The following is a 70,898-nucleotide window of genomic DNA, read 5'->3' on the forward strand; positions in this document are numbered from 1 at the left end:
GCAGTTAATAATGTTAGAAACTAAAAGCACAATCACACTTAAATAACATATATCTAATGCTAAGACTAAATTGATTGATGTTCGTGACTTCAAAAACTAATTTGATTTATTGTTTTTTTTTTTCCTTCTATTCACTAATGGAAAAAAATATTTAACTCTTGAACATTTGTTTTGCTTTTGAGATACCTTTAGCATATTGTGTAGCATACTCAAATTTTTATTCCATTGGTGATGTGTACAGAAAGACTGGAGAGAAGAAAAGATAGTCAGCTTAGTTAAAGATCAAGGCAGCTGCGGATCATGCTGGACATTCAGGTTAATTTGGGACCCTGAAACACTCTTTACAATGAACAATGACTAAGGTACAACGTCATGATTCTAACCGTGATATCTGCATAATGCAGCACAACTGGGGCTTTAGAAGCAGCCTATGCACAGGCACATGGAAAGAGTATCTCTCTTTCTGAGCAGCAGCTAGTGGATTGTGCTGGTGATTTCAACAACTTTGGCTGTAATGGTGGGTTGCCATCCCAAGCCTTTGAGTACATTAAATACAATGGGGGGCTTGAGACAGAGGAAGCATATCCCTACACGGGAAAAGATGGTGTCTGCAAATTTTCAGCTGAAAATGTTGGGATTCAAGTCCTTGATTCTGTCAATATCACCTTGGTACTCACTTCTCTGACTTTTCTTCAAAATGGGTTGGAGTTTTTTTATTTGTATGTTCGTAGTTTAACATTAGTGACAAATGCATTAATTTCTTGCAGTGCGGAATCAAGTCTATCTTGGTCTCACGCCTAGATGGTGTTTACATTAAATTTTTTAATTTGTTTATCCTATGTTTTGACTACAGGGTGCTGAGGATGAATTAAAACATGCAGTTGCATTTGTTCGACCAGTTAGTGTGGCCTTTCAGGTGGTTAGTGGGTTCCGATTCTATGAGAAAGGAGTTTACACCAGTGACAGCTGCGGTAGCACTCCCCTGGTGAGTCCTACAAATGATTACCAGGCTTTAGAAAGTCAAGTAAAAAATGTCTAATAAAATTTTCAAAACAAAAGGGTATGCTACAAGTTTATGGTTTGTGACAATTTCTATCCAATATATGCTATCTTGTTTTTTTTTAACGCATCATATACTTACAACTATTATCATCTCAATTGTTAGTTATTGTTTTGATGTGTTACCTTGTATCTTGCACGTTCCTTTTGATAGTTGAAATGATGTCAAAATCCGAATTTGTTTGGCAGGATGTGAACCATGCTGTTCTTGCTGTTGGGTATGGAGTTGAAAATGGTGTCCCATATTGGCTCATTAAAAATTCATGGGGAGCAAACTGGGGTGACAGTGGCTACTTCAAGATGGAATTGGGGAAGAACATGTGCGGTGAGTACTCCTACAGACCCGGCCCCAACAAAAGACCAAACTTAAAATGACCTCAATCAATTGCTTAGTAAAAAGGACTTACAATTTAAAACAAGTGAACAATTGAAATTCTGAGTTTGTAAATTTAAGACGAACTGATTTTGTTAACTGTTGATTTTCAGGTGTTGCAACTTGTGCTTCTTATCCAATTGTGGCCTAAATTGCGTAACAATATGGTCCCTGGTCTACCACATCGCTTCCATGCGTCAAAGTTTAGAGCAGCTGATGCCAGTATTATTTGTGAAGTATACGGGTCATGTATAATGAAAATTACTCCTAGTTGGGTTGGCATCGTATAAAATAAGCTAGAACTTGTTGTAAATCGTTAAGAATATCATGGACTGGATTGTGTGCACCACATACATTATAATAATCATAAATTGATAGTTACATGGTTATTAGAATAATAAGAATCGCACATTGTGAATTTTCGAAAAAAATTCTTTCAGGAAACATATAAGTAGGTAAATCGTTTTATAACTTGAATCGTGACAATCGAATTCAAGTTATATCATTCGTAATTCAGTTTCCATTACTCGCAATTACATATACTTCACAAAGTGTCTGTGTTATGCACAGAGGAAATGACAAATCACAAGAAACAAAAGAAATAGAAAAATATAAAAAAAATACAGTGAAAACCTATGAAGCACGGACACTCCTCTTAAATGGCGTATCGATGTCTAATACTCGTATTGGACACCGACTCGTATGACACATGTAAGACATGAATCCGTGAAGTGTCTAAGTCAAAAAAATATTTATTAGATTTATGACAATTCTAATACAGTTTTAACACAATTTTAAAAAAGAAAAATACATTAATTTTTTAAAAATTCAAATTTTATTGTATAAATTGTTATTATGATTATAAAAATAAGAAAGAAATCCTTGAGAACCAGTCATGAAAAACATCTTTTTGATCCAAAAAATAATCTAAAACATATTTGTGCACATAAATCTTTATTATCAATTTATATAATTCATAATTATATAATATATAGATTTGTGTCTCCGTGTTCTACATTTTAAAGATTTTGCGTATCTCCGTGTCCGTATCCATATCGTATCAGTCTGTATCAGTATTTGTGCTACATAGGTGAAAACACGAAAGGAAAAACATAAGAGAAAAAAGAATAAGCTTAAGCGAGAAGACGAAAATAAAATTAGTAGAAAAAAAAAAGAAACAAAAGAAACTTAGCAGAGAAGTAGCACAGCAAAACGAAACCATGGAGAAGAAATCCAGTGTAAGCTCACTCTTTCAATGTGATTTACATTTGCATCCATTGTACACTTTTAATATTATTTTAACAATCTGCTTTTAAAATAAACAACAGTTTTAATGTTTTTTTAATAATATTTGTATCTGAGCATAGTCTAAGGTTTATTAGATACATTGGTACTCTTATTTCAGCCGTTAAAAACTTCTAGGTTAGATGATTTTTTTTTTTTTGTTGAAACAAGTAGAGATGCATTAGATTTATGCATAAATATTATCATATTGATGGAAAGGTTGTTTTTAAAAATGTATGTATTGATGGAAAAAAATGAAAAAATATATTGAAAGTAAACAACTTAGATATACCAAACTTTTGCTCGTTTGCTAATATCAAAAGCCCATTTTCTTATTAGAAAAAAAAATGTCTACACGTTAATTTAAAAAAAAAAGGACATATCTTAACATTAAGGCGGATTCTCATTGCACCCGATCATTTTGAATTGGCACCCAATCGTATATAGGAAAAGACTAAATTACCTTTAATGAATTTGAAAATATCTTAAATGTGATCTGCACCCAATGTCATGCACCCAACCCTATTCTTCTTCTTCGTTTGTGCGTAAACCAGCAGTCGCAGGCACAACCATCACCGTTGTCTTCGTTCGTTTGCTTCACCGTCAGCGATCTTCATCATCGCAGGCAGAGCAACAACTGCCACGGTCAGCTTCGGAAGTCGAAGAAGGAACCATCATAGAAGAAGTCAAGGTACACTGACATGCCTTTTGGATATTTTTATTTGTAGTTCATTATTGCCTTCTGGATATTTTTATCCGTAGTTGATTGTGACTTCTGGATATTTTTATTCGTAATGGACTTTTGACTTGTGGATATTTTTATCCGGAATTTGTTGTTGTTCTGCGGATATTAATATCCTAGATATGTACATCCGTCAGCCAATTTTCAGTTACGGACATGGCCGTCCAGAAGCAACAAACCAAACTTCCAGATTTTGACATCCGTAATGCAAAAATCAGACTTCCGAATGCCGATTTCCAAGACCAGCTCAGTTCGAACAAAACACGAGAAATGAGTTCAAATGACTACTTACCTCATTAACTTGGCAATCATACCTTATACTCAACGTTTGTGCACTCTGCACCTCAAAGCAAAGCTTCACTACAACAATAAACTTCCTCTACCTTACCATACACTATTTTTCAAAATAAAGAAGAGAAAGACACAATGGAAATTTTAAAAATTCGTCGGATGCCGTCATAATTGATCGGATGCAAAAAGCAATTGCCTAACATTAATCAACAAGAGTAAAAACACTTAAGAAGTACTTATCCTGTAAATCGCCATTCACTGAAATTTTGATATTGATTAAAGTGAAAAACATTTTTCATAGACGAGAGCATTCCAAATCGACTAAAATTTAGGGTATGTCTATACAAAATGATTTTAGTGAAAGGAAGATACAAAATATGAAATGGGTTTTTGATAAAGATAAAAAAATAACTAACATTGTTCTAAAGTTTTTTTTTTTTTTTTTTAATATCACACCATTCTTTAAACTTATTTATATGACATGACAAGATGATGTGGTTGATCTGTATTCTAATAATGCAAAAAATTATCATGTTAGAAAATCTGTCATAGCAATAATAGCGTTAAAAATATCATAAATTAAATTATTATTTTTACTAACTAGATGTATAGGACAAAAAGAACATAATTATTCATTTAAGCAAGTAAGAAAATAAAGCAAATGAAAGAAATATAATTAACCATTTATTTTATTTTATTTTTAAAAAAACTAGTATTAGGTAAACACGAGAACGTTACAGTTAGTTTTGACGAGCAGGGGGATCAGAGAACCTCCGTCACTGAACCCTGGAATCGAACCCTCTCTTCTCCTCTGTCATGGCGACGGACAGATACGCTTCTCCACCAGTCGCATCGGCGGAGGACAACGCTCTGTGAGTCACTCGCGCACAATACTCCGATCACTATTCATTTTCTGTTACATACTTCCGCAATGCATAACAACATACTTCGATTTCGTTTTCGTAGCTTTCTCGATATTCTGCACGAAGCTCCTCTTTTCGCTCACCGCAAGCCTGCCAGGGTTGTCGGTAGCGTCTTCTATTGCATACTATTGGCAAGTTCAATTCCTATTGGCTCGTTTCGCAACATGTTGTGATGATTTTGATTGAATTCAACTTTCGCATTGATTGTGGTATGAATTGCTTTTTTATTGGTTGGTTCCATTTTAGGCAGGTTATGCTGCTTTCGCCATTGGAGCTCAGTGGATATTTCTTCCCGTGCAAGGACTCATCTCTCCCGTGCTTTGTAGTTGTGATGTTCTTCTCTTGCTGTTGACAGGTTTGGAACTGTCTCAATTAGGGTTTCTAGGTTGTCATCTCTGGATAAGCTAGCGCATTTTCTGAATGTGTTGTTGAATGAATGTCTTTTTCTATGGTCTTCAGTTCTCTCTTCTTGTTTATACAGTCTTTCTTTACTTGTTGCACTCACTTTTGCTGCTTTTGTCTCCACTGAGATCTTCAGATGAATGCCAGAATTTCCTTGTTATGTTGATATGGCTACTACTAGCTAGAGCGTAGCTGTAGTTCACTTTTTCGATCGATTGATTTTATATAAGGTGTACAATTGTATTATGAAGACAATCAAACATAAAACACTATGGATTTTTTGATAAAGAAGTTAGTGATAAGGAGAAAAAACTTATGACTTCACTAGTAATTTTCATTATAGCCATTTTGTCAAAGATTTGAACATGAGAATGAATAACCTTCCAAAATAAAGAGTGGTGGCTATGAATTTGATACTACTTTTTAACAACATTTCCTGGGAAAGAGGAAATAAATATGAGAATGTTCAATCTGAAGCAATCACCTCCTCCCCCTAATGATAGAAGAAGTTAAGCCTGAGATTCATCACTCTTTGTTGCATGATTCACTTTAAGTACCTTAATGTTTTCGGAGCCCTAATCAGATCCTGTAGAATACTGATTTTGTTATGTATTATACTAGTTAAAGCTGATTTTCAATATAGCCATCGCGAGGTTGTTTGACTTAATAATTTCAAGTGCAGACAAATGTTGATTAAATTAATGAACAAAATTAATAGTTTGTGTTTAGTTTTTTTCTTCTAGTGATTGATTTTATATGGTGTAAAATTGTATTTCTGGTTTTGGAAATATATTGGTGAAAATAAAACGTAGCACAGTATGGATTTTGAGAGAGAAATTCGTTATAAGGGCAATTGTTTGGCTTCACAATTAATTTTCACTATAGCCATCTTGTCCAAGATTTTGAATATGAGGGTGGATACAAGGTGCAGACAAAGGATTTGGACTTTATACTTTTATTATGTTCATAATGCTAATGTATAAAGTTAACAACATTGCTTCTAGGTGCTAAATAAATATTAGTTAATTTTACTAAGCATTATAACGTACAAGCTTCTTCAACCTCTACTCAATATTCCGTGTATATAGTTTTATTATACTTAATCCCCATATTTTGCTGTTTCAGGAATCTTTCAACAATACCTGGTTTATCAAGTGCAAAAGATACGGTTGCAGGTAATTCTGTTAAGGACATTTCGTTGCCAAAATAGTTTCTGAAAGTTTTGCGATGGCATTTAGACCTATAAGACCATATAATTACAACTACACATTTGCTGCAAATCTCTGAAAGTTTTGGTTGTGTTTGATGTTGTTTAATGCTTGATTGTATTTTCTTTTATCACCAACATGATTTTTCAGGGCTACTATAGTTTCAGCCAGAAGTTGAAATTTATTGTCCGCATACCCTTTTCCATTACAGCTTATGGTATGTATTTCAGTGCTTAAACTTTTCTTTCGGATTATACTTAACATATGGTGTCAATTGATGGATATGTCACGATGTCAAGAACCGACTCAAGCCCAAAACATAAATTGTTTGGTGAATGCACGTGAATGTCTTGATATTTTTAACATTGTGGATGGTTTATATTGTTCGAGTTGCTAATTATAATAGGAGTGTTGTCAACTATTCAATTTTATGTCAGGAACCGCTGCAATGCTACTTGTTATAGTCTGGAAACCTTACACTGGTTTCCTGTCAATCTCTGCAATATTGAGGTATATTCTCCATTTGGTTGTACTTGTTCATTTTAGACATTTTTCAGGGCAAGATTGAGTTGAGTTAAAAAAAGTAATACTAGCAGGAGTATGCAACTTCTAAATATGAAGGACGAAAGCCTTATTCTATATCTTGTCATCAATAATAGGTGCCAAGTACAGGGAATAGACATTGAGGCTTTTGTGGCATGTTTGGTCAAATGAGTATGCTAAACTTAAAACCGTATCATTTTAACAGTGATTTATCTAGTAGACTAGATAGTGAGGTTCAATATATTTCAATTTGTAGATTTTCTAGCTGCAGTATATATGCTTAGTATGGGACAGAGTTTGGTCGGCAGTTTGACTGTTGGAACATCACAGCATATAGCATGTATTTATCTCCCTGTTCCCCTCCTTTTGCCTAGATGAGTTCACAGTTGAACTTCTGGCATGGCTATGATTGAATGAATTTTTGTTGTTCTCAACTTACAATAAATACATTATTACGTTTATATTTTCGAAGGTTTGGTTTTACCTAATGATAAATTGTTCACCATCAAGCTCTTGTTCCATGTGGCATATTTCTTCACTCTGCCATTTTTTCTCTTGCGAATAACTGGAAAATAGTTGTTCACTTTCTTACTGTAGTCTCATATATGTTGATTTAAAATTCTGCAGGATTATTATGGTAGTTGAAGCAGTGTCTGCCGGATGTTTTATGAGTCTTTACATTGGTAAGTTTATGTAATTTTATGGGAAGGAGGGGGAGATGAAGCTACAAATTTCATTTATGATTTGTTTATATTGATGGGACTAAGAGTGTGTTTAGTAACGCCAATAAGCAAGATACTAAATTAGTTTGACTAACACAAAAATGTTTGGTACCTCTAAGTAGTTATTTTAGATGCTTCTAGACTATAGGCTACAAGCTACTCCAGCTAGTTTAATTTTCCTCTTAATTAGTATCACTTATAATTGAACACGCTTCCCTGTTATCTTTAATTTTTTTTACCTATTATTTTCTTTATTAATTTGGGTTAATATAGGAATGTAATTGAAAAGATATTGAATATTTATTTTAGTTATTGCACTATTTTTAGTATTTGTTAGGTTACTTTTAAATTTTTTAGGTTGTTCGAATTAAAAAAGATTTAACATTATAAAATGAAGTAATGTTTCATTACATGATGCTATGTGAAAATTACACATATTGATAACAGTAGTTTAAATTGACAAATCAAAAAAATTAAACTTTTAAAAGTAAATAAAAATTAAATTTGATTAGTACTCATTAAATCAACTACTTTAAATAAAATTACTTGTAAAAAAGCGTATAATTTTTTAAAAATATAAATAGAAGTACTAATAAGTCAAATAAGAGTTTAATTATTTTTTAAAAATCTAAAATTTTAATTACATAATAATACATTTTTGTCTAGAAAACACATTTTATTTATATAATATAACTTATGTACTTATGTCCTTTTATGTTATTTTACATTTAGCAACTATTCTACCAAACACTTCTAATGCATTAAGTTAGCTTATTAGCATATATGATAGGAACTTAATTTCTCCTGATTTAATGATATCATTCCTTTTTATTCATGATATCAATTTTAAACGAGTTATTTTACAGAAAGAAAGTCATTTTTAATTGAGATCAGTAAAATTAAATTTTATGAAATGACTTTGATTAGTTTGGAATTCATTATTTTTCCTTATATTTGAGTCCGAATGAATATTTATTTTTGTATTTTGGTAGATACTATTATATACAAAGTTTTAAACAATCTTAAGATTATTTTTTTTGGAAGGAACTGTAGGGATGTCTTTTGCCTTGGGCAGACTGTGTTTGCCTGTCCTCCATTGGATTAAAAAAATTGGAAAAATTTATTGCATTCCACCTGTCGACTATAATTATAAGATTTGTTCGTATATAGTAGAAACAGTACTAGTTTTATCTAGCTCTTTCTAACTACATTTTTGGTGCAAACAGGTTACATACACCAGTACAATTCATTAAACTCACACCCTGATGTTCTGAAGTCCTTGTATTCGCCACTACAGCCAGCAAGTTCTCTAGAGGGTCTAAGGCAAACATTTTGTAATCTAGTTTCTTTTATGATTTACTTCGTGGCATAATGTCCATGTTCGATTTTCAAACCCAAAAGTAAAAATAATAAATAAACTATTCAGCAAAATAGTATTTCTGAATGCATGATTTATGCTTTGCCATTTGTAAGATCACATGCCAGTAACACAAACAAATCATGTCTGTAAGCCCAAATTAAAGTGTGGGTTCTTGATTGTGAAGATAATATCTTGATGCAATAGGTACCATGATGGTCGTCTCTCTGACCAGCAAATGGCTTTGCTGCAATATCAGCGAGAAAATCTTCATTTTTTGAGCGAGGAGGTATACAAAAAATTGAAGCATTCATTTGCTATTTGATTATATCAGCTCGAAATGATACTTACAGTGTAGACATTCCACTGATGATATTTCATTTAATTAGTTCTTCATCGATATTTGGTCTTGCAGATTCTTCGATTGCAAGAGTGTCTAAGCAAATACGAACGAACTGATGATCGGAACACACCACAGGTAATAATTAACACAGATAAGTAAACCTTCCTTGTTTTTACCATTATGTTTAATTTATAAATTCTCATGTTTTGGCACATACAAGTTACAATGGACATGTGTCGTGGTTGTGTATGGGTGTATAATATTCAATATAGTATTTTTTATAATCAGAGAGATTAGCAAGTTATGCAATAGCAAATATCTTTACTGATTCAGTAGAGTTGAAATTCAATCTGAATTCATATCGAGATGTAAACCAGTAGTATCCTGTCAATACCTATTTAACTCTGTACTTTATTCAATTAGCATTCAAAATCGTCCCTGCTATAAAACATTTCTTTGTATTCCCCATCACCACAACAACTATATTTCTTTCACTTGAAAAAAAGAATTGTACTGGTGTTCCAACATGAATCGCGTCCTGAGGATGTCCTACCTCAATTTGCACTGTTAGAAATCAGAACGGAGTTGCTAAAATGATTTGTAGAGTATATAAGGAAGTTGCAGTTAAATAGCCCAGGCTTCTCATCAGAAATTCTATACCTTGCTACAGGTCTTTTCAATTATAGGTTTAATGGTACTTACTATTTAAATTCCTTTCTGGTACCTCAACAATTATCCTAGGTAGTTTTTTGTTTTAAATATTTATTCTGTGGGTTTCTAATTTAATTTTTAAGTTCGTAGAGTCAATGGTCTGAGGCTGATAGTAATACCTATTCTGTCGATATCGTGGATGTATTCAGTATATAATTGTACCTCGGTCGAATTTTGACCTTGCTCTTGTTTAGCAATAGCTTTGGTAGGATATTTATAGTTGAGTTGAGGGACGTAGTTAATCTTCTTTCAATTAACTTTGAGCCTAATGGCTCCTCCAAGCCTCCATTCTCTTGAGAATCTAGTTGAAATATTAGTTAAACGAGTGTGCAATGATTATAGTTGAGTTGAAGCCTACTAAGGCTCGTCTCATGAAACAAGCTTGAATTCTGTTCCACTTGATGTTTAGGCTAAATTACTATGATCTGACCAAATAACTTTTACATAATTGTAAAGCAATTTAGCTTAACCTTAAGAACTAGCATGACTAATAAAAAAATTAGGCTTGGATATTGGTGTCAATAAATATTACTTGCTACCTCTTCATTCTTTTTTGGTGATAAATTGTTTATCTTACAGGTGGACCTTGCGCATCTTCTAGCAGCTCGTGATCAAGAGTTACGCACACTTTCTGCTGAGGTAATTCCTGTAATTCAAATAGAAATGAATATTTCCATAGTGCCTCGTATAGTGATTTTTCATTTTATCCTTTCGGCAAATATTGATGGTTAGTGTTAAGTTTAGGCAGTCATCAGATACCATTCAACTCCGCACCTTCACAAACTAAAACGACTCTTAAATAATTTTCAGATGAACCAAGTGCAATCTGAGTTGAGGCTTGCCCGGTCCTTGATTGCTGAAAGGGAGTCAGAGATCCAACACTTTCGCACGACCAACAATCAGGTATCTAGCTGGTTTTACTGATATTAAAAGGGTGTTATGTGCTTTGACTACAAGGTGCTAACAATTCTTGATATAATCAGTATGTTGAAGAGAATGAAAGACTCAGAGCCATTCTAGGGGAATGGAGCACCCGAGCTGCCAAGGTATTATTCACAAATGCAATAAATACGAACACAGCTATCAATATATGCCCTTTTCTGCTGACTTAACCTTTTTTTATTATGATGATCAAAGCTTGAGCGGGCACTGGAGGCTGAGAGGATGTCAACTCTTGAATTACAAAGGAAACTTTCAACGCAGCAAAGAAGTCAATCATATACATCAGCAGACGCCACCGAACATGGAGCTTAATATGGTACATACCCACTTCACGATTGTTCTCACAGTTAACCTTGTTCTCACAGTTTAAATGAATGAGAGTACGCAGACGTCACTATTGTAGAGAGATTCGATGTACATAAAGTAGTTCCAAATCCAAATAGGGTTTTATTTCTTGTTTGTTGAGAAGAAATGCACAATGATGTAATTTGATTGAGTTATTGTGCGCCCTTGTGCTCCAAACTTGCATATGCCTTAAAAAAAACTGGGTTGCATTGAAGGTAAATAAAAAACCAAACGAAGCGACAGAAGCTATTCTAAGCGTGGATAAACCAAGCGAGGCCACAATTCATAAACCTTGTTCAAGCTTGGATATGGTCACAGAAATACTGAATTACAATTGACTAACTTGTGAAGTTTCATTCAAAAAGAGACACCTGAACACATTGTTGAAGAAATCAACACCTTTGGCAACACCTCCCTCTCCAACCACAATATCCATGTCATATTTGCAAGCTCTTGTACAATCCGGGCAGTAAGTTACCTGTATAAAAAAAAATGCATGTTACACATAATTCATGCAAGACATAACTCATTATGTCAAATATTAAATTTCTATGATTAAAAGGAACATAGGAACCGGACCTCTAGTAACTTGGGTTGGAAAGAGCTGTCCAACATGACATCTACACCATACATTGCCCTTGATGTTGGACTGTGCATCTCAGGATGAGCAACAGCAGCTGCCTCAAATACTGAACGAATCATTTTCCTTACTCTTGTGTGTATATCCAACCATTTAACTGAAAGAGATACAGAGATGAGAATTTGTAGTAAGTAGCCATTTGAAATGCAGACGATGCTCATCCTAACAGTGGCAGAGGATAATGCAGTATCCATTACCTTGATGTTCTTCCTCAAATTCCCTCACAAATTCGCTAGCATTCTTATGATTTATGGCTCCGCGATAATTCTGTAATCCATGGAATGACTACGTTAAAACTTGTTGAGAAAAGGAAAACCGAAAACACTGAAATATTAAATATTTCAAGTTTTCATCCGAATATCTTCTTGTTGCTGCATAAAATGGTGTACTCAAGACATACCATAACAGTGAAATGAGTTTCGTACTCAAACAAACTACTTCTGGCCAAAGAATATAGGTTGTTGGCTATCCTAACCTGAAAATGAAATATAAAACCAATTCCATTAGAATCTTTCAAGAGGATAGGAAATAAAATAAAGAGGCTTGAGAAATTTTCTTTGCACTCAAAAGAGTAAGTGTACCCAGAAACAATCTGACAGGAATATCTCCAGAGGATGCATGCTCCGAACCAGTACTATGTAACGGAGATCAAACTTTTTTCCCTGGAACAATGCAGGCTGTTCAATATACTTCTGGCAAATTTTGGGACCAGTTTCCATGAGCCGGATTATTGCAGGCAAATTATCAGTTACAGTAGTATCAATGGTTCGGGCCATATTCCAGGGTTTTAAGATCCAAAGATTGTCTAGTCCTTCCTTTCTGCGGACACAATAGTCACCAATAAGTTGAGATAGGTGTGTTTCCAGATTATAAGTAGGCTGCAACCATTGAGGAGATCCATGTGCCTGTTGCAACGTAAACCACCAAAATCACCACCCCAAGAAAAAAGCTAAGGTTCTAAAAAAAGCCTCACTCGGAAAACAAAATAAATGCTGCATGCCAGTGACACAGGTCAGTCATTTAGATGTTAGTTAACTATGATCACCTTTTGAATTGTCTCTGCTAAATGATGCTTCATAACAAGACATGCTTCAAAAGGAAATTGATTAATGTATTGCTGATCCGTAATTCCAGTAGCTTTCTTCATCTCCTCATCTACTTGCATACCTGTCCATATTATGTCTGCACCTTTTGGTTCATTTGCTGTAGGCATTCAAACATTCAAAAAGAAGGTCAACAATACAAAGTATACCATTTTATACGTGATGCCAACCATAAAATAAAATCCAACAGAATTTTCTGAGAGCCCTTCAATTTTCTGTAAGGTTAAAATCAATCAAGAAAAATTCAATATAGGCTCTTCAAATGAATTGTCAATATGTTCCAAGTCACATTTAACCATTAATTATGAACTGCAGGCTGCAGCAAAGAACAAAAGCAAAATTGAGATAAAGTTCAAGCATGCATGCATTAAACTTACTGATTGTGAACTCGGGATGTGTTAAGTATTCCTCTACGTGAGGTATATCTGTGTAAACACGTAATGGACGCCCACAATGTTGATGAATACTTCCAGTCTCAGAATACTGAAAGGTGGGAGATATTAAACTTGTGGACAACAATTTCTGATGGTGCTTCTCGTATGCCTGAAAGCAGGAAAGTAATTAGCTCCAAAACTTCCTGATACTTTGTATAATAGATCTTTAAACACAAAACAGAACGATGATCTTAGCAATAGGAGAAATACATTGATAAAGTAGTTTTCTGGAGTGTGGAACCAGGCAGTAAGCCTGGCAGAACGTTGTTTATCTTCCCCTATACCGAGAAGAAAATTGCGTGTGCACTCATCACCTTTTTGAACATTCTGTGTTGGCCATAGAATAGAAAAGCTGGAGAAAATGTGAGAGTTATTACTTTGATTAATTTTAACATACAAGTCCATGTTTTAATATGGAGAGGGGAAGAAGAAAATACCATTTATAGATCAAGGAGCAAGAAGGCAGGATACATCAAGGAGCAAGAAATAAGAATCAAAACTTATAAAAGGATCTTTTATCACACCAAAGGTGTTGAATAATATGTGAAGTACAATTATATAGTAAAGTAGCAGATACATTTGTAGAGCATGAAAATATGACTTCCACATCAAAGTACAAATATCAATGAAAATCGAGAAGATAACCTCACAGCTGATGCTAGATTGCCCTCTGGCATGAACAGAAATGGTGCCACTCTGAAATTTGGCTCATCACTATGCCGCAAAGCTGAACCTAGCTCATCCATCACATACCTGCAAAATATCCAAAAGAACGTGCAATTCAAGTGGTGTATCATTGGGAAAAAGCAATATGATTCATGTGACACTTCTATTTTGTTTATCCCATTGAAAAAACCAAACCAAAAAATTTTAGTAGTCGAACATGGATCCAAGGATTCAAATTGCATGAAAATATTAAAGCATAAACCAAACCACATTGATGAAATGTAACAAAAAATTAGAAAAAGCGGTTATTGATCAAAAGAAAGCTAGTGCTAAATTAAAATATAGAAAGTAAAACTATATGCAGGTCATACCATACTGATGTTTCATCTAACTTTTCTTCATCTGCAAGTCTATATGTCATTAGATATTGCCACATTGCATTTATAATACGATCAGCAAGAGGCTCATCAGGAGTCCATTCAGGAAGACGAGGAAGAAGCATTGAACCAATCACATGCTTTCCTGTTTCCAATATTTTGGATGCATTGATACCATTTAGCTCAGAAATGTTTGGAAGAGATTCCAGAATATCAATGGCCCTTCGTCCAAGTGGACCTGGAATATCAACCTGAAAATTGCTCAAATTATCAAAGGCCAAAACACCAATCACAAAGTATGTAAATAAAGACGGACTAAATAAATAACATGGGAAATTTTGAGGGATAAAAAAATGTGACAACGTAAATCAAATCTACCTCCAATGAACGCAAGCAAGTGAATCTACGCAGCAGATCTAACAAGTCACTAACTGAGTTTTGGTCCAATGGATTTCCTTGAATGTTCAAGTACGTAAGAGATGGCAAACAAATGGGTGTAAATGCCTGCAAAAATGGGAAAATCATCAAAACATTTAGAATGAAAAAAATAAGCAATGAATTGGTGTACAATATCAACTATTAACATCTTTAATTGATAAAAAAATCGTTTAGCATCTCCTGGGTAAGATATGAAATTCCCAGATTTTTTATCTCATACAATCAAATTTTATTCTAGTGAAATAATGCATTAAAGTCCCTTGTGTACACCCATGAAACACAGGCTACAAAGAAAAGGATGCAAAAAGCATATAGAAAATAAGCATAATAAATTGTTCAACCTTATTCTTTAAATTGTGAATGTTCCTATTTGAAAGGTCAAGAGAAGACACAGTGTGCAGTGAAGTGTGAGCCTGATCAGCATTTACAGGGTTATCCTTTCCATATATCCCTGCACAAAAGCCCAACGCCCACTCCCCAAAATTGCTTGTGAAACTTGAATTATAAATTTCCAGTTCTGGCAACTCCTTAAGAATCACCCCTTCAAGCTTGCCATCACTGGAAGAGAGGTAAAGTAATTTAGTTCTCTTCATAACAGGAACACATGGTTCAATTATTAACTTTTAGATATTAGAAAAGTTACCAATTTTTAAGAAGTGGGTTACTGTTGAGCCATATTCCTTTGAGATGCTTAAATTTGATTACTTCCTGAACAACCACTTCGGCGCTATTGAGCTTGTTTCCAAGCAGGCTAAGTGCCACTAAATCCTGACACAACGAAAGGAAAGTGTGTGAGTATTCAAATTACGGAGTGATTGACCAAATTTAAAAGAAAAACAAGAACTGAGATCATAATAATAAGAAGAAGAAGAAGAAAAAATAATATATACCAATACTAAAAAGAGGATACAAATTTTTGTAATTGTTTTTTGTGTGACCATTTTTTTTACAGTTTTACTGTTACAAAACTTAATAACTGTTTTTTATAAAAGCTGTTGTTGGTATTTTTAGTATACTTCAATACTACAAAAGGAAATAAGCACTTTAGGTGTCACAAATCAGTAGACAATTTTTTACCTTTGAATAATTTATTGATGATCATACAATTTGAATAATTGGAAGCATTGAAATAGAATGAAATTAGTCTCTGGCATAAAGGAAAAGAATGAAATGATATTAATCTTCAAAACAAGTGTAAGAGGGTTACTAACCGGAAACCTAGTTGGTAAGGCTAGAGACACAAGCATAGCATCATCGATGTTAAGCCCTTCAAGCTCCAACCACCGTAACGTCCCATCTCCTTTCTCCTTTGCCTCGCCAACTTCACTCTCCAAAGTTTCCTCAACACCAAGCTTACAGTTCCCTTCATCTTCATCATCATCAACATCAACATCCACACACATCAGAGAGCCCATCCTCTCAGCCAATCCTGGAACCTCACGCAGCTGCAACACCAAACACCAATGTCGTCAAGACAAACCCTAAAACAAGGAGTTTTAAGAAGGAGGAGGTGGAGGAGGAGGACCTGCTTGTATGCGTCGGAGAGTCTGAAAGTCCACGCATGATCCACGAGGAAGACGTCGGAGTCCGTTTCCATAGACGTCGACGTGAGAACAAGGCGCCGCTGACGGCCGCCCTCGCATGGCTGGATCTGAAAGTGGCTGCCGCCGTCGAAGGACTCGCCGGAGAGCTTATCGAATAGGCGCCGGTGCAGGCACTCCGGCAACCCCGACGCAGCAAGTAGCAGCGCGTGAACTTTCGCGAACTCTTCGTATGTTTCGATTCTTCTATTGGCGGTGCTCGCCATGGCCACCATTGCTGTGTGGCTTGGTGGTGCTACTCTTGCTGCTTGTGCTTGCTCATTCTGTTTCTCACAAACTCGGAAAAAACGGCGTTTACCAATTGGGCTGGGCTTCTAGTTGCTAAGCCCATTTCATTGGTCCGTGCTATTTGCACCCTGAACCCTAAGCACTCCTACTCTCTTTTTTTTCATATTCTCAAAATGTAAGAGGAACTGATTAATATAGTTATTTTTAGCATGTCATTTGTCCTGTTAAAACTAAATTTCGTTACATAACACTCTTAAAATAAGAGATTAATTAAACGTAGTAAATTAAATATTTTTATATAAATTAATCATAAACAAAATTGATAATATTTAAAAACGAGTTTTCATGATGTAATTTTTTATAATATGAAAACTAATTTTTTGTAAAAATTTATATTATGGAAACTAAATGTATTATTGACTTGAAGTAGAACTAACAATGTTCAATTTATTAATATATCATGTTAATAAACAATTCACTTTCACTTTCATGAACCTGAATCGTCAATAGTGTGTTTTGAAAACAATTTCTATCAAAATCATGTTATAATAATGAAAAATTAAAACAACTATTTCTTATTATTTTTAGCTTTTAACGTGTAATTTTAATTTGATTTTAGTAAAATTGAAGCTAATCTAAACAAAATACAGTTGAATTGTAACTATACAAACTTCCTAAATTTGTTGAAAAGAAAGAGATTTAAAGTCTGTATGAGTGAGCGTGCACTTACAACTTTGATGATAGAAAATCATGCCTGCTATAACCTTAAATTTCAACTTAATAATTAAATGAATATTTTATTAAATATTTTAAGTGAACATGTTGTGAAAGAATTTACATATACTTTTATGATAAAACACAAGTGTTAATTTTTATGTCAAAATTAGGATATTTGTGTTTTAATAATAACAAATACTAATATATTTGGATGTGTTTAAGAGTTAAGAATTAAAAGATGCAATCACTCTAAATCTTAGATGCATTTTTCCTGTATTCAACACAAGATGTATTGCAAATGCAATATGCCTAAAAATTATGCTAAGCTTAACTGGAATACATCTTAAGCATGATTTTAACATAATGAACCAATTACGAAAACATATTCTCAAAACGGTGTTGTTAGAATAATAGAAATGTTTCAAAATAGAAATTTTGTCCTCATTACAACAATGTGAGTGTAGCAATAAAATATGTCAATAATATCAAGCATATTTTAAAAATATCCTAATATAAGGATAAAGTCATAATAGACAAGCTTCAACGATCCTCTTTAGGACATTTGTAAAATGAAATTTATGCATGCAGAATAACATAATGAATACACACAAAAACACACTATGCAAATTCTTGAGCGTAAAAAAAGTAAAAACTTGAAGTTCTCAATAGAATCAGTGCGTTTAAAATATCAAAACTCTTAAAAATAACTCATATTTGTAAATTCTTCATACATTGAACTTAAGATTCTAGAAGTAAAAGTGATAATTTCTAATATCTCTCGGTAAGAATTTCTTTATAAGCATCAAACAATTTATTTTTAAATAGCCTAGAAAATTGTGTATACTTAGTCTACAAAGACGTTATATATTTGATATTTAATCTCGATAATAAATTAATAAATAGTTTTAAGAAAAACTGTATACTTAATCCATATAGGCATTGTTTGTGTATTAATTTTTTTTTAGATTTTTCCTGCAAATATTTTGTGCAATTTGAAATTTACGATAAGTTTTCTTTCAATTTTTTTTATTAAAAATTAATAAAAAAAAGTATCATAAAATATATATAAAAAATTACTAATAAATAAAATTTACCATAAATTGAGAATATGAAAAGAAATTAATAGTAATTAATTAATTTAAAAGTAATATTTTGTTTTTACAATTAAAATTAAAAAAAATACACTTGTTTGAAATGAAGGAATGGTAATAGTATTATTTTTAAAGACAGTAAAAGAACATATTAGAAGATCACACCAAATTATTTTTCTATTGCAAAACTAAAACATGACTTTAAAATTTGGAAATTAGAAAATCACTTATAAATCTAGAAAAAATATTGAAAGAACAAAAAATATATAAGCTAAAAGTTAAATATTACTACACGACACTAGTGAACATAGTCATGCAAAAATAACGTATATATATAATACATTCATACAAATTAAAATAAATTAATTTTAAAGTAAAAAAACAATTTAAATGAACAAAAACAAACTTATTCTGAATTTAAGAAAACATATTTAAATTTTTATGTTATATTTATATATTAAAGTATAAATAAATATAATATATAGCTATTTCTAAATATTAATACGAATACTTATAGCTGACTTGTATATATCCATAAATCCACATACAGATATCTATACATATACACGTAAACATTAACAAAAATGAGATTGTGACCCCATCTTATCCTTTATTTCTCACATTTTTTTAGGGATATAATACAAAGTTTAGATAATCATTTTAAGTGATATTTATTAGAATTTCGTATTAATATTAATTTTATTTGAATGTTTAAAATAAATATTGAGATAAAGATGGTAATTTTTTTAATGGATGAAATAAAAAAAATTAAGTTGATTATCATCAAGAAGTACGTATTTTACATGTCGTGCTAACTAATTTGAAAATAATTTTCTTAAATTTTCTTCTCTATAATCGTTTACTATTGTAAATAATCAGTATTTAAATTAATACTAATAATCATAATATAGATAATTATCATAACAATTACAATAGAGTACTTTAAATATGATAATTAAAAGGTTTGAGAAATTATTTCACACAGATAATTTTTTTTCATAAAATAAGTCTTAATTACTTAGAAAAGTACATGTATACTATAAATCAAAACTATGGATATGTTTCAACTTCGATAAATTGCTTGTAATTTTTATTTTTTTTCAAAATCGTTTTCACAAAATTTGTTAAGAATTATATTTTTTTTTAAATTATACCACATTTTGAATTTTTTTTTGAAAGTTATATATTAAACATAAATCAACCTTTATTATTTTGAATTTGTTAATTTCACGGATTATTTTATGCATCAAACTTTATGAATTGTCATCCTAAAGCAAGTTTATTTTTTGTTATTATCACGTGATTGTTATTTGTACTGTTCTTTTCGTCTTTTAAATTTAAAAAAATTTCACGTTTTTCAAATAATAATATAGAAGTTCAGTTTGGTTGCACTTTCCATTTCACAATCATGAAAATATCATGAAGAGTGTGTTTTTTCATAAATATTCAACATATTAGTGAAACAAGACAAAAAAAAATTGTATTATTTTTTTCAAATAACAATCTTTCATTTGTTTGTTGGATCTCTATTTTTTTTTTCAAATAGAAAGAATAACTTAATTGATTTGTTTCTATCATTTTGACAAGAACCTTGAACCCTAAAAAGTAGGAGATTAGAAATATGTTTTGTCCCATTGATTATTCAATTGAAGATGTAGTTTGTATTCACAAGGTACTAAATAATTAATTGGGTAAAAAATGGTGTGATCTCAATCATAAAACTGAAACAAAATTAAAATGGATAGACATAGCATACCCCACCACCCACCCCCAATACCATCTTCAATCCAAAACTGAGTCTTTGGCTCAGAAGCACCATCAAATTGTCCTCTCCTCACCACAAATGCCAATTCTCAAACTTTGTGAAAGAAGAAGCAGAAACAAATTAAAGGGTAGTTTTCAACTTTCAGTTGAAGCCAGAATTCTTCACCTCTCTCTTTCATTTCAGTTTTCTTACATGTTGCATCACTGCCATATTGGAACAATCAAAAGGGGTTTCTTTCTGTTAAGCTCTTAGACTTAAAGATTTTTTTTTTTTGGAGTTTCCCGTAAACCTTTGAATCTAGAAGAAAAACATGTCTCCCATGTCGACTATTCCAATTCATAGACCTGAGTTTGGGACCTTGTTCTTCAATGGGTCTCCAAACCCTTATAAATGCCCAAGAGTTACCTCCTCATGGACCATGTGAGTTTCAATTTTCTTTTTCATTTATTTTATTTTGGGAATCATTCTTTTATTGTATGATTTTTAGCTTTTTCTGTTTTATGTTTGACGTGAACAGGGCCATGGATTCGAAATTTTCTCTGACAAAGAAGAATGATATTAATAATGATTATAGTATGAAGAAAAAGGAAGAACTCTCTGTGCAGCTTTCAACTCCACCCATTTCCAAAGTGGAAACTTTAAACTCCAACAATCTCCAATTTGATCGGTTGCAGCCATCGGATCAAGAATTGGGTCGAGTAAATAGGTTTGAGTTTGGACAATTTGTTGCAAGAGAAGCTGTGCTTGACGAGGAGTATTGGGTATGCTATGATAATTTTTAGGACAGAGAGAAAAAGAGAACATGTGAAGTGTGTGTATTGTCATGTGTAATTGATGATGCTGGTACCTTTCTCAAATATTTATTTATTTGTTTTGTTTAATTTTATGCTAGACAGCAGCATGGTTGAGAGCAGAAAGTCACTGGGAGAATCGGGCATATGAAAGGTATGACATGACACACATCAGGAAAGGTCAAATGTTCTTTTATAGAGATCTTTTAGTAGTGATAAACAAGGAATGTGGAACCATTTGTTGGTTTCATTGACTTCAGATGATAGCAGATTGAGTAACATTTGAATTAGGAACAATTAATCAGATTAACATGTATGATGTTGAACATTGATTTAATGATAATTATAGATTACAGTAAGAGAACTATTAAACAAGACTGTGTTGTGTAACTAGGCATGTATAGCAGATTGAGTATAAGTAACATTTGAATTAGGAACAATTAATCAGATCAACATGTATGATGTTGAACATTGATTTAATGATAATTGTAGATTACAGTAAGAGATCTATGTTACCGTAGATGATGGTGGATCTAAATTTTTTGCTTTTGTTCACAATTGATGATGAGTGCAAATGATTTTACTTCTGTTTTATCCAGATATGTTGATAACTACAAAAGGAAATTTTCTGAGCAGGTAGGAGTTCATATACTGCTGTGTGTGTACTGTATAACTAGAGTGTAGTATATAAAAAATCTCAACAAGACTTCCTATTGTCTAGGAATTTCATGCATTAAAAAGGCGGTGCAAGGTGCAGAACGGTGATAGCTGCTCATGCATCATCACGGTAAATCAACCTCATCTTAGATTCTGGTTTACTTGAAAAATTAGGTTATAATATATACTTGAAAGCTCTGATTTAATGATTAAAATGAGAAAAAACCTGTTGAGTTACTAATAGTTTGATGGTTGATTGTCCTTAATGTTTCAACTTATGGTGTTTGGAGTCAAGTTTAACAGGTGAGGAAGGAGCAGAAGAATGCAAAACATTCAACATTAAAAAGTGTTGTAGGAACCCTTGATTTGAACATTCGATATTTGCTTCAAGGGGAGACCTATCCTGGGGTATTTGCTCATTCTGTCTCATTCTGTTGCTTTGTGTACTAGACTAATGGTGTTGATGCAGTCTGCAACTCAATCATTTCTTCAGGAACGGGTCAAGGCTCCCCTTTTTTGCTGCATCAACAGAACACCACCAAGCAGATATGGTTACATTGCAAACTTGTGTGTTATCAAATCAGCTCGGCGCCAGGGAATTGCAAGCAACATGTTGTCTTTTGCTATTGGAACTGCAAAATCTAATGGTAATACAAACAAACATTATAGTAGCCTTCCTTTGTCTGATGTAGTCACAAAAATTGACTAAAAGTTCACAATTCCTGGATTCATTTAGCAGGTGTGACACAGGTGTATGTGCACGTGGAGAAAAATAATAGTCCTGCACAGATATTGTACCAAAAGATGGGTTTTGAGGTAATGTTGCTAGTTCATGTGTATTTCCCACTGTCTACAATGGATTGAATAAGTCATTAATGTGGTCCTCAAAATATTACCCTCTATAAGTTATAAGAAACAATTGGTTGATAACTGGGTTTCTTATTGTATTGTCAAGGGTTCTATATCTGGCTGTGTATGAAAAGACTTTGTTGGAAGAGATAAGACTCACTTCTGTTATCTCTGCATCTAAAAAAGAATTAGCTTCCAACTACTAGTCTAGGATATCCTTGGTGCAAAAATAAAAAACACTATACAAGTTATTCTCCAATTATCAAATATCTGAGTTTAGTCCCTATGTTGATATATTTTACTAATAGAATCAATTTGAGGGATTTCTTAATATTTGAAAGTCTACTTGGAGGATTACTTATATAAATCTTTTACTTTTAGGACAATTTAGGAGAGAGGGTATTCTTTTAAGGATGAAATTGATGGTTCATTCATGATATAACATTTCTACTTGTGAAAAGCAATAACTGGCAGTTTCCGTGCTCTTCTCAGATGGTTGAAATGGCAAACTCCCAGTTGATGGAAGAAACATACTTACTGCTGCGATTACAGACATAAAATACTAAGGATAGCTTCGAAACAGTTGTGAATTTATTTCAGAATTTATATACTTCCTGTAACCATCATAGAGGTGTAAGATGTAAATGCATGTAGGTATCCATGCTTGTACCTAATTAAGGTAACAAGTTTCCACTATTTCTCCTTCATTTGCAATGCATTGATATTTTATTCTGTAGTTTTTATAGGTATCATATATTCTTCCTGAAATTATATGTATTGGAGAAAAAAAACTTGGGTAATTTGAAAAACAGACTCAGATGTATTGGATTTGAAAAGGGTAAAGTTATTTCCTATTGCAACATTCTCAGTCTCATTTTTTTTCCATGATTTAATTTTGTGGTTAAATGATCATATTTCTCCATTGAAGTGTCTTCCTTTGCTGTGATTTTACTTAATTTTAGCCTCAGAAGTTATTTTTGAGGTTGTTATATATATATATATATATAACAATGTGTGGCATTTCAAGATAGAAAAGTGAATCCTAAAAAATATAGGAAAGTGAGGTTAAGAGGGAAAAAAATAAAAGGTTAAAGTTTGAAGAGAAAAGAATAAAGCAGAAGAGAAAAGGTTGAGTTTTAAAAGATTGAGAAGGAAGACGAGAAGTTGGGGTTTTGGAATAAAGAGTAAACTGAAGAAGGATGATGAATTTAACTCTCACTTTATTCCCCCACCTTACAAGATATAGGGATAGAGATCAGTTCGAGTTTAAAAGAAATATGTTCAAAATTTAAACATTTATAGTTTTATTAGATCAGATAAACCATGGACAATAGCTAATATTAATTTTTAAAATTTTAATGATAAATTATATTTTAACTTAAACATTACATAAATAAATTATTTTTTTAAGGAATATATTATATTTTGAGTCAAATATATAGTTTTAAATTTACTATTTAATAATTTATAATTCAAATTATTTATTAAAATAATTAAATAATATTATGCGTACATATGTGCAGGAACACACATCACATAATATGTATAAATTATATAAAATTAAATAAAAATAGTAATGGTACAAATAAGATTACAAAGACGAGTCTCTTTTCTTGCTTCTGTTATAAACGGTAAGAGATCAAGTGATCAAAAGATATATTCCGCCAAATTGAGAACAAGTTCAGATCATGAAGCAAATGCTGAGAAACGCTAATGCTGGACAAACTCTGGGCATTGACATTAGATGCAAATTACCTTTATATTCCCAGGAACACCAAAAAACTAAAGATTATGCTTTCAGGAATTGCAAGTTATAGCCATCTTGCACTCCAGTTTCAGAATTACAGGTTTGTCAAAATATCTACTGGAAATATCTTCATTGTAGGTTATGCTAAGTGTCTGCCACTGTATTTGACTTTCATACTAAAGTCATACCAAATCTAAAGAGACTGATGAATAATTCAAAGCACCCTGGTGAGGATCTGGAACTTTGACATCTTGTAAAACAGGAGACATTTTCAAACCAATTATCTGTATCTGTAGGTTTGAGTGGCCATTAAGAAATGCATCTGTTACCTGCATGAATGCAGAAACATTTCTTCATAAATACCGGGGTTAAAATAGTGAATCATATCAATGCAAAATGCCCACAACCACAACAAAAATACAAATCAGTGAACTAAATTGTCTACACATAAATTGATCACCTGAGTGCATCCAAAAAGTCTGAGTAACCTCAGCGCCAAGCAGCTATCCACAATCAAACCCAGTGCATTGTCTGTCAAATTTCTACACCAAGATAAATCCAGATAATGCAATTTTTTCGCATGGTTTGCAAGTGACAAGGTTGTGTGGTAACCAACCTGGATCAAACAAATGAAGCACTCAGTAATGTACAAAGAATTAGAATGCAGAAATTAAACTGATAACAGAGCCCAAATGATTATATGCATTTACAGACACTATAATTGAATAAGAAAAAAAATGATATTTTCATGATACATCAAGTAACTTCTACAACAGACCACTGCTAAAGCTCAACAGAAGGTTTGTTATTTTTAATAATCAGAGCACCTCTTCCAGTATGTCACAATGTTCAAGAACTATTGGCATGAACACGCCTAAGTAGTTTGTGCGACCAAACCCCAGCAAATCAATGGCGATAAAATCATTGAGTCCAGAAGACAGAGTACCTTCTTGATGTTATTAAGTAACAGTTCCTTCAGGGACCCTCCAGTGGTCTCCACAAATGCAGCAATTGCTTCATCACTACAACAAAATCCAGAGTATTATTCGATCCAGCTAAACCATACATGTCAATACCATGGAATAATTAATTCTCAAATGCAGAATATTATGGAGCAATGGAAATTAATTGATAAAATATATTACTGAACACACGATAATTTACTTGTTACAAAAAGATATCCTAAAGAGAGTTATCTCTACCCACAAACTGCAGTAACTTGTTTTCAACATATAACTGCAATTAGGTTAGTTATTACTTTCACATGTTTTGCTATATTTTCTATTAACAGCCCTCAGCCGTTACTTCAGTTGTTCCCTATGGCTATTATAGGCTTTCCACGTGGATTTTTAGTTGTTAGTATGTCAGTTTTTGTTACCAGGAGATTTGAATCCACCAACTATCCCATTCCTCCCATCCACTTTAACTACCAAGCCAACTTTATAGCTCCACACTTTCCACGTGGATGGCTTGCCTAGTTTGTAGACCAGTGAATCTACCTGATTTCCATCAGAATACAAAAAGAAATCATACAAAATCCTATTAAAAATTTAAAACTATCATGACTTGCTTCTTGCTGGAGCAGACTGATCACAGACAAACAAGCAAGTGCACAATCAAAAGTAAGTGTAGCACAAGTGTCTTGTCCTAAGGAAATAAAGAAAATGGTGAATAGAAAAAACACCTGAATGGATTTCGGCAAAGCTTCAGGGTATGAAGTACACGGCAACCATTGGTAAGATATCCAACAGATAAATCTGTTAATCTGTTCAGGTTCATAATATCAAGCACCCGTAATCCTGGACAATGCTCAACAATAACTTTGATTGATGAATCAGTCAGGTTTCTGCACAGTAGGAAACATAAATCAACAAACTATGGACTACTTTTGAAAATGAAAAGAACAGAAATTGCAATTTCAGGAAAATGTGTACCATTTCAAATAAAGAACTGAATTCACAAATAAACCATGTCCAAAGAATGATTAACAGCAAAGTGTTGGACACTTGATCAATTAACCAAAACTAACCTCAAATCCCAATTTGGTTTAATTTTTTCTTTAATTGGAAATTTTGTCACCAAACATGAAATTTTCAATGAAAATACTTCAGTGAATAATTACGTCTTAAGGAGATTCCTGACATGAAACAGACAGCTACAGTGATACTTACATACAGTCCTTCAAAACGAGCTCTTTCATGTTTTGGCCACGTGCAACAATGTAATTCTTGACAAATTCATCACAAACAGTTGGAATACCAGCTACTGACAACACTTCTAAATGTTCAAGCTCAATCAGTGCTGGCACAATTAGTGCAGCATCAATGCCTTGGCAATCATCAAGGAACAACTCTTTCAGAAGATAACTTAATGATTCAGCCAAAAGATATATACTAGCAGATGTGAGAAGGGAGCACTGGCTAAGATTTATCGATCTAAGAGCAGGAGCTGAAGAAACAAGTGCACGCAAACCTCCATCTGAAAGTCGGCATGCACCACGAAGTGATAGGGTAGTTAATCTAGCCAAATTCCTAGGTGACCGTGCTAAAGTAGCAACTATTACAAAATCAGGCAAGCATCGCCCACACTGGTCAAGTTGCAGTACCTACACAACACAAGTAAATAAACAACTAGAAGTTGGTTAATATAGGATTTGAAATATAGAAGCCGTCAAAGAAGCTAATCAAATTTCGAAAAGAAAACAAGAAATTAAGATAAAACTGTAACCCAGAAAAGACACAATTAAAATCCGGCACAGCAAGAAAAAAACTTATGTAGGAAACAAAACAAGTCAAATAAACAACAAAGTTTTTCCCACAAGGTGAAGGTGAATTAAATGTATCAAATGACACCATAAACCCTATCATAATTTTATAAATCATGTTTATAGACAAACTATCAAACATGTTATATCTTTTTAAAGGATTTTGCGTAATGTTTGTTCCAATCTCTATATCTCTGGCAATCCAGCTCTTCACACATGCTCAAATCACCTAGAGCAAGTTTCAACCATCTTTTTCCACATTAGCCCTACCCAAACTCTCTCCTTAATGCATTTATTCTTAAACCTATCTCGTCTAATAAATCCATTCATCTAGCACAGAACAATCAAAATATACAAGTATATCACACAATTTTAATGAAGATCTTAAAAGGAAAGCAAAAATATTAGAAATTCTGCAGTTAATTCAAATCATAAGGCCTAATTTAGATTCTCCAAGACAAAAAAATAATATTGTACTAGCTTCAGGACACTGTCACCTCATCCTCTCTTTTATCTCTATGTCAAAGATGTGGTTACTTAACATGCTAACTAATATAGGAAAGAAAATCGAATACATTTCTACTAGCAAACAAGGGCACATAAAGGGGTAATCAATTTCAGCCACTAAATAAAAATCAAAATCTGCCAAAGGAAAATTATGTTAGATTACACATACACATATAAAGTACTATTCCTCGGGGGAGAACCAACAAAACAAATGAACATATACAGTAGACAATGCAGTCCATAGATCATACAATGAACAAAATGCTGCAAAGCTAAATACAGGCACCGTTTAATCAGATTTCTTGTATCATACAACCATCTTAAATAATATTATCTTACATTAAACATCAACCCAGACCTCGAACACAGAGTAGAAACAAAAAAACTTTATGATAATAGGCACCAATAGTAGCTTATAAACTCCAATACACAAGTTTCATATGCTCCAAAAATAGCGACAAATACCAAAAGCCATCAAATAACTTGGACCACATACCGACAAATTCTCCGTGTTACACATTCGAAAGCACTCGGTAAACTGTTCCTCAGTCAACCACGAGCAGTCCCTTAACCGAATCTCCGTGGGAGTTCCACGCACGAGAAGCTCTAGAAAGTGACCGTTAATTCTCCTCGAGTCACAGAGCAACTGGCTAAGCCGGTGCCTCAACGCATCAGGCACACTCTCTAGCGAAGCAATCGCATCAACATTGTTCACAAGAATCCTAAAGCACATATCCTGCAACGAAGGGACCGATAAAACGCCCACATCCCCTTTATGCGCCTTGGGAACCCACTTGATAGACTCGCACAAGTTCGCCTGAGAACTCGTTTGAGCATTCTGAAGATTCATCCCTCGGTCTCTGATGATTTTCATAGCCGTGGAGAAAGGACCGGGCCAGTCCTCAATTTCCTCACTAGCGGCTTCGGGAACCGGCGGCGACCGGCCATCATCTTCCTCTTCCGGTGCGAAGAAAGCGAACCGCGACGCGTTTTCCCGCGCAATGTCGTGGAACCGCTCCATATAATCGTTCCTCCTCAAACCGGAACGGCGCTCTCTTGCATTGGAGTTTCTAGAACGCTCTCGAACTTGCGCGGGTACATTATTTACACCGGAGCTCTCCGTTCTGGATTCCGGTGTTGCCACATCGCCATCAACCGCCACTGCCACATCATCATCATCATCATTTGCGTCAGTAACTTTTTCTTCGGACTCGAAAGCCATTGTTCTCCTGAGAGCCTTCTTTCCCGACCTTAAGCAGAGAAACTCCTCGCGTTCGGAACCGGTCGAGTCACTCTTGCGCTTCCGGTTCCCAGTGGAAACCCTAACACCAGAATCATCTGCTATAATATTGACATTGACGGCTGAGTTTTCCGTTGCAGACTCTCGTGTTGCGACATTAACATCAACGTCATCAGCCTCCTCGTTTGCGTCATTACCTTGTTCCTCTGCGCCGTTTGCCATCGCTCTCTTGAGAACCTTCTTTCCCGATCTTAAGTTGAGGACGGCGCGGGAGGCGGGGGAGGCGTCGGAGAGGGTGGCGAGGCGGAGGCTGCGGCGGCGAGGAGGGGGAGAGGCGGAAAGGGAGGAAGGTTCTCGGGTTTGGGTGGGTGTGAGCGGGTGGATGGCGTGGGGTTTAGAGGGGTTTTGAGTGGTTTTGGTTTGAACCATTTTGATGAGAAATTGGAAGCAGTAAATACGATAATAGGGTTTTGAAGTGGAAATGAAGTGACTGAAAATGTGTGAGTGAGATCCAGAGAAAGTAGTTGGAGCAGAGTGAAAGGGAAAAGAGATTTGGAGGGAAAACGGTGCTCTCTCTGTCTCAGAGACGCTATTTATTCTGCAACCACAACATTGGTGGGGCCCGCACACAGACAACACCGTTCACAAACTTCTCTCGCACACCTCCTTTCACGTTACATTTTCCCGCCAACCCATTCTTCTTTAATTACCCAAATTATAATTATTCATATTTTCTTATGAATTATGATATTACAAAAAAAGCCTTATTATTCTCTTTTCACTTTAACCCTCTTCATTAATGATGTTGACACACTCTTTAATTAAGATCAATGGATGTGACTGGTTTAACTGTCATTTCTTTTTTATATTATTATTACTGAGTTTTTAATTTTAAGCAGCGATTGCAATAAAAAAAGGTTTTGCTGAAAATAAAATATTTATTACGTTGGAAATAAAAATGTTATGACCATTTTTTTCAATAAAAGTGTTTTAATTTTAATGATCTAAAGTCTAGTTTTAAAATTATTGTTCTCGATATTATTATTTTAGGACCTGAAGTTATAGTTTTGACTATTTCCTTTATTTAAATTTGAGAGTTGCAAAAGGGTTTTAGGTTGATGGATCTTTTGAAAAGTCTTTGGAGACTTTTCTTTTAATTTCTCTTTCATCATGTTTTTCTTAGCATTCTATGAATTTTTATTAGGTCAATTGTCACTTGTTTATATCTCATTAGCGTGAAGATTCTTTTCTTTAAAATATCTTTTATATATATCAAACATTAAAATTAATTTATTAAAATAAAAAAATATATTATAATTTTTACATTGTGATATTTAAAAGATACAACTATAGATTTAAATTTTTCCAGATATTTTAATCTTATCTTGTAGATGTCATGATAACCACTAAATAATCATACAAATTTAGTTTCACCAAAGTTAATAAGATATTTTCTTATAAATAACAATATAAAAAAAGTTTAATATACAAGAAGATAGACCTAAATTATGTATCAATTTTAAAAACAATTTACAGTTACCTTTAATGAAGTGATGATAAATACAAAATTTAACACAATAAACAAATTGTCAAAAAAAAAATTAGTTTTTGATAAATAAAAACTTTTCTTCATTATAACATATTCTTAAAGAAAAAAAATTATCACTTTTTTTTCTAGAAAACTCGAGATTTATTTTATCACTCACACATTAATAACTTAGAGTATTTTTTAAACTTCAATTATGTTTTACCAAACAACCTGAATATTGCTTGAAACTTAGTGTAAATACTATTAATTATAACTTGAGTCTTATTTGAAACACAACTACTTCAATACAAAGTTTTACACGAAAAAATAGTGATTTAAAATATTATAAGGTTTTGCTTAATAAACAAATAATAGTGTTCTTTGACAAATATAAGATAAAAATTACTACTATATGGTTTGTTATATAAACACAAAAAATATTTTACTAAATATTAGGGCATATAAAGTTTTGACTAACAAAATTAATCCGGTTGTTGTTTTCCAATTTAGAAGATTACTTTGTATAGAAGTTAAGAGAGAAGTCAATGTAAATATTATTCTACTCATAACAATTATCTACACGACACATGGATGCACTAAATGCGCTTCATACAACATTAAATGTTTATCTTTTCTTTAAACAATATCTTGATAACTAACATGACTTATCAAAATTAGGTCAAAGAACTTTTACCCAAACTACATTAAAACATAATATTTCGTGCGACAATATTAATTTATAATAAGCTTATAAAAAAAATTTAGTATACAATATTAATTTAACTAGGTGTCTATTGTTTGATTAATGTTTTATTTATTAGACATAATAGAACACAATAAGTTACATCTAGTTTCATTGATGTTTTACTTATGAAACACAATAAAAGAACATATTGTTTCGTTGAGGTTTTGCTTATTAGAAACAACAAGAGAACACAATATGCTATCTCTCAAATCATCTATTTAAAAATTATCATCAACTTCTTTTTGTTTAACAAAATTTAATCAAAATCATCAAAGATTCGATAGCCTTTACTCTAACTAGCATAAATGGAAAAGAGTGGGTGGGAAAGCTTACATGAACTAAGCAAGAGAAATTGACAAAATGAAGAAAAAGGTGTTTTTTTTCCAGAACAAAAAAATACATGACAACCCAAGAAGATATTTTGAGGGATCATGACAAGGTGAAGGTAAAAAAGATAAAGTTTAAAGAAGAAAAAAAGGGTTGGAATTTTCTCACCCAATGTTTGAAAATGAGCTAGAATGGATGAACTTTGAGCACACCTTTAGGCACCCATAGTAAGCGCATTTTGTTTTGTTGACACGAATCAGAGATATAACTGGTCACAACAATGAGACGAGGACTGTGTTTGAAAGGAGGAAAAAGGTGCAGAAGTTCTACAAGTGTTTAAAAGCTCTTGAATTTTAGTTCATAAAAATTATAAATTAAACTTTTTACAAATATTTTTTCATCGTAGAAAAAGACAGATACTGAGAAACTGTAAAGTATGAAGACTTGACTTATCGCCGCATATTCAGATCCAAACACGCTTATAGAAGAAAAGAAAAGAGAGAGAGAGAAGAATTTGGAATAAAAAACCTACTATTCAATCACTCACTGCAACTTTAATCAGTGGCAGCAACAAAAGCACGTTGTGTGTGAACAGTGATAACATGCCATGGCGCAAAATGGCAGCAACAGCACCGCTGCCGTGGACGGCGTTCCACACCGACTCAACAGCCCGCGTTACTCCGGCTCCGTGACTCGCCGAGCCCACTCGTTCAAACGCAAGAACAACAACAATAACAATGAAATTGAGCTTCAAATCAACTCACCCAGATCCCCTCTGGTTCCTGCTGAAGGCTCTGCTTTGAAAAGGAACAATCTTCAGCATCATCATGTGAGCCACAAGGAGAAAAGGAACAAGTTTGGGCATTGGGTGTTCTTTCTCTTCTGTGGGGTGTGCTTGTTTCTGGGCCTTCTCAAGATTTGTGCCACTTCCTGGTGGTTCCGATTTTCAGTACACAGTACAAGTGAATCCGTTCAGGTTTCAGTTTCAGTTATGCCACGCTTAATCTTATTATGATGTGATGGAGTTGATGATGTTTGCCGTTTAAAACATCTGTGGAGAGGAAAACTTGTCATTGAAAATCTTTTGTTACATTTTTCGTGCGATGCTATATGATGATGATTGATTGAAAATTGATGATAACCTTTGTCAATGTTTAATTTAAACCTTTACTGATTGAAACTTCAATTTTGATTGGAAAACGTTTTTAAAATATCAAAATCAGTGTATTTTGAAGGCAGAAAAGCACCAAAAACCAGGAGAGAATTTGGACTCCATAAAAACACTAGAGGAACAAAATTGAGGTGTCTCGTAATTTTTACGAATTAGGTAGGTTGACTGAGAATATGGTAGGTCACACTAAGTAAATTATTTCACCCTCTTATCAGGAACTATCTGACTCCATTAATAATCGAAATCTAATGGATCAAAGCTCCCATGGTTATGCATATAGGGAGGGAGCAAGTGAGGCTGAAAGAACTCTGAAGATGGTAACTACAGGAATGATTGACACTCAGGCTGGCATGGCTGAAGTAAGCCTCTAATCTATATTTCATCATGTTTTCAGGTGTGTTATATTCAGTTAATTATTCTAGGTTGTCAAATAAAATTACATTGTATTTGGAATGATAGGCACATGGTGATTTATTCGTGTATTTTTCCTTTTCATTTATCAACATTTCCTTTTTGTTCAGGAATCAGGAACCTGGTCTATTCCCAACTATAAGAATTTCACCCAATGCATAGACCTGCCAAGAAATCATAAAAGTGTGTTATTTTATTATCAAGTATTTTCTGCTATTCATTTTTCGATATTTCTCTCTGCTAACCTTTGAATTCTATTTTGCAGAGCTAGATGCAAAGACCAATGGCTACATTCTTGTAAATGCTAATGGTGGCCTGAATCAAATGAGATTTGGGGTCTGGATGTGTTGGTTTCTGATGAAATATCTGAAAAAGTTAGGTAGGCGGCAAGCATAATCTAACATGTTAATATATTTTGAATGCAGATATGTGATATGGTTGCTGTTGCTAAGATTATGAAGGCAACACTTGTTCTTCCTTCTCTTGATCACACTTCGTACTGGGGTGATGCAAGGTTGGTTTATTTTTACCTCATCTGGTACTGTGGTATTGGAAAATAGGATTGGTTCGTGTATGCACAATACCCTTGTTTCTTACAAAACCAAAACTTCATTCAGTTTTCAGTCGACCATGATTACTGATAAAAGATTTGTGTAGTGTTAGACTATTTCAAGTCGAGTCATTGCATAAATGAGAAATAGAGATGATCAAATTGCTGTAAGAAATGAACTAGGGATAAATTTAACCAGTTGGAACGTATGCTAACACTTTTGAGAAGTGTGCCATCAATTGCAATCTTAAAGCCAACATCTTTTTACAGACAATGTTCATAACTTCTGCCTTAAATGGCAAAAAATTCTACATGGGAGAGATCTGGTTGGTCCTTTGAATCTCTCCCTCTTCTATTCCTCATATATTTTTTTCCATCAGCTATCAATTATTAAATTTGATAATTGTCTCAGATGATGTTTTAAGTTGCCAATAAGATCCAATATTCAATACTTCGTAAATAATTTATTTTGATATGTTTGCAGTGGCTTCAAGGATTTGTTTGACTGGAAACATTTTATTGAGACACTGAAGGATGATATCCAAGTAGTTGAGACATTACCACCTGCTTATGCTGAAATTGAACCTTTCTCCAAAACACCAATATCTTGGTCTAAGGTCAACATAAAACTCTATTACTTTTTGAATTTAAAATGATATGTTTGATTAATTGATTTTTTGTATTCTTGTGGAAGGTGAGCAACCCGTATGATGTATTTAGGTAGCCAGTTGAAGTTTATATCAAATGAGAGTATGAAATGAGAGACATAATTGATTGAGTTTCTTTGTTATTTTTTTTGTCTGTTTTTCCAAAACATTTCAATGACAGTCGATAAATTTACATGCTTGTTCACAGGCCAGTTATTACAAGACTGAGGTTCTTCCCCTCCTAAAGCAGCACAAAGTGATCTACTTCACCCATTCTGATTCCAGGCTTGCTAATAATGGAATTCCAAGCACAATACAAAAACTAAGATGTCGTGTAAATTATAGAGCACTTAAATATTCTGCTCCAATTGAAGAATTTGGAAACAAATTAGTATCCAGAATGCGGCAGAATGAAAATCCGTATCTCGCGCTTCATTTGAGGCAAGTTGCAACTCTAATATTTTAGTACAATGTGAAGAGTGGATCCTCTTCTCTTCTCAACTTTCTTCTATTTTGCTCTATTTCATTTATGTGAGTGCATATGTATTCTTAACAATGAAGGACTAATTATGAGAATGATGATTTTCTGCTCTGATCATACAAATACATAGCTCAATCACCACCAAGGTCCTTTGGGGATTACTTGAGCATAAAATATTCATTTATAATTTATCTGTTAGGTTGAATCCTACTCTATGTAAGTAGTTGTCCGGTGAGGTAAGACATAAGACTTAATTATTGGGCTAGTTTCAGTTGATCTAAACTGATCAAATATTTTTTTTCTCTCCTGATTAGAAGTTTTGCTTTAAATCACCCTGCTCTATGTCCTTTTTCAACAGGTATGAGAAGGATATGCTTGCATTTACAGGGTGCAGCCACAATTTGACTGCAGAGGAAGATGATGAACTACGACAGATGCGATATGAAGTCGGCCACTGGAAGGAGAAGGAGATTAATGGGACTGAGAGGAGATTGACAGGGGGTTGTCCATTAACTCCTAGGGAAACTTCCCTATTGCTTAGAGCACTGGGTTTTCCATCACAGACCAGGATTTATCTGGTAGCCGGCGAATCGTATGGTAGAGGAAGTATGAAATATCTTGAGGATGATTTTCCCAACATTTTCTCTCATTCCTCTCTGTCTTCCAAAGAAGAGTTGAATCCTTACAAGAATCACAAGAACATGTTAGCTGGTATAGACTTTATTGTTGCACTTCAGAGTGATATATTTCTCTATACACATGATGGAAATATGGCAAAGGCAGTACAAGGTCATAGGCGCTTTGAAAACTTCAAGAAGACCATCAATCCAGACAAGTAACACATTCTTCACCAATTCTTACTTGTAGATTAACTGTTTGATCATATATTCATATTTACATTACTGCTGCAATGTGAAATTATTGCTGATTTAAAGGGTTGGTGCAGGGTAAATTTTGTTAAACTCGTTGACAAGTTGGATGAAGGAAAAATTTCTTGGAAGAAGTTCAGCTCCAAGGTAAAAATACTTCACAAAGACCGAATAGGTGCTCCATATCTTAGGGAGCGTGGAGAATTTCCTAAGCTAGAGGAAAGTTTTTATGCAAATCCTATGCCAGGATGTATATGTGAAACAAGATTAGAGACCTCACAGTAGGTTGTGTTTCATATTGTGCCATGATGAGGGCTGCATCTATAGGTTATTTTCAATACTTTTGTCTTGCAAAGGTGAGAATGTGATTGTTCAAAAGCTTGGTTATATGACAAGTGCTAGTGCTTGAGAAGGTGTACATGCTTACATGGGGCCAAGAAAAAGGGGTAAAAACTGAGCTACTCAGCTGCTGCATTTCAAATTGAAGGATCAAGCACAACATCTAATGAAAAACTATACCTTAGTCACACTTCTAATGAAAAGGTTTTTTCTTTTTTCTTAATATTTCTAGATTGTTAATTATTCAATATCTATTCATGCCAAGAAAAGATAGCAAACTGAATAATATGTATTGTTATAGTTCATTATTCAATAGTACAAAATACTCTGGTTTTGTGCATTAGCAATTCTTTTAAGCAGGTGTTCTTAGATGAGACTTTAGTGTTGCTCATTTTGATTACCCTTTAATTGATATGATTAGATTCTTGATACAATTTGATTGATTTAAAAGTCATATGGAAAAACATACAATCATTAAAGATAATGGTTAACAATTTATCCAAAGTTGTCAAACTTCAGAAAAAAAACATTAAAATACCCATAAATAATGTAATAATTTAATATTATATGATGTTATAAATAACTTTTTATATTTTTTTACTGTAATATTATTATTATTAGTTTATTATTTACTTCAGAGTTGTGAGATGGTAAAGTGTGGAGCAGAATCTGATACACAAAATCTGATATAATTAATATTTTTTCATTTATAATCTGATTATAATTAGTGGATGAAATTTTAATAAAATTATTTCATATAATAGCAAATTTTAATATCCAAACTCTATTTATAGTTACGATTTTTAACTATTAATTTAATGTTATACTTGTTCATTATTATTTTAACTATAATTTTTTTATTTTTTTTTAGAAAATGTTTATTTTTTATTGAGAAAGGGCAACTATTTTAAATTATAATAAAAATAATTTTGTTCACAAATATACTTGAAATTCAATTTTTACAATTTGTTATATTATAAAAAACTAAACAAAATTATAATTATTAAAAATATGCAGGACCTAATATTAAGATTTGAATTAATAATTAATGATATTTTTATTTGTCATTTTACAACTTTCAACTAATTAATCAACTAGTTTTATAAAAAAAATCAGTTCTTAACAACCTTTTTGGAGTAATTTTAGCAAACATAGCCTTAAATTTAAAGTTTTGTATGGATAATTTTAATAATAAAAATTGAATTATATGTGGATGTCTATTACTAAAATGAAACTAAAAGAACACAAACAATACTTATATGATGGTATTACATATATGCTTTTTCCTTAGAAATAATATTTCCCTGCTGTTAGTATTATGACAGTGGGGACTTCAAAACATCTGATAGAGACTAATATATAAGGGTTGAGAAAGACTTTTCATTTAGCAAGTATTTTTACAATGACACAAAATTGTATAGCCAACATTTCCAGTGTTTAACCTCCCAAAAAATATGGAAGAAAACATCAATAACACTATAACTGAATAATTGATTCAACAAGGTCCTCAAGAGGTGCCAACTCTGCTTTGTCGATCAAACGGAATTCCTGCAACACAAAATTCAACAGGAAAATATGAATATTAGGTGATAGCAGACAAGTTGAGATTTGAACATGCAACAACATGTAACTCACATGCCAACAATCTTACACTGCAACAAGGGTCATATGATATGACACAGTAAATTCTGTGAATTGTAAATGCAGCAATGAATTTCTCTCTAACTTACTTACCCAAGTAAACAAAACAAAATGCTTGAAGCAAGTATTGAGGTGAGCTTCTTCTTTCAAACTCACTATCTTCTGAAAATGTGAATGGTAAATGTGAGCATATACACGGAATAATCGCTTGAAAATTGTCTTGACAACTTCTCGGAAATTGGATGGAAAGGGAGCCCCTGCAGAAACCAATACAAGTGTGTTATGATGCATATAATAAGGTGAATAAAGTCCAGAGAATTCAGCTAACTGGACCACTAGCTTTATCAATATGTCCAACATACCCAATCTTTGAGGGAATATTGTTTCATCATCTAGTTGAGATTCAATCCAGTCCATCAAATACTCAACATATTTTGGAGCAGACACCTCTATTGGTTTCTTTATAGTAATACCATCAGCCCATCGATACTCGTACCTGTAGTGTATATAATGTTGTTTACAATGATATAGATACCCCATTTAAGGATATGAAGCTATGGATAATTGACTAACTAGACAATGAAAAAGTTAAGGAAAAATGGTATAAAAAATGTGAAAAAGGGTGTTGCAATCTCAAGGAACATGGTATGCTCTCTTCTCTTATTCACAATGTTTCATGTAAAATATATTTTCCCATTTTCTTGGTTGAAATCTGTTTCTTTTGTCCCTCCCCATGCATATAGCTTCATAAATCATCCTAGAAAATATATTTAGCTACAAACTGATCATTCAAGACAAGAATCTCTGCCTCAAACATTGAAAAGGTACAGAAAGTTGTACGCCATATTTACTAAAACCATATATTAAGATAAACTAAAAGCCAATTGCTGGAAATACAGTGCAGACAAGCCAAAAAGAGGAAAGATACACATAGTGGCCTATCTAATCTAGCTACAACAATGCTATGTAAGAAAATTAAGAAGAGTTGCTTGAAGGATAAAACAATACTTTGGTCCAGCAGACATTGTAGGGCAGTTATTTGCTGTGCAGAATTCAGTAAGTGTACCAAAGAGGATATTCACTTGATTAAAGAAGTCAACAGCTGCACATAAAGACAAAATGAAACCCCAAGCATTGTCAATAATATTGAAGAGGTTAAGAAAATCAGTATCAAGAATATGGAAGAGATGGAGCACTATCTGCCAAGAGCTAAATAGTAAAGATTCTTACTGTTTACAGCTAGCCACTCATTAATATCTTCACCAGGAGGCAGTTTAACAGCTTCCCTCAAGTTTCCACTACCTAACGTGGCATCGATGTGTTTTTGAAGTTGAGCACCCTGCATTTTATAACCAAAATGCATAGAAGGCTCAATTGCCTGCACATAAACCATAAAGAAAAAAAAGGCAAAAGAATCCATTAACCATTCCACAAGTAAAATTACCAACCTTACTTCCCGATGGGGCACTCTTTTTTGGACGAAATGTTTTTTGGTTTCTGCATGGATCAAAGTTTGATTGCATGAGTACTCATCGACAGAAACAAAACAAAAGTACACCACAAAACTACAAGACAAGAAAAAAAAAACTTGAATAAAAAGAGGGATTAATCAAAAGAAACAATCATTTTACTTGAAGAAAAAGTTGCAGGGAAAAAATTGCAGATTGGAGCCATTTTGGCCATATAATGGTTTCTACCAATGATCTATGCCCAATAAATGCTTATGGATTCAAATCTCATCAACTGGTTTTAAAACAATTGGTGTTGAAGGCAGCTTTAGATGCTAATGACCGTTAAGAAATGGTGGTCTTTATGTCCCATTTCACATACCAGAATTTAAGTTTTGAAAAGTTCAGTAGCACAAACAAATTTTGATGGCATAGTATTCATCATAAATCTTTTTAAGCCACCCGGGCATCACAGAAGCAACTAAAAACTCAAAAAGAATCCTTGTAGCACCAAATCAAGTATGACCAGCTGAGAATCACATGCATACTTGACATCATCATAGTATCCTTCAAAGCCCCTAAATTTAATTTCTGCCATGAGAAAGCCTAGTAATATACCACTCAATTTAAAAACATTTAACATATCAGGAATTTCACCCCTTGTTCTGTTTGAAAGATGTAAAGAGCAAGAATTCCTTCCTTCCAACTTTTGCCTCTCCCCTAATATTGGGAGATTATATTTTCATCCTTTCCCATCCTCTGATCCAAACATTCCTTATTACATTAATTAGATGCCTATTTGAATTCTCTTTCCTGAATCACTTGATCAATTCCTACTATGAGCTTCAGAATGTGACAAATTACCATTGCTATAATATAATAAAAGCAATAATCAAATTAAGGCATAGAAAATTTCATACCCATGATATCAACACAATCAGTAATTATTACGTCTGTTATAAGCCATCCCATTTAAAAGAACACAAAAGACAATTTAAGTACAAACAGATTAAGAAAACTCTAAGATCAAACAAAGGGAATAAAAACACATCATAAAACAAATAAAGGGCAGGCTCAAAATCAAAATCCAAGCTCATCCTCAAAAGGGTAAAACGAAAACACATAAAAAGACAATTTTTTTTATAAAAAAATCCCAGAATCCAAATGAAAATATCAAGCAGAAGAAAAAGGAGAAGAATTGAAATGAAGAACCTGTTTCCAAGACCGAAGAGACTCATGGTGAATCAATCCCAAGCGTCTCTTTTTCTTGAAGATCCAAATACCAAAGGGTCGTCCTATCCCAATTACAAACACAAAAATCTGAAGAATCAGAAAAACAAGTTTATAATATATAGAGAAACAGAGACAGAGAGTGCTCACTCTCCTTATTGCCAGCCTGTCATTGCCTCCGTTTCTCTCTCTCTCTTCCCCCAAAATAGAGAGAGAAACCCAAAAACTCCATTTGCCAACCTGCATCATGCTTACCTGGCTGGCTCTGCATCATGCTCCTCTTTTTTTCTCCTAATTTTCTACCTTTTTCTTATCTCTTTTTATTTTTAGCATATATTCTTATCCTCATTTTGTTATTGTTCCTTTTTAGCCTCTTACAATTTCAAGACTTTGCAAATGAATGAATGATATTATTATAACAGTTGCACATGAATTTAGGCATCAAATTAATGGTGAATGAAAGCATTAAAATCAAATATCCTTTTTTATTCCTCAAGAAAATTCTTGGTACTGGTGCTGGCCTTCTTTTTTGGTTCAGTGGTGGGCTTAAGTTTGAAATGTTCTCTTCAAAACATATTAACTCAGAACTGTTCATGCTGTCATAATTTTATGTACGATGTTAAAATACAAGTAAAAAGTTAAAGAAAAAAAAACCATATAATTAAGAAAAAATTATATATTTGAAGTTTGATTACAATAGTATAACTACTTGAATTAGATTGGTTCAACAGAGTGGCTTTGACAAGTTTCTTAACTCATGAATTCTCAATTTAAAATATGCATTACATTGTTTTTTATTTTATTTTTTTGGCAAAATATAATTGTCAAAATAATGTTGAAGGTTCTCTCTCATCCAATCATTTACAGCTTGATGCCAACTTTTATGTATAGTACAATATATTTAATTCATAAGTATTAATTGGAATGAGATCATTCATGATACCAAATGTTTACTTTACACATAATAATTGTTCTGATCACTTTCTGAAAAACCCCTCACCTCCTTTTTTATTTGATTTTCATTATATGATCTGGTTTAATATTCAATGCTTATATATATATATATATATATATATATATATATATATATATACTCAGTGTTGTTCAAATTTAGATTTGTGTATGTGTGTAATAGTTGTTATATGTTATGAGTTGTTTTTCTTTCCCAAAATGTTCTTGTTGCCCACTAAATATTTGCATTTTATATCTTTATCTCATCCCTACATCAATGTTAACATGTTATATAGTTTGAAAATTTCACAAAATTTGACACCAATAATATATTTAATATAAAGATAAAATTCAATGGTTGAATAAAATTCAATAGTTAAAATTATATAATATTAGAAAAATATTAAATAAAAATTAATTCTAATTTAAAAAATAATAATAATTATTGACTAAATTATATACTATTTTATAGATTAAAAAATTATTAGTTTTAAAGTAGTTTCTATTATTAATAAAAATTATTAATAAAAAATTATAAATGAGTTTGTAATTACTTACTTGTACTTATATACTAATTTTTAGAATATAAAGTAGTTGAGATATTTATGGTTTTATACTCACCTATACTTAATATATTTAGAAATATAACCATTGACAAAATATTTAAACATATCCAAATAACTTGAATAAAAACAACTGATAACTAACAAAGAGGGTAAATTATTTTAAGGATTTAAAAGCCTATAAATATATTAGTAGTTAGTTAATTTTTTCACTTATAATATTTCCAAAAAGTTCTTACTTAAGCTTTAGAAAATCTTATGTAGGTGTGGATATCTATTTGGTCTTTTACAACAAACTCAAATCTCAAAAGGATCAACTATGTTTCTTGAAGACTTTATTTTTTCCACCTTAGAAGTATATACTCATTTTCGACAAGAACATTTGAGACTTAGTAAGGGTTTGGGTATAACATTATTTTGTTCTCCATGATTTGTAGGATATTTTTCTCTAGTTCTACATATAAATAACCTACAAAGATTAACTTTAATACCAACTAAAATAATATGTTAACTTAAAAAAGAACGTTTAATATTTTTTACACAAAGATGAAAACATCAGTTTTTCTACCTTAGAAGTATATACTCATTTTCGGCAAGAATATTTGAGACTTACCAAGGGTCTGGATATAACATTCATTTGTTCTCCATAATTTGTAGGATATTTTTCTCTAATCTTACATATAAATAATCTACAAAGGTCAACTTTAATACCAACTAAAATAATATGTTAACTTAAAAAAGAACATCGAATATTTTTTATACAAAGATATTTTTTTTATACCTTACATGACGCGATATAAACAACGCTTGTATTATTTTATACGAGTTAACTCCATTTAAGTCATGTTTAGTTCTCTTTCAAAAAAAACTTGAAAGGTTCTAGTATAATAAAATATATAACAAATATTGTTTATTATCAATTTTTACATATACAAATACATAATGTTCTGTGGTGCAAATCTATCTTTTTATTTTTTTTATAAAAAAAACACAAATATTCTTCGATCCATTCTCAAGGTATTCTTTACTTTGTCATTGGAATACAACCAGTTACACTCCTACTCACTAAGTGAAGAGTTTATAAAGATAAACTTTTTATAATAATTTTTTCTATACTGAATCAATAATCATCCTCTATAAATATGACAATTGTAATTACACCAACATTAGAATAATGATTGAAGATAATGTTTATGGTAATGATGACACAATGATAATAATTATTATAAATGTGCAATAACTATAACCATCATCACAACTACTGTCTTTATTTATAACATGATCTTCACTAGAATCATTACCACCGTTTCATGTCTCATGATGATGAAATAATAATAAAACAATAATCGTATTATGATTTTTTTAAGAATTTTTTTTATGTTGTTGAGAAGATTTGGTAACTATATTTTTATTTTTATTTTAAAATTTTAATCTTAACCATATAATACCATTCTCTCTCTATATATATATAAACCGTTAATAATTTTTTTTTATAAGAGAGAAGGAAAGAATATAATTACTATATTAGTTTACCCATAAATTAAGTTTCATCTAATTAATTTTAAGTAATAGTGTAAGATTTTTATCATTAGGATTTTTTTCCCAAATAGTATATCCCTTTGTTTGAACAACTCTATTTGTGTTCTTAGAAACCGAGTATTATCTTTTCAAGTATATTTAACCTTCTCACCTCAAGCTTAAATGAAAAATTAATGTTATCTAAAAAAAAAAAAAAATATTATTGGTTCTTCTACTTTTTATAATATTTATTTATAATCTCCAGTAGATTTATTTTTAAAAAAATAATTCATGTATTTTTCTCTATTAAAAACTTTTAACATTTATCATATAAGTATTACTCAATACAATAAAATTATTAAATAGAAACCAATTGTAGACTAAAATAATTAGTTACTATCTGATTAAATTAAAGACTATTTTATAAACTAAAAAAATTATTAGTATCTAAATATTTTTTATTGTTAATAAAAATTTATAAATTTTTTTAAATTAGTATTTCAATCAAGGTTTTAGCTCTTAACTACTTTATATTATAAATTAGTCTCTAATTTAAATTATAAAATATTAGTAGTTAAAATCTTGGTAACTAGTTTAGATACTAATATAAAACTATTTTATAATTTTGTAGTAATAATAAAAATCACTTTAGATATAATAACATTTTAATCTATGAAATAGTATCTAATTTAATGACTATTTTTTGTTTTTAAATTTAATTATTATTAAGATTTTTCTTATAGTGTCTTAAGTGAAATTGTTCCTCAAAATACAAAATATGGAAGTTGAAAATCACAAAAATATAATCTAACATGGTAGTCAATAAAATATTATTCTCTTCAATAATGTATATGTTAAATTTTAATGTGATAACTAGTATTAGATTTTGCTTAATAATTTTAGAGAGATCAAAATAACATATTTAAACTAAATATAATTTTAATGTTTAATTTCTTTGTAAAATTATTAGAGTTGATTCTTCGTGCATCACAAGATAGTGTAAATAATTTTTTCTTTCTCCCACATGTGTAGGTACCATTCTAACCTTGCACGTGAATAAAGTATAATGTGATAGATAAAATGTTTTTTTCTAAAGATATTTTCAAAAAATAACTACAAAATGATATTTTTTTAGCAAATATTCGTATATTTGATCGAGGCATTGATGTGATGCTTAAAAAACGATTTTGAGTTTAAATAACTTAAAGTACATTTTGTATTTGATTTTTTTAAAGTTTTACTTTTAATAAGTGAAAACATTTAAACAAATAGCTTTATTTTTATTACGAAATAGACTTTAAATTTAACTCAATCGATTTTATGGGTTGATTTAAGCTTAAAGTCCACTTTGTAATATGATGTCAGAGTCATTTCGAATCTATCCTAGCGAGTATTTGTTGGACTTATCAGGCCACCCGCTATCGGACCACCCATAATACATAGTCTCACACACGAGTTGACAGTCTCGGCGTGAGGAGAGATCCCAGGACTAGAGATTAAAACCTTTCATGGTAGATAAGTGGGTGCAAACCTCAACCTCATAAGCCAATTTTATGGGATTGAGTTAGACTTAAAATCTACTTTATAATAATTTTTAAAATTAATTGTAACCAACAAAATCTATTTTTTTTAAGAAACAAAATAGAAAGAAAAATAAAATAAAGAAAGGTAATAGTAGCAATATTAAATAAGAAAATTATGGTTGTTGTAGTGACCACATAATCATAATAGTGGTGGCAAGACGATCACTGAAGTGATGATTATAGTGGTTATGAGTTAATGACACTATTGAAAAAGAACACAGTAATGATTGAGATATTTTATAAATTTGATGTTATTGTTTGGTAAAAAAATTTAGAGATTTAATAGTTATATGATATTTTAATAAATTCTTTATTTTCATTTTAGGTTTTCATTTAAATTTAATGGTTGAGACTAATCATTCTCACTTTGACTTAAAAAGTTCCTTCTCATAACAAAATGTATCATATGAATATCACCTTCTTACAAAATAAAAATACTAATATGAAGTGTTAAACTAAAATGAAAGATATTTAAATTAAAATACTTAAGAATTCAAAGTAAAAATCAAATTTCTAAAAGAATAACACAAAAATAATTCTCCAAAAGATCTGTTATTATGTCTAAAAGGTCTTAATTATCATATAATTAACCTTTTAAAAATGCTAATTTATCATTTACCATCATGATTATTATAAAAAAATTATTAAATAAAAATAAATTTTAAAGATAAAATTAGATATTATTTTAAAGACTAAAAAAAACTATAAATAGCTTTTATTATTAATAAATAGTTTCTAATTATCTAATTAGATTAAAAAAAATTAAATATCAACTTTAAAATTTAAATAATTAATTATTAAATTCTAAGTAACTAAATAAATACTAATTTAAAAATTATTTATCAATAATAAACTAATTTAAATACCAATAATTTTTTTAAATAATATTTAATTTTTTAATATAATAACTAATTATTTTTTTATCTTTAAAATTAATTTTTATTTAATAATTTTTGTTAAAAGCGAATATTTCCTTCATTAGTCATATATATGGTCATAACAACATAACATTCCTTTACTGTTAGTACATTCATGTCATAATTCTTATCGTAATTATTACTGTGATTACTGTTATCATTGTTAAATATTTGTTGTTTACACGAAATTTGATTTTAATTTCTAAGTATTTATTCAGTGCAAATCCAGAAAACAGCACACATTTATTCATGTTGTAGCACAAAATTTCTGAAGTGGGAAGTCATGAGCCTCAAAGAAGCTTAATTACTTGACTTGACAACAATAAATTAACAATATAACCAAAACCAAATCACTGATAATCTGGTTAACAAAGCCTGCTAAAGTAGAAGAACATGGTCTTACATGCAAAACGAAATCCACACAAATAATCAAATTGAACAAAAATGACACAACTCTTGAGCACACACTCCTATCTTTTTTCATGCATAAATCAATTTAACCTGACCCTCCAAGAACACCCTTCAGCTTCTTCACCACAGCAGCATCAATGAAAGTGGTTTCGGTGATGAGTTCAGTGGGGAAGTCACTCTTGAAGAGAGCAAAGTCCAGAATCTGCAGGCCAGGGTTGGCACTGCTGAAGCTAACAAAAGCTAAACCCTGAGAGTCACCAGAGTTGATTTGGAAGTGCAACAAGCCCTGAGGGAACACCATGATGTCACCCTTTTCGAGGGTTTTGAGGTACACATTGTTGCCAGAATCAACGAATCCAGCACAGATTTGACCCTCTACTACAACCAACAGTTCTGAGGCTCCAGGGTGTGTGTGGAGTGGGATGACCCCACCGGAAGCCAAGTCCAAACGTGCAACAGAAATTCCAAGGCCATTGACACCAGGGAATTGAGCATCAAATGCTGGACTCACTGCAGCTTTGATGATGTTTGAGGTGTTGCCAGCAGTGGCAAGGCCAGAGTAGACAAAGTCATTCACTGTCACCTTTGCAGGGTTCTTGCATGAGTAACCTGCAGGGCCATTGGGAGCTGTGTAATCTGCCACACAGAAATCTACCACAGAAGCGTGGGAGAGAGAGAGCAGGGATAAACTCAAGATGAGGGTTACAACTATCTTCATTGTTGATGATGTTTGTGTGTTATCAGAGTGGCTAAGGTGGGAGATTTAGTTCTGTTATATATGTGAGTGGAAGGCTTGATATTTCTTAAAGTGTATATATTCACCATGTTCAATATATGTGTGTGAGAGAGTGTGGATAGATTTTTCTTACATGCTTGTACGTGGAAACGACAGATTCTGCTAAGTTCGGTGCATGTGAATGACGATCTTTTCTCCCCAGATAACAACAAGAAGTGTCTTTTGGCTGGAATGGATGAGAAAAACAGTATATCTTCTACATATCTTCTTGTACTGGTAAGAGTCGCACGATCAAGATCATGACTCAGTATCCGGTTCAAGCCGACCGAAATCATTAAAATCATTACGCTTAAATAAGATTAATGAGACTAATCACTGATCAAACACTAGATAATACACTCTTAAGTATAACTCAATTTCCTAATCCGACTCATAATCATATAAATTGGCACATATTTTAAGAATCAGGTACGTTATCATACCGTATTAATAGCACTAAATGCCGAATACCGAATTTTCACTTAGATGTCAGAGTGTCTTTTGCAGGTAACATTTGAGTTTGGGATTCACGGTATACCGAGAAGTAGAGTAACAAAAGAGGAGTGAGAATTTCGATTTTAGAGGATGGTGCTCTTTGGAGGGTCACTTGCTCTAGTGTGTAACGTGATTCTTGGAATTAACCTCAGTCCACAATAGTCCCAAAAGATCTTAATAAGATAAATTAGTCCAAAAATATCTTAAGATAAATTTTGATAGCATCTTAGTAAAGTGGGGAGTGGAATCATAGTTAAATTTATCTTACAAAACTTTGTAAGATACATATTCAGTGATTTCTTTAAAGTAAAATAAATATAAGTATCTTTATAGCAGAAGGTTTCTTGATGGAATTTGAGTGGGGAAAAGGTAAAGAAGAAGAGGGTGGTGGTCCATGCAGAAGCACATGGCATAGGCTAGAAATGAGGGGCACAAGAAGACGTTTTGACAGCTAGAAGGACCCTCTGCAAGTCTCGATGACTTGTATATTTGTGGTCATCTTAAATTCCCCATCTTGCTGGGAACCTAGTTTTTACTGAACTAGATAAAATTGGTCTAATAAATAATTTTATTTTTCTCTTGACATGAATAGGATCATTCTGCACATATTCTGCCATCTCTGGTGTCTGCAATTGGATCCTTCGTCTCACTGCAGCAAAGGATAAGATTTTGTTCTATCAATCAGAATTGGCCATTCATTCCGTTTAGAGCCAAAAGGGTGTGTCATTCATGTCACTCTCATTGTCATGGTAATGGCTTTTCTGCTGTTTCTGTATGAAATGTTACCAAGAGCCATCAGTGTTAACAGTTGCATAACTCTTGGATTCCCAGATATTTTTTTTACTTGAAAAAGATGCAGATCGTGATTCAGATTTCTGCACAAATTTGGAAACTTTTTTAATGTTGTCCACTACACCAATTATATTTTAACATAACAACGTAATAATTGTTTTGTATAATATTTTTAGAAAACATTTAAACAACAAATAAGCATATATCACCCTATGATAATGTTTCGATATATCTAATATAGTCTCAGAGTCAAATTAGATTTATGATACTTTATATACTATTTTCTTCTCTAACCCGCTAACACGTCTTTCAAAAAATAAAACTATAACAGTGTTAATACATAATAATAAGTACATGTAAATTGACTGTTCAGAACTTAGTTCATATCATTTACATGTCAAAATAACATTGGAAATATATATTCTATGTACCTTATCATCTATCATAAGCATCTGAAAATGTCTACTACAATCCTCGTTTTCAACAAATCACAAATGAGTGATTTTAGCTATCAATATCTTTTATGACATCAAACTTTTTGGTCATGTTGTACAATATATATCAACTAAAAAATTCCAGAAATGACAGTAAAACACATTAATTCACGAGTTACTGAAATTCAACAACCAATGCAAGAAGTAAAACATGAAAATATGCACAAATGGCAAACCAATTATTGTTATTAACCATACAAGCATATTGTTAAATAGAGAAGATGGGGAGGAAGAATGGAAAATATGTGTAGGGTACAACCAAGACCCCTAAAAGAAAATAAGTCCAACAAAATATCATTACAAAGAAATCATTACATAAAAAATAATTTTAAAGACAATAAATAATTAGTTGTTAATTAAATTAGAAACCATTTTAAAGACTAAAAAAAATATTAATTGCTAAATTAGTTTCTATTAATAAATAGTTTCTAAATTTGTATTTAATTAGTTATCAAAGTTTTAATTACCAATTATTTACCTTCTAAATTTAGTAGCAAAAACATTGATAGCTAATTAGATATCAATTTAGAAATTATTTATCAATAATAGAATTTAATTTAGAAATTAATAAAAATTTTAGTCTTTAATTTAGTCAATAAAACAACTAATTATTTTTTATTTCTAAAATTGGTTTCTATTCAATTATTTTCTTGTTGTTGTGTATGCATATGTAAAATATATATATATATATATATATATATATATGACACAATTTTGAAAATTAATTACATGCATATAACAACAAACCACCCAAAATTCCAAAAAAAAAAATATAAAATACATGTGTCAACATAATAGGAATGAACAATTTGGGAATTTATCTATTAGTTTCTTTTCTTATACTTATAGTTGATTCTCTTAGTTATAGTTATATAGTTGATAATTGACAAATAGTTAATGATTTATAGTTTATAGTAAGACACTTAAACCCGTAAAATAAAAGTAAAATACCTAACATAAAGATATGACCAATTGAATTTGATACAAACCATACAAAATTAGAACGAAATCAATTTATATCGAAATATTCTAACAACAAAAGTACCAAAAGATGTTAGAATTGCAAAAATTTAAACATTTAGTTCTTAGACATATTCCCATATAAAAATCATAACAAAATCAACAAGTACCATGCACATATAAGCAACTTAAAATCCAGAGATATTCTAAAATATTAAACTACAGACATATTCTGAAACCTATTCCACATATAAAAATGTTTGGTAAATTTTTATCTAAACTGATAGAATGTTTGGTTTCACTAAAAAAAAGTTGAGAAAATATCAAGATCTAATGAACTTAGAAATTAATTGTATGGGTAAATCATGGAATGAACCTAAGAAATTATGTATATATCGCTTCTTCTTAGTTATTGTCTCACTTATAATTTGATAAGCCTAAATAAAATTCAAGTAAATTCCAATAAAAAAAATGGATTGTTTCAAAATTATTGAAATTAAGGTTTTAGGAAGGTTAACTTTAATATATACATAGGTTCTACACGAATTTTGATTATTTAGTAGAATTTTTGGTGTTATTCTATTACTGTAACTTCAAAAATATATTAATTTGGATATTTTAAAATATTTTTTTAATATATTAAAATTAGTGTATTTTAAAAGTATACTAGAGGAAGGATAAAAAAATAACAATAAAGAATTTGAACTCGTCACAAACTGTGTTGCTTCAAGCTACTTACACTCATTCCTTTTTACTAATTACATTATTTTTAACTTCATTTTTCTAATTTACTCTTAACACTCTCGTGAGCTCTCTCCCTTTGTTTCTCATCTCTATATCACGTGGTACAGTCCATAGGCTGATAATTGGTTGGATTTTTTAAAATTAAATATGGATCCAATAATCTAAAATGTATATCTATAAATTGAATTGGAGCGATTAAATTCAATTTGCTTAATTTTTTAACATTAGATTTAAGTTTACATTTAATTTGAGTTAATTTAAATTTGATGTAACTAAATGTAGTTTAATATAGGTTTAACTTTCCTACACCTAACCTAACATATATCTCGTATTGATATATTCTTGTTTGAGTTGGATTGATCATATTAAATTTGATTGAAATTGAGTCTATCTGGACTAAGCTCGATTAAGTCCGAATAAGTTCAACAAGAATTTAACATGACTCGACTCATACTAATTTGGAGATTGACCTCGACTCGGTTCTAACTTGATCTGAGTCTGAACCAACTCAATTTAATCTAGACCTAATACAACTTAGTCTGTCTCGGCCAAACTTACTCTAACTTGACTTGAGTTCAGCAAAATCTAACTCGACCTTTCCTTATACATGAACTAACTTGATCGATCTAGACCTAACACTTGAACTCCAGTCAACTTAATTCAATATAAACTTAAGTTAACCAACATCGACATGAAATTTACCCAACTCAACTTAGTAACAAACTTTCAACTTAAATCCAACCCAATTTAATCTAACCAAAACCCTATCTACTACCGATTAGAATCTGGTTTCTAAAAAATCAAATTCAATGATCAGAAGTTGATTCTTTCAAAACAAGACTTTGACCATAAATAATAAAAAGTTATAGGTAGTTTTTTTTTTTAAAAGTATTATTTTACGGGGCGAAAATCTTTAGTAAACATGTCACTTTTTATGTGAAAATATTACCAGTGCACACGTGTGAAAACCTGGTCTTACAATTCGTTGGATTGCAAGGCATTGGAAAACGACTACTCTGAAAAGTTTTCATCAATCGTATTTTTCACCATAAATTTTATTATGAAATATTTTGTAGTGAATAAGTAAAATTAATTCTATAATAAAAATTAATTTCAGATTGTTCATTTTAAATTTACTATTCTGGAATAAAAAATTTAAAATATTCTCGAAATGCATAGATTATTTTTTTAAAATATAGTTTGAATAGTACTTTTTGAAAAATGTAAGAAATATTAAAAAATATTTTTGTCATTTCAGTATTATAGAGGTGTATGGATATATAATGAAGGTGAAAAAGAAAAGGCCCAAATTTTGCAGGCATCCAATCCATTTTGTGTCATGTGAGTTTTAGTTCAAACAACAACAACAAGCATAAACATTAGGAAGTTTCTTCCTGCACCCCCACACTCTTGTGCAAAGACAAAATTATCCTTTTTAATTTTTAAAATTCCAAAATCTTAATCTAATAAAACCCTAAAAACTGGAAATGGTTGCCATTTGTGCATGGAGGCAGCGTCTTCTTTGATAACAGCGATGCAACACACATTGAATCTCCTTCCAAATCTCATTCATCTCTCTTGTGATTTCCAAATCTCATTCATAAAGGTAAATAACGTTTCATTCATGTGTTTCGGACTTTGAGTCCATTTTTTTCATAGATTGTTGTTTCCGTAAATGTTATTTCACATTCCAAATCACAGAATCCGGTAGATTTTCGAATTTGAGGATCCGGTACTTTCCCGGATGTGAGGATCCGTCACCTTTCCGGATTTGTTGATCCGGTAGTATTCTGGATTTGGGAATCCGGTAGTGTTTATACTTTTATGTAGCAAAAGCTTCAATTCGTAGATGGTTATTGAAGTAGGAAAACCATTAGACCTCTGTCTACTATTCCTTTATTTTTTTTGCTTCGTTTTTTTTGCTTGAAACTTCTCCTTTACCTCTAAAAATAGCTAAGCATTTTCGACAGCCAAGGAAAGGTTCATCAAATGTTCATGTATACTTTATAAAATATTAGAATTAGATGACATGTACACTGTTAGTGCAGGGTACCACATGCAAATTTTTGCAGGTTTATCAATATAAGCTGAATCTAACTTGAATGGTGTAATTGAACAAAAATGGTGAAGATTGGGGGAGGAGGTTCACAAGGTGATCGTCTACGTCCCACAACCTGTGTTAGAAGAAGAAGAAGACATGTTAATGAAGATGCAGAACATGTTGAACACGAAGATGCAGAACATGTTGAACACGAAGATGCATAAGATGTTGATGTTGAACTTGAAGAAGTTGAACCCCAAATGGAGGCGAATTATGAAGACGCACCTGAAATAGAAGGTGAAGGTTATCCTGGAGGTCCACGGGATGGGACACTATTCACAGGTTATGAAGACCATGTGGCCATGCAATTATGGAATGGTGTGGTAAGTAAATATGTTGTAATATGATACTTGTTCATTGTTAATTTGATATGAATTTCGTTCATTAAATTGTATATGATTTTGGTTGGTTAAATTAGGATCGAGGAGAGTTAAAATTGGTGTCTCATGGCCGAAAAATGAGTAAGATGGGTGCTCCTCATCCTCATATACTACCTGCAGTGGAGTTGTCAGGTTTAGCTGCACTTGTTGAGGTAAACTATGACACGATAGACAAAGGACTGTTGTGTGCCTTTTTAGAAAGGTGGAACCCAAAAAGACATTCATTTCATCTGCCTGTAGTTGAGTTGACCATCACATTGGATGATGTGTCGAATTTGTTGCACCTCCCAATTATGGGGCAATTCTACACGTATTCGAGCTTGGATACAGCTACGACGACCGATTTGCTTGTTGATTCACTTCGTGTAGATCGGGGAGTAGCAGCTGCTGTGACTCGTCATTGTCGGGGTGGACATGTGCGTCTAAGCTGGTTGAGGGAGATGTATGAGGATGCATGTACCAGGAGACAATGGACTGTTGCTGCATGGGCATATTTGCTACACATAGTAGGTTGCACCATCTTTGTAGATAAGAGTGCTACGTCGGTTAGTGTATCCTACTTGGGATTATTTGTAGATTTAAGGCACACCGGAGGATACTCGTGGGCAACAGCTACTTTGACCCACATGTATGAGCAGTTGGGAGATGGTTCCTATGTAAGGCAGTTTCTTCCTGCACCCCCACACTCTTGTGCAAAGACAAAATTACCCTTTTTAATTTTTAAAATTCCAAAATTACCCTTAATCTAATAAAACCCTAAAAATTAGAAATGGTTGCCATTTGTGCATGGAGGCAGCGTCTTCTTTGATAGCAGCGGCGCAACACACATTGAATCTCCTTCCAAATCTCATCCATCTCTCTTGTGATTTCCAAATCTCATTCATAAATGTAAGTAATGTTTCATTCATGTGTTTCAGACTTTGAGTCCGTTTTTTTCATGGATTGTTGTTTCCGTAAATGTTATTTCACATTCCAAATCACAGAATCCGGTAGATTTTCGAATTTGGGGATCCGGTACTTTCCCGAATTTGTGGATCCGGTACTTTCCCGGATGTGAGGATCCGTCACCTTTCCAGATTTGTTGATCCGGTAGTATTCCGGATTTAGGAATCCGGTAGTGTTTATACTTTTATGTAGCAAAAGCTTTAATTCGTAGATGGTTATTGAAGTAGGAAAACCATTATACCTCTGTCTACTATTCCTCTATTTTTTTTGCTTCGTTTTTTTTGCTTGGAACTTCTCCTTTACCTCTAAAAATAGCTAAGCATTTTCGGCAGCCAAGGAAAGGTACGTCAAATGTTCATGTATACTTTATAAAAGATTAGAATTAGATGACATGTACACTGTTTGTGCAGGGTACCACATGCAAATTTCTGCAAGTTTATCAATATGAGTTGAATCTAACTTGAATGGTGTAATTAAACAGAAATGGTGAAGATTAGGGGAAAAGGCTCACAAGGTGATCGTCTACGTCCCACAGTCTCTGTTAGAAGAAGAAGAAGAAGACATGTTAGTGAAGATGAAGAACATGTTGAACATGAAGATGCAGAAAATGTTGATGTTGAACTTGAAGAAGTTGAACCCCAAATGGAGGTGGAGGATGAAGACGCAACTGAAATAGAAGGTGAAGGTTATCTTGGAGGTCCACGGGATGGGACACTATTCACAGGTTATGAAGACCATGTGGCCATGCAATTATGGAATGGTGTGGTAAGTAAATATGTTGTAATATGATACTTGTTCATTGTTAATTTGATATAACTTTCGTTCATTAAATTGTATATGATTTTGGTTGGTTAAATTAGGATCGAGGAGAGTTAAAATTGGTGTCTCATGGCCGAAAAATGAGTAAGATGGGTGCTCCTCATCCTCAGATACTACATGCAGTGGAGTTGTCAGGTTTAGCTGCACTTGTTGGGAGATGGTTCCTATGCAAGGCAGTTTCTTCGTGCACCCCCACATTTTTCTTCCTGCACCCTCACACTCTTGTGCAAAGACAAAATTATCCTTTTTAATTTTTAAAATTCCAAAATTACCCTTAATCTAATAAAACCCTAAAAACTGGAAATGGTTGCCATTTGTGCGTGGAGGCAGCGTCTTCTTTGATAGCAGCGGTGCAACACACATTGAATCTCCTTCCAAATCTCATTCATCTCTCTTGTGATTTCCAAATCTCATTCATAAAGGTAAATAACGTTTCATTCATGTGTTTCGGACTTTGAGTCCATTTTTTTTCATAGATTGTTGTTTCCGTAAATGTTATTTCACATTCCAAATCACAGAATCCGGTAGATTTTCGAATTTGAGGATCCGGTACTTTCCCGGATGTGAGGATCCGTCACCTTTCCGGATTTGTTGATCCGGTAGTATTCTGGATTTGGGAATCCGGTAGTGTTTATACTTTTATGTAGCAAAAGCTTCAATTCGTAGATGGTTATTGAAGTAGGAAAACCATTAGACCTCTGTCTACTATTCCTTTATTTTTTTTGCTTCGTTTTTTTTGCTTGAAACTTCTCCTTTACTCTAAAAATAGCTAAGCATTTTCGACAGCCAAGGAAAGGTTCATCAAATGTTCATGTATACTTTATAAAATATTAGAATTAGATGACATGTACACTGTTAGTGCAGGGTACCACATGCAAATTTTTGCAGGTTTATCAATATAAGCTGAATCTAACTTGAATGGTGTAATTGAACAAAAATGGTGAAGATTGGGGGAGGAGGTTCACAAGGTGATCGTCTACGTCCCACAACCTGTGTTAGAAGAAGAAGAAGACATGTTAATGAAGATGCAGAACATGTTGAACACGAAGATGCAGAACATGTTGAACACGAAGATGCATAAGATGTTGATGTTGAACTTGAAGAAGTTGAACCCCAAATGGAGGCGAATTATGAAGACGCACCTGAAATAGAAGGTGAAGGTTATCCTGGAGGTCCACGGGATGGGACACTATTCACAGGTTATGAAGACCATGTGGCCATGCAATTATGGAATGGTGTGGTAAGTAAATATGTTGTAATATGATACTTGTTCATTGTTAATTTGATATGACTTTCGTTCATTAAATTGTATATGATTTTGGTTGGTTAAATTAGGATCGAGGAGAGTTAAAATTGGTGTCTCATGGCCGCAAAATGAGTAAGATGGGTGCTCCTCATCCTCGGATACTACCTGCAATGGAGTTGTCAGGTTTAGCTGCACCCCCACACTCTTGTGCAAACACAAAATTACCCTTTTTAATTTTTAAAATTCCAAAATTACCCTTAATCTAATAAAAACCTTAAGAATTGGAAATGGTTACCATTTGTGCGTGGAGGCAGCGTCTTCTTTGATAGCAACGACGCAACACACATTGAATTTCCTTCCAAATCTCATCCATCTCTCTTGTGATTTCCAAATCTCATTCATAAAGGTAAGTAATGTTTAATTCATGTGTTTCGGACTTTGAGATCCGTTTTTTTCATGGATTGTTGTTTCCGTAAATGTTATTTCACATTCCAAATCACAAAATCTGGTAGATTTTCGAATTTGGGGATCTGGTATATTTCTTTTAGCACTTTCATACCCTTTTCCTCCACCTATCGAAAAAGTCTAAATTATCTATCAATTAAAAATATAATGGATTGTATAATTTGAATTATTTTTTTAAATTGTATATTTTAGAACTAAAAATGCATTATAGATTGCTCAATACAATTATGTATACAATTTGAAAATTCAAAAATGTATTATGAATCACGTAATCTAAAATATATTTTCAAATTACATAATCTAAAAATCTTTTAAAATATTACATAATTTGGAATACATTTTTAAAATATGCAATTTGTAATATATTTTCATATTCAAAAATGCATTTCAGATCTGGAACATGTTTTCGAATCCCACTCTCTGAAAATCTAAAACATTGATATTTTAAACCTTTCTAATACTAAAAGAGGTGCAAGAAGAAACCATGGGTACAAAAAATAGTTTGTTTTCATAATTTATTTGGGCCTACCAAAAAGGCCTAACTTTTGTGAAAGAGGATAATTATGTGCTTTGATCGCTCTATGGCATGTTTTATTTTATTAAATTCAAATTAATTCAACTGGATTAAGAATGGATTTATTTGATTGAACAACTATATATAATTATACCTAATTTACACATATATATTTTGTAGGTCTTATTTAACTTTTTCAATTATTAATATTATTTTCCTCCCACAAATTTATTTATATTCACATGTATTCTCTACTATTACATATATCACAAGTTATTCATTATTTATTATTTAATCATTATTTTTTTCTATACACATGGTGTTTTTTTTTATAAAAGTTCTCATGTTAGATATTATTATGAAGTTTTACATCGCTGACACCTTAAGTAACAATAATCATCTGTCACCACATAAAAAAAGTATTATTAAAAAAATAAAAAATACAAAAAAATAGAAGGGATTAAACCAAAACTCGTATATTAACAAAAACGATACATAGGTAATCTATACCTATTAATAAAGAACTTTAAGAAAAGACTAGATAAAAACCTATTATACCAAAACCTACATTAACCCTAATTCAATACATTAAAAAAACCCTAATTTTTGTGAAGTGTGTCGTCATGTGGGAAGAAGGTTTTGCTTGAAGAGGCAAAATCCAAAATGGTGTAAGAAGAAGAATAATTAAGAAGAAGAAGAAGCAATTGAATTTTTTTGTAAAGTGCAACAACTAAAGTGAAGTGAGGTATATATGTTAGTTTGGATTGAAGATGTTGAAAAGTTACCTCTCTATTTTGATGGTCATAAAAGCAAAGATTGGAAAATTGAAGAATGGCTATAACACTAAGATGCATAATTAGGAGTAAGTTTTGGCAAAAGTGGACCACAAAGATCATGTGCATAGGCACGAAACATGGTGCTATAACATCAAAAAATAAAAACACCCACCTTAGTTATTTCTCTGTTTTTCTTTCTATTTTTTTACATAGATTCAATTATGGTGCTTATTCAAAAAGTGTTACATTAATAATTACTCAATGGACCGCGTGTCGCACAAAGTGGTTAGTTTCATGCCATTTTTCAACGCAATGTGCCTACCACTGCATCATCTTCATAACAAAAAAAAAATACATTGAAATAGCAATGGAGGGTTCATATTTTTTTAACATTTTTTATAATTTTTATTCTATGTAAATTTTTTTATTAATGTCTTATTTCTTATGTCATGTTAGTATATTTTAATTAAAAAATATAAATTTTTAATTTTAATCTTATAATTCAGTGTATGATTTTACAATGAAAATATTTTAATGATTGAATATTCTCGTACTTTATGAATAAACGGATTTTTACCTTATAATCAAATTCATTAGTTGTTTTTATATAATCTCATCCGATTTTTTAACTATATTTTTAATTCACGGAATTTAAATTTAAAATCTTATTTAATGGAATATAACTCAGTTTTATTTCTTGAATACTATTCTTGTTAAATAGATATATAGTATCTTTTTATCTTATTTTAAATTTTGTCCGTGAAATGTAATTGTCTTATATTCCAACCAGGTTTTTTTTATCCAGCACGAGTTATTTATTATATAGGTCACTCCATAAAAAAAATTCAAGGAAAAAACGGAGTAATTTTCTTTCGTAAGTAAAAACTAATTAGTTGTTAAAAAAATTATAAATGAAATTTATAAATAGAGTAATGCACTTGTTAAAAATAAAACATGTAAAAATTTTATAAATAGTTTAGTAATTACGTATGGAGAAGTGCAGAGAAGTTATCCACCACAATTTTTTTTCTCTCTTTCATTTCTCTCTCTTCGTATTCTCTTATCTCCCTCTGTCTCTTCATATTCTCTTCTTTCCCTTTTCTCTCTTCATATTCTCTTCTCTCCCTTTTCTCTCCATATTCTCTTCTCTCCCTTCTCTCTCTTCATATTCTCTTCTTTCCCTTCTCTCTTAATTTTCTCTCCCAATCTTCATCTATTTTATAATCTGATCGAACCACGTTGTAACTGACGAGTTAAATAACATTTCTACCTGATTGGATTTTCAAACATAATAAGTTCATTTTTGCTCTAAAGATCATTTATTCTCTGTTTTTTAAGGAATGTTGTGGATCGCATTTTGAATGATATTGTATGATGGAATGATATGTAATTGAATTCATACATTTGAGATAATGTATTGACTAATGTTTGTTGTGTATTAAGTATTGATGTCTATGTGATAACAGAGATCTCTAAACTTCACTGATAATCTAAGTCATATAGACTAAGATATTAGGTGGTGAGAGGCTAATGGAGGAGTTCATGCACACCGTGACATATGAGATGCACGGCTTGGGTTGTATTGAACTTACCATGATTTTTTTTATTGGATTCGTTCCTAATCTTTGGTTCAGGTATTAGTCTCTGGTAGGACTTACTTAATACTGGTCTTTCAGAAGGCGTCAGATATTATTTTGTTTGTTGAATATCTAGAATGTGTAGATCCATGTGAGATCTATGTGATTGTTTTATGTTGGGATTTGAAGAATATTGAATAATTGAGAAATTGATTATCTAATTTGGTTTTCTCTTTTGATTTAATTGGGTATATTATAAAATTTTATTTTCACTAACTTACCCTTACGTTTCTTGTTGTATTGTGAAATGCGATGATATGTACACGGATAGATGATCATACAGGTGTTGAAGGTCCCGAAAAGCTTTAGGATGTTCTTTTGAACTTTATATTCTAAATATTTGTATTTCTATAAGTCATAATCATGTATTAGGAATGTTTTGAAAAACTCTAAGGTTCCATAGAATATGTAAAACTTGTATTGTACTAGTTAGATGTATTTTTTGGTGTTATATTTTCTTCTCACTTTTTTCTTTCGGAAAAGTTTATTCAAAAAATTATATCTTTTGGTTAATTGATGATATTTGTGTGTAGAAGAAGAAAAAAAAGATATTATTATTAAGAGGAGTTCATATATTACGTTTCATTAATGAATATATATATATATATATATATATATATATATATATATATATATATATATATATATATCAAACATGTGGAGCATGTATGTTTTAGAAAAATTGACTAGCTATTTTCTGATTTCACTTATACCTAGGATTCTTTAGTATAATTCTTCTTAAATAGCATAAAAGTATATAGCTTTTCTTTTATTAATGGTTTTTCTGTAGAAAAACTATTATTAAAAAATGTGATAAAAGAATAGAGTATTTATTAAATATTCAAATATAAGTTGTCGATTGTGTATAAATAAAGGACTTTAAGGATAAAAATATAGAAACAAAATGAGTAATTGGCCTAATAATAGTAACATGAAAAAGAAAAAACTATTTCAAAGAAAAATAAATTACACTCCAATGTTTTATTTAAAAAACGCGAAAAGGAAATGCAAATATATTTAACAAAACTATAAAAAAATATTTAAGAAATGTTAAATAATATGAATAAATAAAACATTATCTGATTAATACATATATATTAAAAATTGAAGGGTCCACCACTTAACTTTGTTTGGGTGTGAAAGGGAGCACGATAACTTTGGTGGAATGGGTTTGCTGATTTGGAGGATATGTATGATCAAGAACGTCATGTCCCCACCGACTCAAACACTTCCACAACTAAATTAAAGCGTTTTTACATTTTTAGTATTTAAATATTATATGTTATTCTATTTTCATTTGTTTATATTATAGATATATTGCCTTCTTGTTAGTGTTATTATTATTATTAAATTACTTTTATTTTAGGTGTTATTATTAATGTTAGTCTTATCAAAATTATTATTATTATTAAGAAAGAGACATTCAGTGTTTATTCCTTATTATTATTATTATTAATGTTTCCATATTTAAAAAAATAGTATTAGTAATGATATATATATATATATATATATAAATAAATAAAGTAGTTAACAATTTATAATATATTGTAATGTTAAAAATACGAGTGATTTAGAAATGTTTAAATTTGGAGATTCTTTTATTTTAAAATATAATTAAAAATTAATAAGAGATAAGATACTTTATTACTATGAAAAAATCAGATTTATGGTTAGTTAATGCGTGTGCTGATAATTTGGCTAATTTAAGATTTATTCATAGATAATATAATAGACTTCCATTTAGTATGTTCTTAGAATTCTTTATTAATAGGTATAGTATACCTCTGTATTGTTTTTGTTAACATATGAGTTTTTGTCTAGTCCTTCCATATTTTTGTATTTTTTTTTAATAATATTTTTTTCATGGGATGGCAAATGATTGTTCTTAAGGTATCAGCCTAGTTGATATGTAAAGTAACACAGTGATGCCTGATGAGCATATATTTATTCACACTCACTAGCCTTATTCATAGATTATTGGACTATAATAATAAATAAATCCATTGTTTTAATTAATATTCTTATAATTGAGTTTATTTGGGCCTTAACTATTATTATTGTTAATTTGTGTTTTTAGAGTAAATTATCCGGAGGAAGCATCTACCTTTGTGAATGGCCCAAATATGCAAAAGTCCAAGTTGCTTCTTAAACCAAAACAGAAAACAAATTCTGAGGAGAAGAAAGAGAAAATAAAATTTACAATATCTCAGAAACAGAATTGGAAGCAAGCAAATCTTTTGCAAAATACATGAATTATGGAAAGATGGAAACTTGGAAACGGTTAACAAAATATAAACTACAATATTCTCTCAAGATCCTTGGAGCATAAAAGCCTATAAAAGGACACAAGCATCAAGGAGAAAAGGGAGAGCTTCATAGGGTTTTCTTAGTTTATTTTCTTCTTAGTAATTCTTTTGTTTTGCCTCCGCATGGAAGGCTAAACCTTTTTGGTTGATTCTTTTGTAATTCCCCATTGAGTTCTGAGGTTTTGTTCAATAAAAGTTTCGATTTTTAATTCTCTATAGCAGTTGTTTTTATTGTCTAATCTCCTGGAAAACTGGTTTTTGTGAGAGGTTGTACTTGAACGCATGATTAAGAGTCTTCCTTATCTTAAACTTTGGTTTCTTAGTTAGTTCGCATTGTTCTAATTAATTTTTTGGGCGCATGATTCAAGGGAGAAGAGGTAAGCATTCCCATGGAGTATACGCATGGAACAAAGTGGGTATTGATTAAACTAGTAGACGCATGCTTTACTAGCGAGTTTCAGTTGAATCAGATCGGCGCATGTTCAATCTGGTTTAGCTCTGTTGGAGGATTGAGAAAAGATTAATCTTTAGAGAACCTGTGAGGAATTCAATGGTGGAAGAACTTGGAATCAACCGCTTTTTATTTGCTATTTTAATTTCTTTTTATATTTTTTGCACAACTATCTCAAACCCTCTTTTCATCTTTATTGTTATTGCTAACTTTTATTGCTTGCAGATAGATTTTAAACCCTGATCAACCAATTTTACTATTGGATTCGTTGGGAGACGACTTTGGGACATTTGTCCACAATTATACTATCATCTCTCTAGTGTTAGACAAGTCTATGCTATAATCATATTAATTTGACAACAAAACGACAACTATTAATACCTAACATGAAAGTTTTTTATATAAAAAAAATAAAAATAGATAAGATAATAACATAATAGTTAAAAGTGTAAGAAAATAGTGAGCTAACCAAATGGTCAATTAAATGTAAAACTTATAGGAACGGTTTAGATAAATACATAAGTTAATTAAATCAATAATCAAGTGTGAAGCGAGTTGATTTTAATGTACAGATTCTAATCATTCACAATTAATATTTTTTTAATGTAATGTTAAATATTTTAGTTTTCTTAATTCAGTGTACATTTATATGTTACTATTTTATTATTATAACTAATTTTTATATTAATTAAATTAAGAATATAATTGAAAGAAAAAAAGTAATATATTAAAATTTTAAAATATAAATAAAAAAGAACAATTTCTTTTTTGTTAAAAATTTGATAATTAGAAAAAAAAATGGGAAGTACTTTTTAAAGCCGATCTTGTTTTAAAAGATATTAAGGTCAAACTTATTCTTTATTTTTATAAGATATCTTGATTATATATAAAGTTAATGTAAGAATTTCGCACTCACGTCAAGTTCAAGATTAGACATTTAATTGATAGATCCAACACTAAGATATACTTAAAATACTATCTTTAATTTTAGTTTAAACCAAACCGAACCAAAATAATAATAATAATAATATATAGAGTGAAGATTATCTCTAACTTATATGGTGTTTTGATCATGTTTAAGTGGAATCTTAACACTAAGTATACATTAATTTTTGTAGTAGTTAAATAATAATTTTGACTAATTATCTTATTCAAGTTTTTCTTAGTTATTTTTTTTCGTGGATAAAGTGTGAAACAAAGAAAAGTAAATACAAAAACTATGTATTGTTTAATTGAACAAATTTTTTATAAAAAGTTATTACATCAGGGGATTTTAGATGATGAAATTTTCTTTGCTGGTAACTTCTTCAATTGTGTTTTGCTAAAAACTTAACGAAATAAATATTAGTCTTCATACTCAATATATGAAACTTCAAATCAAGTTTTCAAAATATATATATATATATATATATATATATATATATATTACCTAGTCCCAATAACCAATAATACTTACAAAAATTATGATCCACATATAATAAATAAATGACATAATAGACACATTCAAAACTTTATATTCATTATTACATATCAAATTCAACAAAATTATATTTATTAAAAAATAAAAAAATACGAATTTAATAATTTCAATAAAAAAACTAATTACCTTAAAATAAATCACGCAACAATATTATATATTATCTATAAGATAAATAAACATCAATTTCCAATAAAACTTAAAATAAATAAATAAACTAATGTTACTTTAATTATATCACATGTACATGTATTTAATTATGTAACATAGTGATTTATTTATTTTTTATTTTTTTATAAAAGTTTTCATATTAGACATCACTATGACATCTCAGCAAGACTGAGACCTCACGTAATAATAATCATCTGCCATCACATAAAAAAAATATTATTAAAAAAAAATACAAAAATATAAAAAATTAGACCAAAATCCACATATTAAGAAAAACGATACAACTATTATTTATCCATTAATAAAAAGACACCATATAATTTTGTTTTCAAAATTATTATATTCACCATTAAATGTAAGTCTGACACTGATTTCTTAGTTTGGGACCAATCAATGCAAAAAAAGAAAGTTATATTATTGATTAATTTGTTCATCTGAATGCCAGGACTTTATAATAATTCAAGCAAATTAGTTAACCATTTAAGTAAGTTATAATTCCTCTAATATTAAAGATCAACTAACAACTACTTTATGTATAATTTTAAAAAATTATTATAAAACTCAACAAATCTTATTTTTATCGTCCATGATAACTTATTATTAGATAATAGTTTAAAATATTTATTTATTTAGTTAAAAAAATATAAATGTGAGCGTGGAATATATTTTCCTATACACTAAGGATAAAGGGTAGGTTTAGAAAAAACTTAAAATAAATAATTTTAAAATAATTATTTATTTAAAAACAAGTCAGTATTGTTTTTTTATTTTATTTTAAAAAATACTTATTTAATTAAACAGTCAACTTTTTGTTGTTCTTATATGTTTATTTTTAAACAAACAATTTTCTAATTAGTTTAATATGCAAATTCTATCAATTTATTAAATAAGCAATTATTTTGAAAATGACTTAGTTTAAAAATACTTATCTTTAGCTTTAATAAAATAAAAGAAAGATACTTATTTTAAAATAGAAATATTAGAAAAACATATAAAAGACTAAAATATGTAATTTTAAGAAAAACAAAGAGAAATAAACTCACCAAAATTAAGTTAACAACAATGAGTCAATGAGTCAAGTCAACAACAAAGAAATACTTTCTTTGTTGTAAACAATTAAAATCATTGAAATTCGTGAATGGATCCAAGTCAAACACAACAATACTTTCTTTGTTGTAAACAATTAAAATATGAATATAGCTATGAAAATTAAAGATGATTATTTTGGAACAGGTTTGAGAAAATGACTTGAAGAGTATTTTTGTACAAGTAGATGAGATTCTTAAGAATTTGAAGAGATGGAGAAAGAACATAAAGCTTGACAATGGAAGAAAATGGACAAAGCATTTATGATAGCATTATGGAAGCTCATTATGGTGCCTAAGATTTTGACCACTCTAACTTTAAGGAAGGCAAGATATCATGTTTCATGGACTGAGAAACATCATTATTTAATAATTTTAACAGTCAAGAAATAGTAGAAGAAACGATGGGAGAAGAAAATGGTTCCTTGCTTTATTATTATTATAGTGTTCATTTTTATTTTATTTTATATTTATATTTTACAACAATAAATTACATTAGTTTAAACAAACTCATTACACATGAAAACGTGATATATCCTTTTCATAAATAAATATATAGAAATTATATCGGTTGGAGTAATATATTACATTACTCTAATTAGTATAATACATGTGCTATTTTTTTTTTTTATTGTGTTGTGTTATTTATTTATTTTTATTGTAGTGGTTTGTGTTATTCTTTTTTTTTATGATTTTTATTTTTTCATGTCATACTTTCAGTTTCTCTTGTCGTTGATGGACATTATCGTTGTTGTTCTCGTATTCGACAGGTAAGACAAGTTTCCTATGACGTTGTACCTCCAACTTTTGTTATTGTTGATTAGAAGTGTTGTTGGTACTCCAATTTTCGATGCAACAAGACAAGTCTCCTTTGATGCTACACCTTTGACTTCCACCATCATTGACAAGTAATGTCATTGGTGCTCCCGTGTTCGATGTCACAAGATGAGCTTCTTGTGATGTTGCACCTTTGACTTTTGTCCCTGTTGAGGAGCAATGTCGTTGGTGCTCTTGTGTTTGACAATGCAAGATAAGTTTCTCATGACATTGTACCTCTGGTTTTTTTCGTTGCTAAATAGTATTGTCGTTGCTACTCGACGTTGTCTCCAACAAAATTCCTCTAAATCGTTTCATGATCCTTCACTTTATTAGTCAGTTATTGGTGCAGTTCAATATCTTCTTATAACTAGGCCAAAATTCTTTTACTCTGTTAATCGTGTTTGTTAATTTATGCATGATCCGAAGCTTCACCACTGGCAAGCTGTGAAGAGAATTCTACGTTATCTCGGTGACACTATTACACATGGGTTGCTCCTTCGCCACAACTCGACGACCTCTCTTATTGGCTTTCCAAATGCAAATTGGGGTGCTAACGTTGATGACCACAAATCAACTACTGGTTATTGTATTTACATGGGATTAATATTGTTTCATGGACATCCCACAAGCAGAAAACGGTTTCTATAAGTAGTACGGAAGTAGAATACCGGGTGGTTGCAACACTCCTTGCTAAAATTGTGTGGATTCAGTCTCTTCTCTTTGAGTTGCGCATTCAAGTTCCAAACCAACGCTTTATTTTGATAATCTTGGCGTTGTTCTCCTAAGTGTGAATCCTGTTATGCACTCTAAAATGAAACACTTTGAACTGGACTTACACTTTGTTCGTGATCACGTTCATAATGAGAAAATACAACTTCTTCGTGTTCCTACATGGTTTTAAGTTGTTGATCCTCTTATCAAGCCTGTTTTTTGCCTATTGTTTCTTCATGTACGGGATAAACTCATGATTATGGCTAATCTAACCATGAGTTTAAGAGGGGTGTTAAGGGTACCCATATTGAACCTTATGTATATTCACTATGGTACTCTGTGTATATATAACTACTATGTTAACACAATGAAATAATATCAGTTTTATATCAAACATTTTTTCTTCTCTCTCACCTTTATCACAAAGTTGACCCTTTATACCCCAATAATCATATGTTCCTTAATGATAATTTTATTAAAAAAAATATACAATGAACATGAAACCAAAACTCATTTTATTAAGAAAATCTATACACACTAAAAAAATCTAATTTTAGAAAAGTAAGCATATTTTCAAACCAAACAAACTCTTGTTTGAAATCCACGTCCAAACTTGCTAATCTACCAAAATAATTCACCTTAATCATTATAACATATTATACATAACAAATTAAAAAAAAAATACTTAATTTTTGTCTTAGAACCAAACAATTAATATTATCCCTCTAACATGATTAGAACTCATTTCTCCACCCATATATTCCCTAACAAAGTTCACTAGATCTATTGAGGGCCTCTTTGAAAGAGTTGCAACACCCACCTAATACTAAAAACTCTATAGATAGATAGATAGTTAGTTATACCAATCTTTAAAATTAGATGCATTAGCTCGTCTCAATCAATTGAGTTAGGTCAATAATGTGAGCCTTTCTACACATAAATATTAATCTCCTAAATAGCTTCTAATCAAACTTCATTTTCTCTATAATTAAACCCTTTTTTTTTTCTACCTATCTCTTCTCTATTAAACTATGTAGCTACATGAATGTGGTCCACTCATTACTTAGTTAAAAAAAATCCTTGTGACGTGCCTTTGTGACTTCACCTTCGCACATGACTTAGTTTCTTAATCATTTTTTTTTTCTAAGGTAACAAAGTGTTTACGATACTTCTCTTGAACGTAAAGTGGCAGTGTAACAAATCTCAAGCAAGCAATGATTAAACAACGTAAAAACTCAGTTTTATTCATGTGTTGTGCTTCACAAAATATACAAGATTCAAACGAAAAAAATAATAATAAAAAATGAGTGTCAAATGTGGTGTTACCAATGCAGAGTTCTCGATAGAACCCTAATTAATCTCTCACCATAGCTGCAAATTTATACAGATTTGTTCCCATCTCTATAATTTTTAATTATTTTGACTTTTCATCTTTTAGATGAGTTTTTTCATCTTATGTAACGTAAGGGAGCATCTCCATTTTTTATATTGTGTAATATTCAAAATAAAAGTATACAACTTAATCGATAAAAATTATAATTAATATAAATTTTAAGATTTCGTTATAAAGATGAATAAACTTACTATGTTTATAATCAAAATGATAATTTAAAACTAAATGAATAACCTATCTAATCTTAAACTATATGTAAGATGCTATCAACTTCGTTATCGAAATAATAAAAAATATAATTTAAATGTGTAAAATGTTTTACCATTAAGTCCTCTAATAAATTTTATAAGATCGTTTTCTTATAAAAGATCTATTTGATACTATATCAAAGACTTTTATTATTCAAATAATACTTAAATATGTTTAAAAATTTTGGTTATTTGAAGTATTAAATTCATATAAACTATCATATTCAACAACCCATTTACCTTTTTAAAAATGTTTTATAGTGAAAGTGCATAACATGTTTTATTTTTCGAACTTTCATCGTATAATCTATAACTTAAAATTTTAATTAATAATATTTGTTTCCTAGTTTTTATTCATGATAACAATTTCAACAAATGCAACTCTTTGGAAATGTATACCTTTTTTTTTCTAGAAAAGTGATACCCAAGTCACAAGAATCATTGAAGAAGAGATAATCACTTTATGTATGTGCACGAGAGGACCCATACTATTTTAAACACTTGGTAATGAAAGTGTTTGGGATGACCATTTCAAATCTCTTTATTTTAATATTTATATTTATATTAATTTTAATTTAATATATATTTTAGATAAAGTAAATTTCTTTTAAAATTCAAAATTAAAAAAAAATCACATACCAATAGTCTTATTTATCATAATTATGTTAAACCTAATCTCTCTCTCTCTCTCTCTATATATATATATATATATATATATTTGCCTTTGATTTAATCCTTTAAAAGATCATTGTTGAGACCCCCACGCGAAAAAAAGGTCCACAAGCCACCATGCATACAAATGATTCAATTATTAAAGATGACGATGATGATGATTCGATGTTATTATTTTATAGATTATATTCAAAGTTTTCAACTATTGTTTCGTTAATTTTAATTTAATTAGTAAGACACTTTTTTTTTCTTTTAAATTATTTTATGTAAAAGTTTATGTAAACAAGCTCCAATAAAGAGATTAAATTATTTTTTTCATAAAAAATTATTGTATGCATATTTACGTAAAATTTAAAAGAATAAAAAAATTGTCTCGTAGTTTTTGTAATTTTTTTGTTTACACAAGATATAATATTATTTGATGATAAAATTCATTTATTTTTTTATTGTTCTGTATTTTTCGTAGAAGAGTCGATTAAGAAGCTAGTTTAAAGAAATTGAATTATGAAAATGGTTATCCATGTAAGAAGTTTGTTAATAGATAATTTAAAAATGGTTTTTGAATTTTGAAGTATATTTAAAGTAGCATGCCGAAGATGCTGAAACAGGGTTTAAAAAATTGGAAGAAAGGAAGAGTTAGAAGTGTGACAGTGTTAGGAGGGAAAGCGAGGGTTCTCCTAACATAATAAACATATCTCTTCATTCAGCTAAGCATCTTTGTATAAATCAATAAAATAAGTACATAAATTTAATTATTTTATAACTTCAAATTAGTTTATGTAAAAATTATAAATAAAATTGGACTATGTTAGAGATTCCACATCGACTAGAGATTATAGTCTTTCATTGTATATAAGTGGATGCAAACCTCAACCTCATGAGTCGATTTTATGGAATTGAGTTTGTCTTAAAGTCCACTTTATAATAGACTACCGAATGGTCCTATAACTTACTAAATATAATAAAAAATATATATTAAAAATAAATTAAACTATATACATATATTAATTTTGGCTCTACATGATTCTATAAATATACACAACAATCAACACAAAATTATTACAATATTTATTAAATTTGTAAGAAAAATTTACTGAACTTGGTGAATGATGTAGTGGTTACAAAAATGTTTTTTTAAATATGTAAAATGTAAGATTATAAATTTAAGATTGTCTTTCAAAAACTAGAATAATCAAATATTATGTATTTTTGTCTAAATTTGAATGAATTAAAATTATTAATAATATAATTCGATATAGTTAAATAATTAATTTTTAAAAAAAATACGATACTAAAAAATAAATTTGGAAAAAACTCAATACTAAATTAACTTTCCATTCGGTTATTTTCATTTTTCATTTTAATAAGAAAAAATATTTACTATTTACACTTATATATTTTTTATTATCTTCTCCATTATTTATATCTAATGTGGGTCACCGTAGTTGATCCACATGAGTTCACATGATGTGTCATCTCTATCCAATTTCTCGTACAGAACAAATTGAAGAGAAGGAAACATTGGGCAATGCCAAAATCTCTAATTTCTTTAATACCATTTAGAGGTCTCAAACACACCAACTTTACACCTTGTTTTTTCAACCTTACTCATCTATTTCACTCTAATTTGGGATCACAAATAAGTTTATATAAATGGGTCTAATCTAAATTTGTCAAGGAAAATAAATAATATTTTATTTTTTAAATTAGATAATGAAGTATAAACAATAAATAAATTTTCTAAAATTATTCTCTTACTCTCATTATAAAAAAAATCATTAAATAACAACCAAATTTATAAATAAAAATTAATTAATTACTGTATTGACTAAATTATATACTATTTTAAATATTCAAAGACTATTTGTTTTTAAAGTGGTTTCTCTTAAATTTATTAATTGAATACTTATATGTATGTGTGTAATATTCCTTTAGTTTTTTTTTTTTTGAAAAACTCTTCTTTTGCTACACAAATATTTATTTTCTCTCACAATGTGATGAAGTTTTCTCAAATATTCGAAGTGTTTTTCCTCTCAATTGTAGTTGTCATGAAATTTTAGTTATGTGCAACTATTTACTCTTTTTTATAATTACTCACTCATCCTCACAAAATTGACTTGTAAGTTGAGGATTCTCTTCACTTTTATATATATATATATATATATATATATATATATATTGTAAATTGTCCTTATTTATAGTAGATGTGAGATCTCCAACACACTCACATCT

At 31.0% G+C, this 70,898-nt stretch overlaps 8 protein-coding genes across 22 annotated transcripts in view; 4 read left to right on the forward strand and 4 right to left on the reverse strand.

The window, feature by feature from the left end:
- The window catches only part of LOC137820094 (pro-cathepsin H), a 3,409-nt gene extending 1,426 nt beyond the window's left edge, over positions 1-1,983 (forward strand). Inside the window, exons 3-7 of the mRNA XM_068623897.2 lie at positions 242-315; positions 405-669; positions 854-985; positions 1,249-1,384; positions 1,546-1,983. Coding sequence (XP_068479998.1) covers positions 242-315; positions 405-669; positions 854-985; positions 1,249-1,384; positions 1,546-1,583 — 645 coding nt within the window. The 3' untranslated portion in view covers positions 1,584-1,983. The remainder of the gene's footprint in view (positions 1-241; positions 316-404; positions 670-853; positions 986-1,248; positions 1,385-1,545) is intronic.
- Positions 1,984-4,466: 2,483 nt separating this feature from the next.
- On the forward strand, positions 4,467-11,511 carry LOC137820073 (protein FIP1). 2 transcript variants are annotated; one of them, XR_016515311.1, is made up of 14 exons: positions 4,467-4,621; positions 4,716-4,807; positions 4,923-5,027; positions 6,200-6,249; positions 6,433-6,499; positions 6,720-6,792; positions 7,453-7,508; positions 8,774-8,881; positions 9,112-9,193; positions 9,320-9,382; positions 10,538-10,597; positions 10,769-10,861; positions 10,942-11,004; positions 11,096-11,511. XR_016515311.1 is itself a non-coding variant. In XM_068623856.2 (14 exons), exons 1-14 carry the CDS (start codon positions 4,566-4,568, stop codon positions 11,210-11,212), a joined length of 1,074 nt encoding a protein of 357 aa, XP_068479957.1. In that variant the 5' UTR covers positions 4,467-4,565; the 3' UTR covers positions 11,213-11,511. The 2 variants fall into 2 exon arrangements, 1 of the variants encoding a protein (XP_068479957.1); XM_068623856.2 differs by having other exon boundaries at positions 8,774-8,870.
- On the reverse strand, positions 11,431-16,838 carry LOC137820072 (tubulin-tyrosine ligase). Its single transcript, XM_068623855.2, has 15 exons — positions 16,429-16,838; positions 16,115-16,348; positions 15,547-15,671; positions 15,245-15,461; positions 14,844-14,969; positions 14,460-14,716; positions 14,068-14,175; positions 13,633-13,774; positions 13,366-13,531; positions 12,931-13,088; positions 12,467-12,790; positions 12,286-12,360; positions 12,083-12,152; positions 11,825-11,982; positions 11,431-11,723 (listed from the first exon to the last, which is right to left on the reverse strand). The coding sequence occupies exons 1-15, from the start codon at positions 16,717-16,719 to the stop codon at positions 11,574-11,576; spliced, it is 2,601 nt and encodes an 866-aa protein (XP_068479956.2). The 5' UTR covers positions 16,720-16,838; the 3' UTR covers positions 11,431-11,573.
- Positions 16,839-20,245: 3,407 nt separating this feature from the next.
- Positions 20,246-23,464, forward strand: LOC137821720 (GCN5-related N-acetyltransferase 6, chloroplastic). Of its 4 annotated transcripts, none has more exons than XM_068626453.2 (9): positions 20,246-20,725; positions 20,823-21,066; positions 21,198-21,250; positions 21,696-21,732; positions 21,818-21,883; positions 22,057-22,161; positions 22,247-22,400; positions 22,490-22,569; positions 23,095-23,464. In XM_068626453.2, exons 1-9 carry the CDS (start codon positions 20,616-20,618, stop codon positions 23,158-23,160), a joined length of 915 nt encoding a protein of 304 aa, XP_068482554.1. In that variant the 5' UTR covers positions 20,246-20,615; the 3' UTR covers positions 23,161-23,464. The 4 variants fall into 4 exon arrangements, 2 of the variants coding, with proteins under 2 accessions (XP_068482554.1, XP_068482555.1); XM_068626454.1 differs by having other exon boundaries at positions 20,252-20,725; positions 22,493-22,569; XR_016515779.1 differs by having other exon boundaries at positions 20,253-20,725; positions 22,049-22,161.
- Positions 23,465-24,193: 729 nt separating this feature from the next.
- LOC137821894 (DNA repair protein RAD7) lies at positions 24,194-29,452 on the reverse strand. Of its 2 annotated transcripts, none has more exons than XR_016515818.1 (6): positions 28,117-29,422; positions 26,521-26,979; positions 26,034-26,195; positions 25,296-25,371; positions 24,810-24,965; positions 24,194-24,678 (listed from the first exon to the last, which is right to left on the reverse strand). XR_016515818.1 is itself a non-coding variant. In XM_068626688.2 (6 exons), the coding sequence occupies exons 1-6, from the start codon at positions 29,287-29,289 to the stop codon at positions 24,532-24,534; spliced, it is 2,148 nt and encodes a 715-aa protein (XP_068482789.1). In that variant the 5' UTR covers positions 29,290-29,452; the 3' UTR covers positions 24,194-24,531. The 2 variants fall into 2 exon arrangements, 1 of the variants encoding a protein (XP_068482789.1); XM_068626688.2 differs by having other exon boundaries at positions 26,521-26,954; positions 28,117-29,452.
- A 2,412-nt stretch (positions 29,453-31,864) lies between these two features.
- On the forward strand, positions 31,865-36,271 carry LOC137820403 (O-fucosyltransferase 35). Of its 7 annotated transcripts, none has more exons than XM_068624476.1 (9): positions 31,865-32,448; positions 32,847-32,990; positions 33,153-33,225; positions 33,308-33,378; positions 33,468-33,556; positions 34,077-34,209; positions 34,448-34,680; positions 35,079-35,555; positions 35,667-36,271. In XM_068624476.1, exons 1-9 carry the CDS (start codon positions 32,068-32,070, stop codon positions 35,872-35,874), a joined length of 1,809 nt encoding a protein of 602 aa, XP_068480577.1. In that variant the 5' UTR covers positions 31,865-32,067; the 3' UTR covers positions 35,875-36,271. The 7 variants fall into 7 exon arrangements, with proteins under 7 accessions (XP_068480577.1, XP_068480578.1, XP_090151240.1 ...); XM_068624477.2 differs by having other exon boundaries at positions 31,867-32,436; XM_090295114.1 differs by having other exon boundaries at positions 31,920-32,448; positions 32,912-32,990.
- Positions 36,272-37,288: 1,017 nt separating this feature from the next.
- LOC137820404 (MOB kinase activator-like 1A) lies at positions 37,289-40,786 on the reverse strand. Of its 4 annotated transcripts, XM_068624483.2 has the most exons (8): positions 40,398-40,786; positions 40,230-40,312; positions 39,018-39,066; positions 38,800-38,908; positions 38,578-38,671; positions 37,932-38,065; positions 37,663-37,826; positions 37,289-37,476 (listed from the first exon to the last, which is right to left on the reverse strand). In XM_068624483.2, the coding sequence occupies exons 2-8, from the start codon at positions 40,253-40,255 to the stop codon at positions 37,405-37,407; spliced, it is 648 nt and encodes a 215-aa protein (XP_068480584.1). In that variant the 5' UTR covers positions 40,256-40,312; positions 40,398-40,786; the 3' UTR covers positions 37,289-37,404. The 4 variants fall into 4 exon arrangements, with proteins under 4 accessions (XP_068480584.1, XP_068480582.1, XP_068480583.1 ...); XM_068624481.2 differs by having other exon boundaries at positions 37,663-38,065; positions 40,398-40,664; XM_068624482.2 differs by lacking the exon at positions 40,398-40,786 and having other exon boundaries at positions 40,230-40,391.
- A 5,217-nt stretch (positions 40,787-46,003) lies between these two features.
- LOC137821859 (auxin-binding protein ABP19a) lies at positions 46,004-47,154 on the reverse strand. Its single transcript, XM_068626643.1, has one exon. It carries the CDS (start codon positions 46,906-46,908, stop codon positions 46,276-46,278), a length of 633 nt encoding a protein of 210 aa, XP_068482744.1. The 5' UTR covers positions 46,909-47,154; the 3' UTR covers positions 46,004-46,275.
- Positions 47,155-70,898: the final 23,744 nt, after the last annotated feature.

This window comes from Phaseolus vulgaris, chromosome 9 (genome assembly GCF_051622355.1).
Source record: "Phaseolus vulgaris cultivar YP4 chromosome 9, ASM5162235v1, whole genome shotgun sequence".
Lineage (NCBI taxonomy): Eukaryota > Viridiplantae > Streptophyta > Magnoliopsida > Fabales > Fabaceae > Phaseolus > Phaseolus vulgaris.

Bases quoted from the DNA above. Each gene is read 5' to 3' on its own strand.
- LOC137820073 (XM_068623856.2), top strand. From the start codon at position 4,566: ATGGCGACGGACAGATACGCTTCTCCACCAGTCGCATCGGCGGAGGAC. The intron at 8,871-9,111 runs GCAAACATTTTG...TTGATGCAATAG, and splicing joins AGTTCTCTAGAGGGTCTAAG to GTACCATGATGGTCGTCTCT. The intron at 10,862-10,941 runs GTATCTAGCTGG...TGATATAATCAG, and splicing joins TTCGCACGACCAACAATCAG to TATGTTGAAGAGAATGAAAG.
- LOC137820403 (XM_068624476.1), top strand. From the start codon at position 32,068: ATGGCGCAAAATGGCAGCAACAGCACCGCTGCCGTGGACGGCGTTCCA. The intron at 32,991-33,152 runs GTAAGCCTCTAA...CTTTTTGTTCAG, and splicing joins CTCAGGCTGGCATGGCTGAA to GAATCAGGAACCTGGTCTAT. The intron at 33,557-34,076 runs GTTGGTTTATTT...ATATGTTTGCAG, and splicing joins TCGTACTGGGGTGATGCAAG to TGGCTTCAAGGATTTGTTTG.
- LOC137820404 (XM_068624481.2), bottom strand. From the start codon at position 40,255: ATGAGTCTCTTCGGTCTTGGAAACAG. The intron at 39,067-40,229 runs GTTCTTCATTTC...TGATCCATGCAG, and splicing joins CTCTTCGGTCTTGGAAACAG to AAACCAAAAAACATTTCGTC. The intron at 38,672-38,799 runs GTAAGAATCTTT...CTTTATGTGCAG, and splicing joins TGAGTGGCTAGCTGTAAACA to CTGTTGACTTCTTTAATCAA.
- LOC137821859 (XM_068626643.1), bottom strand. From the start codon at position 46,908: ATGAAGATAGTTGTAACCCTCATCTTGAGTTTATCCCTGCTCTCTCTC.
- LOC137820072 (XM_068623855.2), bottom strand. From the start codon at position 16,719: ATGGTGGCCATGGCGAGCACCGCCAATAGAAGAATCGAAACATACGAA. The intron at 13,532-13,632 runs GTATTTCTCCTA...TCCTGCTTTCAG, and splicing joins CAGAAAACTACTTTATCAAT to GCATACGAGAAGCACCATCA. The intron at 12,153-12,285 runs GTATGTCTTGAG...CATGGATTACAG, and splicing joins AAACTCATTTCACTGTTATG to AATTATCGCGGAGCCATAAA.
- LOC137821720 (XM_068626453.2), top strand. From the start codon at position 20,616: ATGTCTCCCATGTCGACTATTCCAATTCATAGACCTGAGTTTGGGACC. The intron at 21,251-21,695 runs GTATGACATGAC...TGTTTTATCCAG, and splicing joins GAGAATCGGGCATATGAAAG to ATATGTTGATAACTACAAAA. The intron at 21,884-22,056 runs GTAAATCAACCT...CAAGTTTAACAG, and splicing joins GCTGCTCATGCATCATCACG to GTGAGGAAGGAGCAGAAGAA.
- LOC137821894 (XM_068626688.2), bottom strand. From the start codon at position 29,289: ATGGTTCAAACCAAAACCACTCAAAACCCCTCTAAACCCCACGCCATC. The intron at 24,966-25,295 runs GTACTCTGTCTT...TGTTTGATCCAG, and splicing joins TACTTAATAACATCAAGAAG to GTTGGTTACCACACAACCTT. The intron at 24,679-24,809 runs GTGATCAATTTA...GCATTCATGCAG, and splicing joins GACTTTTTGGATGCACTCAG to GTAACAGATGCATTTCTTAA.